The sequence below is a fragment of the Vidua chalybeata genome, chromosome 15 (assembly GCF_026979565.1).
Source record: "Vidua chalybeata isolate OUT-0048 chromosome 15, bVidCha1 merged haplotype, whole genome shotgun sequence".
In the NCBI taxonomy this organism is placed as follows: Eukaryota; Metazoa; Chordata; class Aves; order Passeriformes; family Viduidae; genus Vidua; species Vidua chalybeata.
In genome coordinates, this window is record NC_071544.1 from 10,595,007 (window position 1) to 10,665,166 (window position 70,160).

A 70,160-nucleotide genomic window follows, 5' to 3' on the forward strand; every position below is an offset into this window, starting at 1 on the left:
CTAATTCCATACACAACTTCACAGCTCTGCCAGCTCTGCTTGTTTCCACTCCCAGAAATGAAAGAAAACTGATCATTAATTTTTGATGACTGCTTTATGAAGTCCAGAAGTGATTAACAGACTTGCAACAGCATTACTACAGTGATAGAGCTGTCTTCATTAAAATATCATATCGTGGAGAGAAACCCTCTCCACATATTCAGGTAGAAAAGCCTCCAAAGAAATGATTCAACACGTAAGGTGCCAAGTGATCCAAGCACCAAACCACTGGCAGACCTTGAGAACACAGGTGTTAAACTCCCCATTCCTACCTCCAAGTAGGCACTTTCACAGAGCACATGCAGTAACCATCTGCTCATGCATTTGCCCCTATTTTCCATGATTCTGTGATTCTAGATCCTCCTGCTGCTCCAAGGGAGGACCCAAGGAGTCTTTTCACATCTCCATTCCTTACCTTCACACCTGTACCACCTGTGTACTGCCAGTTCCTTTGTACATCACTGCCCATCCACTGAGGAGAGATATTATAAAGAAACCAGGTATCATTATTAAAAGTATGTTTATGGATGACTTGAAATTGTTCATTCCAGGAATCCCAAATCACCTTAAAAATGAACATTTTGCAGAGAGACGGAACAACTGGTTAAGATATATCATGGCTGCTTTGTGCTGTGATGGGTAATGACTAATTAATACCAATAATAACGCTAAGTTCGGAGGATGCCTCAGCACTGGGTCAGCACTCTGGTAAGGCAATGTTTTATTGCAGCTCATTAAAGGAGAAAAAAAAGCAATAAAAGGCTTAAGAACCATCACAGATCCTGACTATATGAAGCTAATAAACAGTATGATAAACTATCATTTACATGAATAAGAAAAGGAATGGACATTTCATTTCCTATGCCTTTGTTGCTCCCATTCAGTTGCACTGATGGGGCTATTTGAGGAAGCCCCACAGAGCCTGTTTACAAGAGAACTTTGCAAAACAAAGACAGTCACGGTCAAAACTTTGCTGGTCAATTCACTATATTTACATGGAAAAGCTGGGAAGAAAACAAGTAGAAAACAAGTATTCTGAAATAGCCTCCTGGGATAGTTGAGTTGGAAGTGGTAACTAGCAGGCAAGGATCTCATGGCTATCTAGATGTGTGGTGGCCACAGAAAAAGCATCTGGTTTTCAAACAGAGGCTTGATCAAATTTTCTTCATCCAGGCAAAAATACCATTGCAGAACTCCCTGAGCAAAATGGCAACTGCCAAAGTGTTCTGCATGCAGGGAACAGCATTGTCCAGGTCTGGCTCCTGAGAAATCAGGCACAAACTCTTTGCTTCCCATAAATGTGGAAAATGTGCCATGCCAACACTTGAAAATACATTTCAGATGCACATACACCATCTGAGCAGCTCCCAGAAACAATCCCATTTTCCCTCTTCCTTTTAACCAACAGAACGGAATTGCTCTGGATTTACAACGAAGGCACCTAAAAGCACAGTTGAAACCACTGGTTTTAAGAAGACCTTGCTATGCCATAACTTTTCACAGTTCAGTTGCTAAATTACACATTATAAAAATAAGTAAGTGCAATTGAGAGACTGTGTTAATCTCAGAAGTTTAAACACTGCTCTGTAATGACTGCTTTATAGTGGCCCATAGTAAAGTGCTTTATGGGGCGTGCAGGAGATTTGTCCGCACGCGTCCGTTAAACACTCCTGGGAATTTTCTCACGCAGAGAGACCAGGCCTGGCACAAAACTAAACATGGACAAACCACTGCCTCATTCACACGGCACCAGGAATGCCACCCAGTAAGAAAACACTTTACAACACCTAAGAGAGATAAGAACCACCAGCCAGCATAGCAATAAGATGCTGCTTTTGAAAAACCAGAATTTCCTAACCTGACAATCTGTGCAGATTCTGGAAGCATGACAAAAACACAACTGTCCCCTAGCAAGGAGATGAGAGCTTAAGCATTGATTATAAAGAGACGATAAAGAAGCATGGGTGGTTTGCAGAGTAGTTTACTAAAGCCAGGAGAATTTAGAGTCAAATTAGGTTCTTGCACATAAAAATTCCCTGGAACTTAGGCTGAGTTCACACGTGATTACTCGCTCAGGCAGTCTGCAGCTGACAGACTGCATCCAACTGTCTTTTCTCTCTGGCCAAACAGGATCCATCCAGGTTGACTCCGATCCCAGGTGAAAAGACTTTTCAAGAAATTAAATACGATGGTAACAAAGTTGCAGACATGGTACCAGAGCTGTGTTTTGGTTTTATTTTTTCTAATAATCATCCTTTTGAATAGCACCACAGCTAAGCAAGATGGGGTTCTCAGGGGTTCTCAAGGGACAAAACTTGATGCCACACTAGACAAGTATAAGTACACCCAGCAAGGCACTGCATGAAGATCTTTGTGAGACAGCATTGCCTCCCTCAGCCCTAAAACACTCACAAGCACTGAAGTGAATTCTCCATCCTTCAGTGTTACCATTATTAGAGTATCATTCACCCGCTTGTCTGCAAACTGCCTTCTTCTCCCACCAACTGCTCCGTCTCACAACAATACCTCATTTCTGGCTCAGAAGACCAACAAAAAGCTCTCCCCTGAGCTTTGGCAGTGTCCCCATGATCACTTGGCAGGAGGCAGCATGACAATGATTTGACAGGCATCCCCCCAAGGAGACTGCACACATCAGTCACGCTGCTGACACACTCCACACCCGGAGGAGCTCATCCACACCAGGGGTGGTTTCCAGGTGCAGGCAGCTGCTCTTGATGGACCATCCTAAAGCAGCAGGTTTTCCTGTTTCACTAACAGCAGAACCAGGAAGTACCTCTCTGCTGTGATGGTGCTGGTGGCACTGCCCCGCTGGCTTGTGCCAAGTCTGCTTGAGTAAAGAACAGCTTTGCTTTGAGTAGAGAGGACTGAAGTCCTATTTCTAGTCCAACAACAAATCTACTAAAAGGAAATAGCACTGCAAAAACAATTGCAAGTTATCTTTTTATGATGATCTTTTCATGATGTGCAAAAAGTCTTTCCAACAAAAAAAAAATATTTCTCTTCTGATTTTGTTTTTTAAAGGAAACTGAAGAACCACAACATTTTCAGAGGATGAGCTGTTGTTGGGTACCATCAAAAATAGCCAACATTTACTGTGCAGAACACAAATCATCTTATCTGAATACTCTGATTGAATGAATGAACACTGACCCTCATCAATTGTTATTTAAAGGATGGTCAGGATTAATAGCTTAAATGAAGGAATAAACACAAATCTTCTCTTCTGTTCCTACAGGGGTTTGCAAATCTCCATGAAACAATCTTAAATCTCCTGAATGACAAGCTCTGGCCAGTGACTCATTTCTGAAGCTTGGCATGCTGGAATGCTCTGACAGACACAGGCAATAGGAAACTGCCTTTGATCGAGGCTTCTGCCATCTTTAAAGTATGTCCAAGGTTCCTGGCAGTTTAACTGTTCCTGAAGATAATAAATCCCTTGTGAGACAGGAAGGCTGAACAATCACATACTCAAGACTAGCTCAATCTGTATAGCTCCAAGAACAACTTCCAGCACAGGTGATAGCAAGCATACGATAAGCAAAGTTCCAGGAGGAACTCTGTTGAAAAAACAGAATTATGGGAAACAGACTGAACTGCTCATTTTATGCACATAGCTCTATTCCAGCACTCAGGCAGTAAAACTGAAATGAACTCCTTCAAAGTTAAAAATGCCCAATAGAACTCAATAGGCAAAGTAATTATTTTGACTTGACAGAGGGAGAGGACAGGTCACTTGTTCCCACAGAAAATACCTCACCTTGCTGACATCGAATGGAAACCCATCTTTCAGTTAATCTGGTTTTTTTTTCCCAAAGCTACATTTTCTGTGCTACAGATTTATAACCCAGGCCAAGCTTGTACCACTCTGGGCTAAATAGAAAACCTAAAGTTCATAAGAAATGTAGCAGCACATGCCCCAACAGCCTCTCTTGTGGTGTCACAGCTCCCCCATGGGATCAGGCTGCTCAACCACTTCACATTCCCGGGACTGACCCTCTGCCCACATCCCACTTATTAATGCATGTTTCTCAGGATCTCAGCTGTGACATCTGCTGGATCAATACTTGTCCTGTGTGCAGGGATACAGTGAGTCAGGATGGCACCCATGGGATAAAGGCAACTTCTCTCTTTCCACCTTTTTATTAGGAAAATGGAAGCAAATACCAGTCAGCAATTGAAGGTGTTATCTCCAACATTAGAGAATAATTCCATGATAGATGAACACCAGAATGACAGAGTCTATATTGTGTGGGTGATAAAGGTGACATTTGCAACACCAGCTGCCTTTGTCCTTTCTCCCACTGCAGGGTAAGGACCCACCTACTCTTATCCAACATAAAACAGCTCTGGCACAAAAGCAAAATTGAAAACTCCAGCAGGAACATTAAAGATGTATTTATTGTCAAACAGTAGCACATCAAAATAAGCAGGCAAATGTCATAGTAACTAACAAAATACAGGGGAATGCTTTGTGAATTCAACAGATTTTAGTTTCTGACATCTTTAGAAAATGTATTTTTTTATTTGGCTGACAGGAAACCACAAAGCACAACTGTCCTGTACACAACTGTCCACAAAGCACAACCCCCACATATGGGGATAATAATTATAGGCAAAATAAACTGGTTTTAAACAGATCTGTTTACCGTATTTCTAACCACCTCATACTCTTATTCTTCATTATTTGAGGGTTTGAGCTTTCTTTTTTTTTCCTTATCTTGGCAGTCCCAAGATTTTTAGGTCTTGGTACTGTAGGGACCCGTTTCTAAATGTTTATTATCTGGGCTGGCAATAGTGGTTTGTTCCACTGAGAGGATAAACAATTCACGTCAACAAAGTTTGATGTTACAGAAAAATGACTTATGTTTCTCATAATTACTCAAATTGGGGAAGCAAGTTTTTTCATGAAACAAATTATGAAATTGCTTGTTTGTTTAGTATTAGACAAGCATACTCTTATTTCAGAGTTATGAAAATTACGCTGTTTTCTTCATTATAGCCAGTCAAACCATAAGATACAAAGCTTGAAGTTAACAGCGTAAGTACAGCTCTTTGAAGAAAATTAAAATGCCCCACATCCCCCAAAAACAGTTTAGTTACTTCATAAAAGGCAATAGCATAGGATTAACCCATTGCCTGTGGAAGAGCACTCCCATGAAATTCTTCAACAGAATATATGAAAGTTTGAGGAAAAAAACAGAAATTTGTGTACCTTTAGGAGCAGGAGAACACAGAAAACATTCTTAAGGTGAGCTGTTCCAATTAAGCACCTTTATTGCAAACAAATGTTGGAAGACAACCTTAGTCCTTGACTAAAATACATCTTCTTGTTATTTATAGTCCTTGAGCCTTTTGCCACCAAGATGGGAAAGGTGCATTGAATGTACCTTCAAATAAGTCCTTCAAATTACATTCTGACAAAATACATCAGACTTAAGTGAACCATCTTCAAGGACAACCTTAGCTGGGTGATGTAATCAATAATTAAAATTCCAAAGTTGCTAAGATGCCTCCAGTAATTGTTTTCTATATTATATCCAAATACCTCCCTTTGTAACTGAATTTATGCTAAAAAATTGCTGAAACACAACCTTTGGCGTTGCAAAGCACAGACCAGGTGGATTTCATTTGGGAATCCACACTGCTGTAAATGATTTTGTTCTCCCATGCAGCCAAACTAAGAAAAATGTGGACAATAGCAGTAAGTCACACCCTCTGAGAACATTGTCTTTTTCTAATCACCCAATGACAAAAATTTATTGTATAATTCTACATTCATTTTGTCAGTAGAGAAGGTATTAGAACCATTACATGCTGGTTAAGTGTAGGGTTATTTATCCCATGAGGACACAAGCAGTTATGACAAATGCATTTACTTTAGATAGTATTGGTTATACAGTCAAAGGACACACCAAAAATGACAATACACATCTGTAACTTGGAATGTGTGAGATGGTTTCCACCAAGCTCTCACCGCCGACGCTCTTACTGAGAGACGTGATATTGTAGCTTAGGTTTATTAGGATTGTGTTCAATTAGCCAGTCAGCAAGCCAAATCTGTGAACAAAAAAAACCAAAATCCTAACGTTTTCAGCCTTCTGTTAAGTTCATAGGAGAATATCATAATAACATTATTATATATAAAAGCATTATTTGAAACCTCTGCTACAGATACTCTCCTACTGTGCTGCAAAATTAAGCCCTTTCAGAAAGAAATGGACATGCAGATGACCTGTTTTTTAAAAATGTTCTGTTAAATCTTCACAGCTCATACTGCTTTTGAACAATGCACAATGACCTTTAGAAGACAACTTGTGCTGGCAATGTTTGTCTTTGTGAAAGTATAAGACCATTTGAGCCATACTTCAAATAATTCAGCCAGTTCTGTTTTGGAATGCTGCTGCACAACATGCATGAAACTGCGTAATGAAATATTACTGCTGACAACACTTCGAGATTGTTCATCCAGCAATCATTCATTAAGAGTGCCAGCCTTCTGCACTGAAATCACCCTACAGTACCTAAAATGTAAAACCCAAACATGGTTACTTTTTGAAATTCATCTTTTAAGTTTTCCAGCATTTTGTACTTAAATGAGAATGTGGGAGGAGGAATGCCTTAAGTCCTAATTCCATCTGCCAATCTGGGCCTGGCCTTAGGCAAATTAACCTTTTGCCTCGATTTCTCCACTTGTAAAGCAAAGTTTTTAACACATCCTTATTTACTTCACAAGGCTGTTGACACTGGTTTTTGGAATGCTGAGAACAACAAACTTCATACCACACTGTGAAGAGCTGACAGAACAGCAGACAGGGAAGGTAAGCAACACTCTGCTTTTACTACCACATATAAAGGTTTGCAAAGGGAGAGCCAAGCAGAGCACTAGGACAGGTAAAGCAACAAGAGCACAGTAGTAAGAACCCAAGACAGAAATGGAAAACAAACAAACAAAATATCCCAAAACACAAAACCCCTTAGGAAAATTACTTTAGAAAAAAATCAAATCAAATCAAATAATTTTAACCAAATAAATTTATCCTGTATTACTTAAGGAACTGGCTGAGACAACCTCTGTGCTGACAGCAAGTATTTCTGAGACACTTTCTGATGCCATCTGCAAAAGGAGAGGAAAGAAGAAAAGGATACTGGAAAAATATCATTCCAACAGTCTCCCTGTAAGCCACCTAGCAGAAAACAAACTGAAAAGCAATAGGCAATATCTATTTCTGAAGCAGTATCAAATCAACACTATTTTCCTTCTGACATTATGGACTGCAAAGAAGGTGCAAACAGAATGTTTTTAGCAAAGCTACTGACACTGCTTCTTACAGCTCTTACAAGCAAGGAAGGAAAGCATTGTCTCGAAGTTACTGATACCTCATAATTGACTAGAAAATTGTGCTAAGAATGCAGATTAACTGGAAGCCAAAACAATGAGTTAGAAAGATGGGACGTGCAACAAAAAAATATCAGTATTTAATATAGTAAAGAGAAGACTGAAGGGAAAGAAAATGCAAATATGCAATAGGTTGCTGCAAAAAAATTACATTATCTCCAATGTCTTTTGGGGATAGTAAAAGGGGGGGAAAAAAGGTAATGGGCTTAAAATTGGAGCCAGGAGATTTAGGCTATCTTTTAGTGAAAGCTTTTAACAAGTATAATTAAGCACTGAAACAGATTGCCTGGGGAGACTGTAGATTCTCCATCATTTGGAGTGCTAAACTACAGGCCAGACACACATTTGTTAGAAATAGATACAATTGGTTTGGCCTTTGGGCAAAGGAATGGACTTCATCTCTGTCTTCTAGATTTCTATGGTAACAGTGCCAGACATACAGATAAAGTACAGATAAACAAGTTACAAAGCTGGAACAATCAAAGTACATTAAACGTGGCCTCATGTATATCACATAGTTCATAGGAACACCCCAAGTGATTATTAAGGCTTTTTTTTTCTGAAAAGTATCCTTTAGAAAAATGCAATGTTGATTATAAATGTAGTAATGATGTAAAATCCACAACTGCCAGCAACTTGCACAGATTAATTATCTGCATGCTTAAATAAGTACTGGTGTGAATGACTGGAACGTTAAGAACACAAAGATACACTTAACCACGTTTTTCCAGATAAGAAAACTGATTTTGCTTAGGCACTTAAAACACACCCTTGTGTCATCTCTAACAAACAAATCGACTTCTTGAAACCAAATGTTAGAGTAGCTCAACAGCTGACAGCTAACACAGCACAGCTCTTCACCAACAGAGTAGTTCTGCTATAAGCAGGGACTTTACTAACAGCAAGTGACAGCATCCCAGAGCTGCCAGCAGTGCTGGACACTGCACATACCAGGGGGTCTGCTGGCTTCTCTTTGCACAGGGCAGTGAGCCCTGCCAGCAGCGTGGGCTTCACATACAGGTTCAGGTAATCCCGAGCTCTTTGTCCAGTGGGAACTGGCTCCAAGATTGCTGCAAGGAGGAACCACAGGTGTTAGAAAGCAGCATCTAGAGTGATCGAAACCAACATTCTTTCGAAGGTTGTTCATATGTGAGCTGCTCTTTTCCTTAGTAAGTTAATAATACATCATGGGTTTTATAGCTTCTCCCACAACAAACTGCAAAGAAACTCCCTAAACTTCTTTACTATGTCCCTGAGGTAATTTTACTAATGATAGTCTATTATGAAAAGGGAGGAAGTCAGATCATCTGGGGAAAACCTGAATCCTTGAAGATGCATTTGGGACAGAAGAGAAACAGTATATCCCATGTTTAGCACTTTCTTCTTCCAGCTGGTTTCTGAAGACCCTAAAAATCTCACCTTTAGTCTTGCTCTGTTTGTCAGGGTGAGAAGAGACATGGTTTATACAATGGGTAAGATTTGTAAGGAACTGCAACATCTTTTATTAAACTCACTGATACAGCTGACAAAAAGTATTAGTAGACACCTTTTTCTAGCAGTTTCACTTGCATCTTTCTGTCAAAGAGCAAATCCTGCTACATTAGAAAACCAGAGATCCTCTTGCAGCCTTTCCAGGTTCTAAGGCTCTTTTCTCTGGCACTTAACTTTGGAATTGCACTGTAACGTGAGCATCCAGCTGCTTTTGACTAGTAATTACTCAGCCTGAATCCAAGAAAAGAGTCAGTCTTCTCAAGTCAACCAAGGCTGACTGTGCCAGAAACACTTGCTGGAGAGTAATAGCTTCCTATTTCTTCTCATTTACCAGCTTTGACTGCTCCAACTCCCAGAGCGGAGTTTGAAAAGTGTAAGCAATCTCTGTAAATACACCGGCTCTTCAGACAGATTTTTTGTAAGCCTTTCATAGCAGAAAATGTCAGCTTATACATAAAGAGACCCACAATCCTATAAAGCAAACAAACCCAACCTCTCTTAAATCAGTTGTATCTGGAGTCAGGGCAGGACAGGGAAGAACTCCATCCTCCCCAGGACTGGCAGTGAACCAAGTGTACCATTTTACCTTCTGGAAAGATGAATCGAATTTCCTTCTCTGCTGAGGAGATGCTGAGACTGCCGTGGAGCCCATTCCTCAGCTCATCAGTCCCATAGAGTGCTCTTAAGCTGAAAACAAGGGAAATAACTGCTTGGAGGGCAACTGCAAATCCCTTCCAAGTCTCTGCAGCCTGAGAGCACAGAAGAGTAATAGATATGGACCAATTAACAAGACATTGGCTTGTTTTTGTTTTAAACATAAGAAGTAGCTATATAAAACTTAATGTTCATACAGTCAGCATTCACCATAAAATAGGTGAACTTTGCATACTAAAAAACGATGGTGAAAAGCTGTTGCACAGAACTGAAAAGGTAAGAAGCCTGTGTCTGTACTGTACAAACAAACACATTAAAAAAAAAAATCCTACTGACTTGCCCAAGGCCAATTCAGTGAGTTACCTGTGAGGGTGAGTTATCCTAGCTCTTAGGCTGTTGGATGGTCCCAGCAATTCCTTCCAGTATGAGACTGCACAATTTCTAGCAAGAACCATAGCAACTATAGGACCAGAACTCATATAGGCTGTTAAATTAGGAAAAAACACTTTTCCAAATTGTTCTGCGTAGAAGTTGCTACATTGCTCTGGGCTTAACTGGAGCTTCCGTTTCTATAAAGCGTAGAAGACAAAAAAGTAATTTAAATTGCTTGCTACATTGAAACAGGTTAGAGCATTAAGGCAGGATAAGAGTCCTCTCCTGCAGTCGTATCTTCAAGTGCAGAACACAGAGTAGCTTCTGAAATTCCTGATTCAGCCAGATACGATCCTCTTCTAGATAGAGAGTAACAAAGAGCAAAAGTTTTCCAAGTTAATTAAGGAAACAGCCCATTTGAGTAAGATGTGATTTTAGCCCAGGCAAACTACAGCAATTTCTAACTGCCAGATGACAGAGCACTGTACAGAAAAAGTGAAGAGCATTACAAGGGCAGGATTTTATTACTCAGCTGCTACAGCATAATGTTCTACTTTTAAACAAGTTTCTCTTCAGCCCACACTGTTAATTATGCAATTGTTCTATTTTTCCTTCAGTGCTTTGTGACTCTCCCAATAGCTGCCTAGCCTGCAGGTGGCCACGATCAGGACAACTTTGGGAAGTTATCAGAAACCACAGTCAAGAAAAAATTTTTGAAGTGCATTCTTCGAGCTCAAACTTGTATAACACGAGAGTTCCATATACTCAGAGTCCTAATAACTTTGCTATCAAAAGTCACTGCAGACATCAGAAGACTCTACTAACATATTGCAATTAAATAAATAAATAATCTATTTTGCATCATCTTCTGATATGTATTAAATCAATAGAAACATGGAGTGGTTCACATTGAAAGGTGTCTTAAAAATCATCTTGTTTCAAACCCCCTACCACAGACTGGAACACCTTCCACTAGACTAGGTTGCTCAAACCCCAAACCTGGCCTTGAACACCTCCAGGGACGGGGCTGCCACAGCTGCTCTGGGCAGCCTGTGCCAGGGCCTCACCACCCTCATGGTGAAGAATTTCTTCCCCAAAATCCCATCTAAGCCTGCCCTCTGGCAGTAGGAAGTCATTCTCCCTTGTCCCGCCACTCCATGGTCTTGTCCAAAGTCCCTCTCCAGTTCTCTGGAGCCCCTGCAGGCACTGGAAGGAGCTCTCCTGTCTCCCTGGTGCCTTTTCTTCTACAGGATGAACAAGTGCAGCTCTCCCAGCCTGCCTCCAGAGCAGGGGGGCTCCAGCTTCTGGAGTAGCTCCAAGAGATTCATAAATAAATAAATACAAACAATAAATACAAATAAATAAAACAACCAGAAAAGTTAGGGAGGAAGTGAAAAAAAAACAAACCAAACCAAACCAAAACAAGACATTGCGGGGGGAGGGGGAGGGGCCTCTGCCGCCCACAGGCGCGAGGGCGCAGCGCCCCCCAGCGGCCGCCCGGCCGAGAAATTTAAATATTCATAAGCTCATTTCAATATTCATAAGTTTATTTACTGTAAAAACAATGGAAACAAAAAATTAGTTAGGCTGCAACTGGCCAGCTATCGAATTCAATTAATTCTGTAATATCCACTTGCACACTGCACAAAATCTTGTGAGATCTGAATGACACACTCTCCAAAGAGCTGCCTTGGAAAGTTCACACATCTGCTCCATATAGTTGCTAAATCTGAGTTTATTATTATTATTGCTGTGGTCAGCAAATAGTTGGTCTGCTCTGTTCCATCCCATGCACCAGAAAGCATCTCCTTACAGAATCTGGCAGCAACGTTTAATGACATGAAGAACATGAATCAATTTTTGGACACACAAGCTTTTAGTTACTGGCTTGATTGCTCGAAGTTCAATATTTTCCTAACTTATAAAGTACAGCTATTTTTTTCTGGAGCACAGCCTGTTACCTGAATTATGTGGAATCCTGATCGGAGAATGAGATCCTCTATTTCTTCTTCTTTACAAATGACATCTGGTTTGATGATAGCCAGAGTTCTTTCCACATAAATCTGCGGTTCAGGCATTAAGACCTCCATCCTGGCTGCTAAACTAGAATTCACTTGCCCCTTTCGAACTGCAATGACACCAGTACATGACATTTGGAATTTGTCTACTGCACAGTCACCTACGGTGACACTCACCATGTACCCCGGGAACAGAGAGGGTCACACCCACCTCACAAAATCAATGAGATGTTCTCTGCACTTGTTAGCACTCTGTAGTTCACATTCCCATTTTCAGTGCAGTGGCATTTTGTGGAAAATAAGGCCAAAATTTAATGTTGTTATTCACTAAGTTGGACAACGTATGAGGAGGGAGAGGCATCCTGATGTGGGCTCCCTGAGCTCCCACACCCTCCATCCACCATGGGCTCCTTCAAACCCCAAATCTGTATCCTCACACGAGGGCTGTGGGTGGGATTAATGACTTGGAGCTGGTGCACCATAAGCGTCAGGGTAATTTCTCAATGGTTATTTAATTCCTGTATTTATGGGCTCCAGACAACGTGCCAGTTTCCTGACTGAGCAGATGCACTGGCAAGCTGAGAGTACAGAATTGTGCTGTGAGTGGTGGAACCAGTGAGAGCATTTCTGACAGACCTGTACCCATTTGTAACCTTTTCATCACAGAATGGTTTGGGTCGGGAGGGACCCTAAAGACCACGTCCACCCTGCCGTGGCCAGGGACACCTTCCACTATCCCAGGCTGCTCCAAGCCCCATCCAACCTCGCCTTGAACACTTCCAGGGATGCAGCAGCCACAGCCTCACTGGACAACTTGTGCCAGGGCCTCACCACCCTCACAGCCAAGAGCTGCTTCCCATAGCGTCCCATCTAACCCTGCCCTTTGTCAGTGCGAAGCCATTTCCCTTTTTCCTGCCTCTCCCTGCCCTCCTCTCAAGTCCCTCTCCATCTCTTTTGGAGCCCCTTTAGGCACTGGGAAGGTGTCCATGGAACCTTCTCTTCTCCAGGCTAAACACTCTCAGCTCTCTTAACCTTTCAGAGAGAACTGCGAGCGCAGGATGCTGCGGGGGATCCTGCCGGAGCCTCAGAGAACGGCGCACAATGGCACCTGCAGCCCTTCCCTGTGCCCGCTGCCGCGTCCCCACGCTCCCAGCCCTGGCTCTCTCCATCCGCCCTGGACCAGACCCAGACACGCAGACCCTGCCTGGCTGCAAAAACCTGCTCCCTGCTGCAGAGTCTGCTTGTAACCCCCCAAATCCACCTGCCTTGGGGCCCGGCCAGGCTTTGCTATGCCGGCCTCCGGGACTCCGCCGGACCCGCCGCCGTTGCCGGGCGATGGCGGGGCCGGCCCCGGGCACAAGATGGCGCCCGCGGGCCTCGGCGGGGCGGGACGAAGATGGCGGCTGGGAGCGGCGCGGTGATGGCGGCGGAGGCGGAGCGGGCCTCACGGCCCGGGACCGCCGCGGGCTCCGCGCACACAACGCGGGACCGCGGCTGCCCCGGCATGGGCTCCGCGTGTGGTGCGGGACTAAAGGGCGAAGTGGTGTGATCTCCGGGGCTCATCTCAAAAACCTCGTTCCTCCCTGACAATAAAAGCTGTATGTCGGTTTCACCTTACGCTCAGAATTGCTGAGGGAGCCGCGCGCTCACCATAGCAAACGCTCATGAAGCGACGTAGCGCGATTTATTGGCGGGGGAAAAAAATAAAGGAAAAGACAGCAGGCGTTGCAGGTCATTTATCAGTGTTTGCGGGGAGGTTTCCTGCGGACGCGCCCCAGCAGCGGCGGCGCGGCGGGAGCTGGCGGCACAGCCGGAGCGCTGCCCCGAACCACAGCTCTCCAATGGTGCTGCTCAGCACGGCGAGGCAATTACAGCGGCTACCGGTGCCTCTTCACGTTTAAGACAAAATGGTGTAACGAATAGGAAAGACAACCGTGTTGTGCATTAAACCGTCATGAGCTGGGCATTAAGCGGAGCTGGGGAGCCGCATTCTCTGGGGATTTTCCCCAAATTTTACCCCCGTGATGCCAACGCGTTTGCTCCCCGCACACCCCCTATTTCCCCGGCTCTCTGGCAGGAACTGGCTGTCCAGTAGCCACTGCCCACCCAACATGACCCATAGTGGCCGGGCAGCGAGGCGCGGGTGCCCGGTGTCACCTCCCGTCCTTGTTTACCGGCGCTCCCGGATGGAGCCGGGCCAGCTGGCCCCGCGCTATCGGGGCGTGGGCTGCTGAGCGGCCCCGATAACCCCGGCGCTGGCTCCGCCGCCCCGCTCCTCTCTCTCCCTGCGCCTCGTGCCCTCTCCTCACCCTGTTCTCATCCAGCTCTGGGATCCGAGGTGCTGGAACACCTGGGGCTCGCGGCTGAGTTCAGCCAAAACTGGACATCGCACTAAAAAAACCCTTGAGGTGACACTGACAAAGGGACAGAGAGAAAACACACGTGTGCAGGCTTTAAATTTTAATGGTATCAGACTGAAAGTAGAGGCAAAGGAGAAAAGACAAAAAATCCCCTAGGATTTGGAGCCAGAGGTGCTGACACTATGTGCCCTGGTTAGGTGAGGAAATAGCAAATTTACAGCAAAAGCCTGTTTTAGTGTAAGAAAAACCCATTTTGCCTTAATCTTTTTCATGAGTAATGTGAATAATATAAATATAGAAACAAGAAATAAAAATATGCAGGTATTTCCTTGCAACCAACTTGAAATATATCTAAAAACCAAAGACTGACACTGTTATTCATAACCTTAAAAAATAAAGGTTCCAAGTGCACAAGACAAATTCAGATACAGGCTTTCCTTCACCAACACGGGCACATGGCATTTGTTTCTTTAACCGTATCCAATATTTCATTTGAAAGCATTGTAAACACTGCAACTTCACAGAGATAATGGATAAACATGTTTTATTTTTAAAGAAATGCTGATAGAAAGAGTCCACCAGTTTTTTTAGCTTAGTTCAGAGTTAATTCAGGAAGTCATATCTTTTCAAAGTCAATGAGCACAAGTCTGACAGCCCTTGCTTAAATTTAGCAGTTCAAAGGCTTCCTCTGCCTGCATGAACACTTCAGAATTATTATTACATAAGTAATGTTGAATTTAATATCCGTGTTTCAGTATTAACGTGAATCTCTCGCAGTTTCTTTACTGTGTGCATGTTTTTTTCCAGCCACCCAAAGCACCTTCCAGTGCAGCCCGAGGCTGCAGTTTGGGAGCAGGGCCCTGCACAGCTCCCTGCCCACCACGGCTCCTCGGGCTGTGTCACAATTCCTCCCGCTCGCTGTTTCCAGAAGCATTTCTGGAGGGCGGAGATGCTCTAATTTTAGTACGGGGAGAATCCTCCTCTCTCCAATGAGCGAGCGGCTGCATCTGGAGCTGCAGCCAATTACCCGGGTTTCCTCCTGCTGCACTTCCCACGATGGTTTAATAATGCAGAAGCACAAATTTAAAGTGGCCCCACACGTTAAGAGAAAAGAACATTTTGTGCTCCCTAACAAAGCCGTTCAACAGTTGTAGAATCTCAAAGGTTTCTTCTAAAGCCTTGGATTGCATAAACCTGACCTTAAAACAATGTGTTAATATCATTATGTTTATTGTCTTTACAGAGCTTGAAATAATATTTCTGATAACTAAAAGGCTGGTCTGAAGCATCTTCTGTAACTTCTGTAGGCCAGGGATGTGCTTTTAGGAAAAGAAACAAAACAAAAATGGAAAATGTTAATTACAATGCAATGAACCACTGTGGTTCTGAACACTTCTCAGGGCACAGCCTGGCTGCTGTATCTTATCTGTTAAGCGGTTTAACAAGCCTTAGTTGTCTCACTTATTTTTAGCTGGCATGGAATATACCACCAAAAGATTGTGCCTGCAGGTGCATTTACATCCCAGCAACACCAGATAAGTAACATTTTAAGGAAAAATATTATTTCAGAACTTTGTCCTCTGATAGTGCAAGAAGGTGCAATAACTAATGTCTTGCAGACTGTTAAAAAGGAAAGAAAAACAGAATGATGAAAATAAGTGAAGAAAAGCTAAAGAAGTAATACCAACTAGTAAAACTGATTAAAAATGAAGCTTGCACATCTTTTAGCTTTGTTTGCATTTTGACGTTAAGTAGAGACAAATGTGTTTGCTCCAGTAGCAATGTTCTAACTATACACTTACCACACATACAACTTTCATCCACCATGGGCTCTCTTTCCTTTATTTCTTTCCATGATGAACTGTCATACCTACCCACAGCACCAGCTTACCTTCACTGCTTGCTCCACCCATGCATGCTCTTGCAGTGGAGAGTGACGGAAATCCTGTGATCAAGGCAACTTCCTCTCCCACATGCCTGCTCTCTCCTCCATTTCTGCCTTCTCACAACTAAACAATTCTCCTTCTGCAGCTCATCTGAATGCTTGTAATCCCAGTGAGCTTTTCATTGCTGCTGCTTAACCCTTGTCAAGCCTTCCTGTCTGTTTTCCTCTACTTGTTATCTCACCATTCTCTGTAAAGATAAAAGTGATAAAATATTCTCTTCATGCTTCCTCTGTCTACAAGTCTCTAAGTGGCAGTAACAAAAAGCTTATCGCATGTCTTCTGTAACTCCATCACTTGCCCTGATAACATCACCCCATTTCATTTCCTGATCTTCCCAACACTCACTCCGTTTGTTCACAACTCTACTCATTCCTAGTACCCACAGAGACTGGTTTGTCTCTTTGACCATAAAAAAAAAAAAAAAAAAAAAGCGCCTTTGGTATAAGTGCCTCTTGTCACCTCACAGGTTCTTCCAGTCACGTCTCTTTGTCTCTCATTGGGATCTACCCTAAATCCCCTTCAAACTTGGTTTTGCTTCCTCTTATCTGATAGTTTCTCTGTCCATCTAAAACCAATCTCTTGTTGGCCCCTCAGTCACATTTAACATATCTAGCTCATGTCTCAGCTTAGTTTTTGCACTTTTTCTCACTTTTCACTTTTCCAGTCACTGTTTCATCTTGGCTTGTCAGTCCCTTCTTCCCTTGTGTTTCTTTCTTTTTTCTCAGATTCCACCTTGTTGCTCAGGATGAGCTCCTGTTGAACACCTGTAGAGGTTGGGGCTGACAACTTATTTCCTCCTCATCTATATACAGACATTCTCTATTAATATTGCATCTAGATACCAGGCTTTCACCTAAACTTTAGAGCAGAAATGCTTGCATGTGTTTGCTGCTTCATTGTTGTACACAACGTTTAACATAATGCTTGCTTGGATTATCCCTGAGGCCAACAAGCTCAGAGATAAGTAGTCACTGTGATCCTACCACAATGAAGAAATGAATGTATGAATAAACCAATAAAAATCTTTTATCTAACAAAATAAAAGAGGCAATAAGGCTTTTTTTAAAATGTCAATGTCAATTGTCAATGCCTACTTAAAGACATCTTCTATTCATCTTAATTCCATGTAGCATAAAGAATCCCTTTCACCATATTTATTTTGAGCCATTACATTCAGCCCCATCATTAAAATAGATGAGATTAATTGCATAGTTGTTATTATTACTAATAAATTGTATTTACTTATGCTGTGCATAAGGACTAACTCAGAAGTTTCCTATAATGTGGTATTTGGTATAGAGCAGGCAGTCTGTGACTTGAGATGCTTACAATCAACTTAGACAAGACAGGCATAGGATGTGGGAAATAGAGAAATTACACCAAGTTTTAAGGCAGTGGATGATATGTTGTTTCTCTTTATTTTTTTCTTTTTAGAAGAGAAGATAGAAAAATCGACAGAAGGGAAATAATGAGGAAATGGAGGATGACCAAGAAAAAGAAGGAGGTAATAAATATAGGTATGGGACAAAACTCATATGAACAGACAGCAAGGGCAGGGCTTGGCATCAACTCCAAGTTTGATAGAACAGCAGAATTAGACCCAAGATCAGAAGGCCCATATGCAAGTGAAATTCAGTGGAATTTCAGTCAACACCATGAGTAAACATAGCAATTACAGGATTAAAAAATGGCAAGCAATGATAGTTTTTTTTTTTCTCAGCAGTAAATGTGTCATATAGGGAGAATTACCTCCCAAGAAGGTATGTGTGTACTTTTCTTTGATTAACCACAAGCTTTGAGTGGGGAGTGAAAAGCAAGACCAAAACCCAAGTCACAGCCCAGAGGAATTCTTTAAAATTACCTGTGGCATGACGGGGCCTGGTGGGACAAAAAAATAATCACAACGACCCATATTCTCAAATTTCTCAGTCCTTGATGTCTAGATGTGTAAAGAATGACTTTGTTAGTTGGGCCAGTCACAGTTTTCAAACCAGGCTGCTTAGCCAGTCTACAGCCACATAGTCTTGCAAGAAAATGAAGTTATAAATATATAATCCAGAGCATTCAGGTTATGTCCACCAGCTGAGTGTGACAGACCCATGCAAAATGCTGCAAATTTCATTTTACTCTCAGGTTCTAGTCTGTAAACTTGTAACTTCAGCACAGATGCATTTCTGCAGTCACCTGCCACAGCTGCATGCACAAAAGGCTGCAAAAAGAAGGTGGACAGGGAACCAGGGCAGTGGCATTCACCACTTCAGCCATGCAAGCCCCAGCGTGGCCTTGGCTCCCTGTGACTTCAACAACGGTGTGGTATTTTCCCACTAGGCAGGCTATCAGCACAGGGTAAGGGAATGCACTTAGCTGACAGACAGATGGTTGTAATCACAAACCACATCTTTTTGGTACAGACCAGAGAGGTTTAAAATCTAAGCCAAAGCTGCTTGAAAAATCACAAGAAGCCCCCTTGTTGGATGTAGGGTAAGCTCCTCTGACATGGTATACATTATGGTATCTTATAAAAAATTATTTGCTTCTAACATTCTATTAAAAGTTCAATACAAGAAAACAATATATAAATATATTCTCATAAAGATGAGCATCTCTATCAGCCAACATTCACAAGCTGTCCTGAGGACATTACAACTTTCAAGTGTGCTGGCCTTGCTCTCTCTACTATCTTTACTGCCCTAACTTCATAGAACGTTTTTTTACGAAGCTCAGCCTGAAGTTGTGGTTGAGAGTTTGTATAGCATACCCTACCCTGTCAGTAGTCTGTGCTGAGACAGGCATCCCTAAAGATGAATTCTGATCTACTGTATTTAGGATAGAAACTGTTCTAAAAGCAGCTCAGCTGAAGGACAGTTCATTATCCAGACCAGGTAATTCAAAATGTTTCTCCACTGTTTCTACTCACAAATGGCTGTGGGCACTCCTGAGTTTTAACAGCAGATTAAACTTGAACCACAAGCCATATTTGACAGAGGGTGGAGCATTAACGTGTGCACTCATTACTGCAGAAGTTAGGTAATAATTGTTACTTTTTGCCCACAAGCAAAGGGCTTAACTTTCAGTTTTATTTAGAGATGTGTGAGCTTTACCTGTACATCTAGAGGGCAAAACCTGCCCCTTTGAGATGGACAAATAGGACATTAGGAGCGGTACAACGTCGGGTTACAGGGAGCAGTTCTCTTCTGGGCTTCTCACCCACAACTTAGCCAACAAGGCTGACATATCCTTGGGCAAAAGGAATTAAGGCCCGGGCACGTGCTCAGCGCTCCAGCCCCGAGTTATGTAATATCCAAATCTAACTTTAAAAACAACAAACTCTGGCCCCTCTCGGTTGCAAAACCAGCAGAGCTGGAAACATTAAGCAAACCTCTCGTCCTGGAGTAACTGACTCAGCGCCCGTAACGCACCTCGAGCTAAACCAGGGCGGCACTCTAAGGAAAACACAGCGCTCCAGCCGCAGCCGCACGCTCCCGTGCGGGACCCGCGGACCCGGCTCCGCCGCGGCCGAACCACGGACCGCGTTGGGAGCGCGGCCCCGGCCCCGGCCCCGGCCCCGGCCCCGGCCCCGATCGCGATCCCGCTCCCGCTCCCGATCCCGCTCCCGCTCCCGATCCCGATCCCGATCCCGATCCCGATCCCGATCCCGGCCGGGGCTGCCCGACCCCGCCGGCAACTCCCGGTCCCGCCTCGCCCGCCTCTCCCCGCGTGGCCCCGCCCACCCCGGCAGGGCAGCCAGTAGCGAGAGCAAAATCCCCTGAGTGACAGGCGGCGACGCCCAACCAGGACGCGCCTTGTTGCGGTGTGGCGCAGGCTCCGGCGCTATAAAGGCGGCCACGCGTCGCGGGCGCGGGCCCGAGTACGTGTCTGAGGGGGAGGCGGCGGTGGCGGTGCGGCCGGTGCGGAGCAGCCGCGGGGAGCGGGATCGGCTCCAGCACCAGTGCCGGGGCGGTTTTAATTAGACTTCGGTCAGCCCGGGTTTTATCGGGAGCGGATTTTAAAAGTGAGTACGAGAGGGATGGCGGCGGGAAGGGGGAGGGGTGTGAGCGGACCGGATCAGACCGGCCCGGCCGGGGAGGAGCCGCCGCGCTGACCCGCGCTCGTCTCTCGCAGGCGTCTCTCGTCCCTCTGCCTCTGCGGACGGGGCACTATGTCGGAAGCAGAGCAGCAGCTGGCGGCCGGCGCCACCCAGAACGGGCACGAAGCGACCGAGAGCGCTGGGGAGCAGCAGGCCGAGACCGGCGGGGCCGCTGCGGCGGCGGGAGCGGCAGGAGCAGCGGGAGCGGCGGCGGCGGCGGGAGCCGGCCCAGCGGCGGGAACAGCGGGCACGGCCGCCAGCCAGAATGGGGCCGAGGGCGACCAGATCAACGCCAGCAAGAACGAGGAGGACGCGGGGTAAGCGCGGGCGCCATGTGCGGAGCGCCGGGCCCGGCGCGGCCCTGCGGCGGCAGCGCCCCCGGGCCCGCTCGGGCCGGCGGGGAGGGCGGCGGGAGCGGCCCCGCCGAGCCGGGGCCCTGCAGCACCAGCGCTTCCTTTGTTCTGGCGCTGCCTTTTGTTGGCGCCATGTGGCGGCTGGGGGAGGGGCGCCGAGCGGGGCTGTTGCCGTCTCACGCTGTAAAATGGAAGGGGATTTACCTCTCCCGCGTTTTCTTCATCCTTTCCCTCTTCAGCGAAAGGGGCGGATGGAGGGAGTTGCTTTCTGTTGGGGGAGGGCGACTGGCTGAAACTTTGCGGGGATCGCATGGCCCATCGCTACTGGCGTCGATGTAAATGTGACTATTTTGTGTAAAGCACATAAAAAATAATCCTGGCCTTGGAAGGCAGCGGGGGTAACCTAAGTATTTTTTAAGGGAAGTAAAGGGAAAATCAGCACGATTGAGATAATGCGCGGTGTGTTTAAATCGGTAAGAGCTGTTTTGGTGTGCTACTTTGCAGCATTGTCAGAAAATGCCTTAAGTCTTGCAAGGGATTTCTGGAGGAGGCAGTGTAGTTTCGCTGTGCTTTGGTAGTGGAATACTCGTGCATATAAGAGAAATTTCTTTCATATCATAGTTGGTCTGTTCATAAACACACGTAGTTGGCACGAAGATTATGTGGTTATTTCTTGGTTATTTTCTTTGCTATTAAAAAATAACAAAGAAACATTTTCTTTGTTGTTAGGCTACTCCATGTATTTAATTGGAACTCCCTTTGTTACTGCTGAGCTCTGAACCAGAGGGTCAAATCTCTTAGGTCAAACAGAGGGCTGAAGCCAGTGTAATAGATTTTTGACTATAAAGGAACGAGTAACACTTGCACAAGCTTCCCAGCCGGATGTACTCTTTGCAGACACTAGAAGGATTGTGAACTAGGCCTTTTAGCTCTGTATGAATTTTTCTTTACTGTTTATGCTGGGGTGATAGCATTTTCCTTTCATGAACAGGAAGTGACAAGGTTCAGACCCAAATCGGTATGAAATGAAACTTGTTAGAAAAGCACTTATTCAGAGGGGTTGGCGTATGTGAAGAATGTAGTGCTGTCCAAGGCACTGATTTTACAGTGTTTTATTAGGAGCTAAAATAAGCTTCAACTTAGCTGCACAAATACACTCAAGAGGGAAAAATAACTGCGTGTTAAGGGTGCAGTTGTTCCGTTTATGTGGCCTCTGAAGGAAAAGCCAAATACCGTGATTTTTGTCTTAGTTTCAAAGGTTCAAAAGTTTTAAATATTGTGTTATTTAAATTAGGTATCAGTTTTTCTAGTTACTAAACAAAGCGCTGCAAATTGCAAAGTGTGCTGTGGTACGAGGTGAGTTTAGCATGTGGCAATGCCATAAAGCGGCCAAAACTGCCTCCAGACAAATTCCTGTCATCCCCCAATCCCTTGATCGTTCTCTAAGTGTGGTCAGCGATGACAGGGTGTGCTGTGGAAAGCCTGTCAGGTTAGAGCAGCCTGTTGGGATGGGAAGGAATCCCCCAAGCCCCTTTCTTTGACCTCTTATTGAAAGGCCGAATAAACTTCGATCCTCCAAGGCTCTGCTGTAATGGCTGCAGGAAGCAGCCGCTGTATTTGAACCCGGTGCTTCCTGCTGCACTCATCAAGAGTGCACAGTGTGGTCTGCTGAAAAAAACTTGACTTCAGCTGATAGAAGGGTATGGTTTCACCCAGTTTAAGAAAAAAGGGAAAAACCCACGTAAGGTTCCCCACCCCCGTTGCCTCTTGTACATAAACAGATGCCAATTATTGCAAAGTTACATATAAACACCAAAAGCCAGTTTTATTTAAGCATACTTTAATTTCTGAAGTTCTTCTACCTTCTAGTGCCAATCTAGGTTGTCTCCAAACAAGAGTAATAACTTAAACTGCTTCAGTCTATAGTTAGATAAAAAGGCTCGAATGCTTTTAAAAGCTTAGTTTGTTACCTTGGAAACTATGAAAATAGAAATCGCAGCCATGTTATTAATGTTTTCGTTTGAAGTGAAGCATTTGAAAAATGCTTTATTGCCTGCTATCACTGTTTTGTTTGTTAGCTTCACTTCTGTATTTTGCCTTGAATTTAGTTCTTTGAGCTAGATATCCTCCTTCAGAGGGTATTTTGTATGGGAAAGTGGGCAGGGAAGAACTATATCTGCCTACTTGGAATTAGAGACTGAGGATGGAGAGACTCCTGTAGTACTGATGAAGACAGAGCTAGACTCAGTAACTAAGCAGGAAGAAGTGCACAACATAGTAGTTAAGGCAGGTCCAAAGTCCCATCTGTTGTATGTGACTGTTACTGGAGGTCACAAATACCTGGACGAAAATTTTTACAGCTGTTTAACCAAAAGCTAAGAGAGCTCAAATACTTTGCCTTTTGATACCTTACCTTCTTTGCTGAATGCTTTCAGAGCAGTAGGAATGATCCTAAGTTCTTTGCAAGAACTTAGTTGGCAGTACTTGATAATCAAGGCTGCTTTCTTGCAAATGATGGAATACTTTTGTTAAGAACCTAAGTTACTGGCAAGGAATATTTCAGGCTAGTCTTACTATTTTTTATATCACCAAAACAATGGCAGGGTGCATTGTGGCCTTCCCTCAAAAAGAGGGGGGAGAAGCCCACCCTTGTGCACTCCTGTAATATCAGTGGCTTTTGAAAAGATGCAGGTGTTGCACTTGGAACAGACAGTCCTGTTCTGACAATGCTGCTGAGGTGTGTACCACTGAGCATCTTACTGTGCTTTTCTCGAGTGCTTCCTGAATCTGAATAGCTCTTCTCTCCTTGAAATTTCAGGAAGATGTTTGTTGGTGGCCTCAGTTGGGATACAAGCAAAAAAGACTTGAAAGATTACTTCACCAAATTTGGTGAGGTAACCGACTGTACGATAAAGATGGACCCTAACACAGGAAGATCCAGAGGCTTTGGATTTATTCTCTTCAAAGAACCTGGGAGTGTTGAAAAGGTGAATTTAAGCTAAATATTTTAGATGCTTAACTAATAGGGAAAACTTTTCAGCTTGAGTTAATCATACCAAACTGTCTTTTAGGTTCTGGAACAGAAAGAACACAGACTAGATGGACGACTAATTGACCCCAAGAAGGCCATGGCAATGAAAAAGGATCCAGTGAAGAAAATATTTGTTGGTGGGCTAAACCCAGAAGCTACAGAAGAGAAAATCAGGGAATACTTTGGAGAGTTTGGAGAGGTGTGTAATGGTATCTTAGTAAACTCTGAAAGTATAGTCTCCACTTACTGTTCAGTTTATTAATAATTTGCAAGTTTCAAAGTAAGTTAACTTCAGATGTATCAAGCCTTCTGTAACATCCAGAAGTTTCCCAGCTTGAGAGCAAAGGTGGCACTTACTGCACTAGGTGCTTCATTGCTAGTCAGAGACCCTTGTCTTAAACTCAAAGCATTTTAGCTGATGTTAAAACCAGTTTGAAGAGTTGTAAAATGAAAATCCTTGATCTGAAAGCCACTGTTAGCATAGAAAGGCTTGCAACTTTGGTGTTACATAAAATGCAGAAAGAGAAAATTCACAATTTTGCTGTCCCAATTTCTGTGCATTTAACTGTTCATCTAAAACATGAATCTGAAAATAGTATTTCACATATTCAGATTGAAGCAATTGAACTGCCAATGGATCCAAAGACCAACAAAAGGAGGGGATTTGTGTTCATCACTTTCAAGGAAGAGGATCCAGTGAAGAAGGTTTTGGAGAAGAAATTCCATAATGTCAGCGGAAGCAAGGTAGAAATTCTGACTTGTAACTCTTAGTCCAAGGATAATACCTCTACATCTATAACCTGAAAAGGCTTTTGTAGACCTCTTGTGTCAAAGTACCAAATTAACAATAGGGACAGCTTAAAGTTTACCATAGCGATGTTTTGCCCTAAGTTCTGTCACAGGGGCTACCAAAGCTCTTAGACCATACTTGTGGCTTTCATTGCTCTATTTTAGGGCCTTTTGTATATTAAGTATCTGATTGCATTCATTAAATATATGTGGTGGAATTGGCTTATGTATCAGTGTAGCAATGTAAACCATCGTGACAGGTAAATGCCTATTTTCAGCACTTGCATAAATGAAAGCCTTGCAGATGTTTAACTTTGCAAGCATCTGGCTGAAACTGGCTCTGTCTGCTGGGGGGAAGCTTCTGCTTTCTTCTCTCTGAAGCTCCTTTCTGCAGCCCCCCTTGCTCCCCAAACCTTGTCATGTAAACCCACTACAGGGATCCAGGGAGTGAATGTACACTTATGGAAGCTTGTGCTTGGTCAGCTGGTTATGGGAGCTACTGTAAGGGTGGTGTGAGATGCTCTGACCAGCTGACTGCTCATCTGAGGGAATAACTGATGGAGAGAGGCTCATGGATCAACAAACATAGAGAGACTGGAGGCAAATGATGTGTACTGACTTGAGGTGTCCTTGTTCTTTTGCTCTGAGGCCAGTGCTGACCACATAACTTCAGAGCCTTATCACACTGGGTCATACTGTCTGACACTGACTTGGATTGCATTTGGTTTAAGACTGGTCTTGACACAATCCAGAACAAATTTTGGCAAATGTAATGCAGTGGGAAAGTCAGTGGTTAGCAGTGAAGTTTGTTTTTAGGAGAGATGAATGCCTAAATGCCAAGAGAGCTGAGAAACTTCTGTATAATAACTATGACTTGGTTTTGTGTTATAGCCATAGACAATAAAAAGCAGATTACCTTAAAAGATCCTGTGGTAAAGAACTCCAAGCCAGGCTTACTCAGGTGCTGCTGTTCCTTTTGCAGCACAGTAGCTTTAATCTTGGACTGTGCACAGATCCAGTAACTTGGCGAATGGCTGACAGCTTGAACTGCAGCCTGGGAACCTGTCTTGAAAATGTCTGTTCTGGTTGGTTTTACCTGTTAGTATTTGATAAATGGTGATTTCAGGTGTTGGTAGGGTTATGGTACAGTCCATCCACATACACATTGTGTAGGGTGTACAATGGCTGCCAGGAAAACTTGTTCTGGTGCATTTCTCAGAATCCTGTTCATTCAGTGCTGGTCAGGTGAAGCAGTCTGATAGCAGCAGCCTTGTCCTCGAGGTTGTGCCAGGTGAGAGGGCAGCTTTGTGTCTCCTATGGGAGAGGTGGCCTCAGCACCTCTTCCATGGTGAAATTGATGGTAGGGACTAGGCAGGATAAAAGCCCTGAGAGCAGCAGCCTCTTGGAAAGGCTGACAGTGACTTACCTTTGCCCAGGTGGCACAATAAATCAGATGTCCCTGGATATGCATTAGTGCTGCTCACCTGACCAGGAGCACAGCACGTACACCTCCTTTGCCTCCAGAGGAACCTCTGGCTTCTCCAGGTGCTCAGGTGGGGCAATGCTGCTCTGAGACACTTCACATACTCTTCCTTGTTTTTTTGTTTGCAGTGTGAGATTAAGGTAGCACAGCCAAAAGAAGTGTACCAGCAGCAACAGTTCAGTAGTGGTGGAGGAAGAGGTAGCTATGGAGGAAGAGGCAGAGGTGGAAGAGGCGGCGGTAAGTACCACACACACTACTTTAGTATGGACACATTCTAAATAAGTTGTGTGTACTAAAATGGGATTTTGTGGATGGTTTTCCCTTCTATAGCTCAAAGTCAAAATTGGAATCAAGGTTATGGCAATTACTGGAACCAGGGTTATGGGAATCAAGGATACGGCTATCAGCAAGGTTATGGTGGCTATGGAGGCTATGATTATTCAGGATATGGGTATTATGGATATGGACCAGGCTATGATTACAGTAAGTAAAGAGAACTGTATTGGGTATAAGCAAACATAACTAATTAGCAGTTTAATGCATTTGTTCTCTTGTTCATAGGTCAAGGCAGTGCAAATTATGGGAAGACACCAAGACGTGGTGGTCATCAGAATAACTACAAGCCATATTGATCAAACTTATTCAGGTATGCAGTGGCATGGTCTCTTTTGGAAAATGACTGCATAGGTTTTGTATACAATGCTGTAGATGGATACTTCAGTTCTGTACCAAATTTAACTTTACAATAAATTTCTATGGCCTGTTAAATGTGCATCTTACTTGGAAGAGCTCCCTGGAAATGTTCTACATGTTTAATACTTACCAATAACTAGTTGTCTAGACAGTGTGGTGTGTAATTTTCAGCATTGCTGAAGATATTAATTAATGATTTTATTAATAGGTTAAACTGAAACTGATTTTGAGGGTCTGCTTAAAGCTGCAGCTCTGCATCTAGGGACTGCCTCTTGGAGTTAACTATGGACTCTGCATTACTCCAGTTGTACAGAATGAGATGCATCTTAGGGAACCAGTGTCACTTTCCACCTTTTTATTTTGTATTGTTTTTGTGTCATACATTTCCTGTAATGGAAGTGTTAATTTTACTGTACTTTTTGGTACCTTTTTGGAATCTAATGTATTGTAAGGTATTTTACATGTGTTCTGATTCACCATGACATGGATATTGAAGCTATCCTAGCTTTTGAAATAAAAAAGGCGTAATCTAGTGTCTTGTGCCATTCTTCAGCTCATGTGTTAGTAAAACACCAGTATCCTGTTCCCAGAACTTAGCTCATGGCAGTACCTTGATAGATTGAGTTGTGCTTAAATGTTTTTAATCTTGAAACTAGAAGGCTGTGTTGGTAGTTGTGTTCACTTGCAGTTAAGTGGCAGCTAAAACCTGCTGTCATTTCTGCCTGGAGGTTGTGGAGGACAGCTCAGATGAGAAGCCCCAGCTGTGGTGGGGCTGTGCTGGTGATGTGGTGGCTCTGCTCTAGGCAAGCACAGAGGCTCAGAGTAACTGTAGTGGTGTCTGCTTTGGGCTCTGCTAGGAGGAGCCAGAGCTGTAGGGTTCATGTAGGGCTTGGGGGTCTGGACAGCATTGCAGGAGTGAGCCAAGAGGTGTGCAAGAAGCTGGCTGCACTTCCTTCATGTTTCACTGTCTTGAGTCTGAGACTTGTCTGCAGTTGTTAATAGACTGTATATACCTGCCTTGAAAGACAGGTTGGACAGACATTAAATCACCAATGCAAAGTCTGAATTTTTTGCAGCCTTTTTGTACAACAGAAAAGGCTAAAAGAACCACCACTGCAGTTGTGGGTGGAAAAAACATCTCTTTCTCTTAGAGATGAGTGACCAGCTAGTAATACTCTCCTTTTTTTGACTTTACTTTCAGTTTACTGCTATTTTAAGGCAATAACAGTCATGTGATTTGCCTGTCTTGTTGCAGAATATAAGTAGCAAGCTCTGCTGCACAAAGTAAACTTCTCATCTTTGTTGCAGTGATCAATTCAATGTTAATCTCCTTTTAAAGCTAAAATCTGGCAATATTTTTTGAACACGGAACACCTGGAAGTGGAATCAAACCAAGTAACTAAGACAAGAAACAAACACACGTTACTAGTGACCTTTCCAGTTTTTTTTTAATGAGGGATGCAGCTATTTCTGCATGGACTATAATCTGCTGCTCCCTGCTGGTTGTCCTTGCAAAGAAAACTTGCTTTAAGTTTAGAAGTCTGTAAGACTCTTCTGGTGTTAGGTGGCAGTCTTTAAAAAAAAATCAGATTTTAAATCTTATATTGACAACTCTACAGCTGGACCATGTAACCTCCAGCCCAACTTACTTGCAAATAAAAAAACAGCAGATCACTGAAACAAATGAATACAGTATTTAGAAGTATTACTGTCTCAAGATTTAAAATTTAAATACTTTATTACGTACTTCAGGTATTTTTTCTGTGAAATAAGGGGTAGCAGAATATTTTTCTAGCAAGCACTTGGCCCTCTAGTGGGAAAATTGCATGATACCAGGACCATTGTGCTGCAGTCCTTCTGGCTAGTAGTGTCCTAGCAAGAGTTTGTCAGCTGGTGTTACTGTGGTGGTTTTTGTAAGTAGGTGCTCAGGTAATGCTTCCTTAACAGGTGATGTGGCCTTAGGCAAAAACTGAGGATACTGGTACTTAAATGCAGAGCTGGCTTTTTCCCTTTCCTCTTTGCATGAAAAGTTTGTGATACAAAGAACTGCCTGGTGAAAGTAAAGGCTTGTACACAAGGTTGTTGCTTATGGCTGTAAACTACTCTTAATTTACTAATCCTACTTGGATATTTCTACAGGACAGACTGTGTTTGTAAGAAGTGGTTTGGGAGCCATGGCCCTCAGCTGTCTGTCCTTCATGTGTTTGATGTTAGGAATTTGGAATTGAAGTTTTTGACTTAACCTGGTGGCTTGAGAGTGTGTGTTGAATATAGTGCTACTTAGGGACCTTGTTCTGACACTGGCTGCTGAAACTCATCAGAGTCCTGGGAAGGACTGGGTGTACTGGCACCTCGAATGGTGTTTGCATAGGTAGCTGAAGACTTGAAGATATCAGAACAGCCATTGGCTCACTGTAATTTGAAAAAGTCATAACCTGAAAGTGCATCAATTTAGAAAATGTATTTTGTAGTGGCCATTAGAAAAAACCTCCTTTATAATCAGTTTTAAATATGCAGTTTTAAATAAAAGCCAATTCCACACTGCCAGAGTTGAGACAAGCTCTTGTAAAATTTATTTCTCTTAGGGCTTTTACTAAAAACAAGATAAATGAAAACAGAAAACTCAAAGGTGACTTATCTGGTCTAAGACATGCTAGGATGAAGATTAAATGTGCATTATTATAGTAGAATAATGTTTCTTAGTAGTAGATCTTGAACATTGTTTGAAACCTATGGAAAGAAAATAATGTTACGGTTTTTTTTTTTGTAAAAGTATCATTAAAAGAAATTACTTAATTGCCTCATTTTCGCTTACATTATATGTAAGTGTCTTACTAGTACTGTACGTAGTAAGAGGCTTTTTGCATTCTTGGTTTCCTGTAGAAAATAAAGGCATTTTTCTTGCTTAGTTTAGATCACAGATAAGTACATTAAGTCATTAGGCCTCTAATTTGCACTGGCACTGTTAAGTAATCTTTCTGTTCCTAAGAATAAGTAGTATAAACAGCTGTATGTCTTTCCATTAACTTGCTAAATAAAATATTAACACATTTTTCTTGTGCCTGCTATACTAATATACACTGAACTAAAAACATATTTCTCCTTAGCTCAGGGCCATAGCACTGTGAATCTCATGGTGGTTGAGGCCACTAATGATTACACTGCTCACAATGACCATGTTAGGTGCATTCCTGCCCAGCTATCCAGAGTTCATCTAAACATCTGGTTGTCTCTTAGAGTAGTTTGAAGAAGTACTAAGTGTACCAAAGGATGTTGTTACCAAGGTGGTAACTGTAAGTGTACACTGTGCTCATGAGTGTGCAGCAAACTGAGTTGCAGCTAGATGTTCTCTTGGCAATCTACTGAGGGACCTCAACAGATGAAGAGATAACAAAACTATGAAGACTTAACAAGACCAATCTTACTCTGATACCCACAAACTTTTTGTCTAGGGGTAAATGGATCCTGAAGCATGAGATGCCAGCTGTGAACCTGAAATGACACTTAAGGGGAGATCTGCTGAGAAGTGGTTATGCAGCTGGACCAGCTTCTGGCTGGAGCCTGAAGGCACTGAGCAGCAAGCAGAAAAGAAAGCTCTGTTTGTGTGGATGTGCAGTCATTTGCATGCTCCAGAGACAGTCATGTCTGGGACATGTTGGCCCTTGCTTACAACAAGTGATGCACACAGTGTTGCTGGGAGTGTCAGACTGATGGAAGGCAGTTGTGAATGCTGGATGTGTGGTCCATGCTTGGAGATCCCCAGAAATTCCTGCAACCTTTGAGTAACAGCATCTCTGAGGAAGCTTTATTCTGACAGTGCTTGTGAAATTATGTTTAGGAACCTTGGCTTTTAAATGGTTCTGGGTGACTCTAGGTAAATACCTGCTCAGGTGGACCAAATAGGTGTTTTCTGTTGGTTCAGACATTCTTTTTCCATATCTGGAGAGAGAATAAAGCAACAACTTAGAAAAGCCATGACTTAGTGTAAAAAAAAAAAAAAGTCACAAACTTTCTTAATGCTGAGTGTGTAGAAGTTGTATAAAAAGCTAAGTGGCAAAAGTACACAGATTATGGCTTTCAGGAACATGTGGACCTCTTTTACAAATTGTGCTTGTTCAGATAAGCTAAACACTCAAACCTCAGCCAGAGAAAAACTGTTCTAAAAGACAAGTGCATCTGTAGAGGAAGTAGTTTTGTTGTGGAACCTCAGCACAGAGTAACTGAGAAGTTACTCTGCTCAGCATTTACCATTGTGCTCAGCATTTACCATCTTGGCTCCATTTTAGCATTATCTGAAAATCAGGCTCAGCAGCTCAGCATTGTCTTCAAGAAAGTTCAGAAACCACCCACTGTTTTTGAGGGTTTTGATAATTTTTTTTTTACCTGTTAGTATTTTGTCAATTGTCTCCACAACAAATTTTGCATCCTCCATATTAAAACACATTGGGGGCTTGAATTTCAGCACATTTCTTCCTGGCCCATCTGTACTCAGAAGAATATATTTTTCCTTAAGTCTGGAAAGAGCAAGAATGAAGAATTACATTTACCTCTGCATGTAGTTCAGAAAAACTTCCAACGTCAGCCTGCAGGCTGTCACACAGTGCCTTCCTACACTGACTGGTGTCAGTTTTGGCCAGTTGGTTGTATTTTAGCAACTCCTGAGTGTGAGGGGTAATCTGTGTGCTTGCCCTCCCCCACTGAGAAACTCCATGATTTTACCTTGTTATTAAAACCTCTGCTTCTGCTGTGGCTGGAGTCCTTTCTGCTTGGTCCTTGATTAAGTCCACTCCAATGAATAAGCCACAACCTCTGTAACAGAAATAAAACCAGTCAGTCTGTCAGTGTCAGAGAAAGGAACTACAAGTGAACTAAAAAATGAGATTTTATTTTTAAGACCAGACCATTACTGCATGAGAATTACCTGATGTTTGGCTACTGGCAGAAGAAGGTTTTGCTGTTCTGAAAAAAATGTAGTAATACAGACTTCTGTCTGTTCACACTGGCATAGCAGGACAGGATGTTAAGCATGTTTTCCATCTAGCTCATCACTTCTGTACCATGTGCACTTGAACTTTGAGTTCAAACAGGAAAGTGAACTCCTTTAGCAGCTAATAAACTGATAAAACAGTACTGGCCCAGAGTGGCAAAATAAGTGAGACTTCTGATAAGCTCAAGTTTGTTTTACTTAATTGTACAGGAGGCTCTTTATTTTTGCTGAAAACACAACATTTAATTAATTTCTCAAAACAACATCTGTTGGATTGAGTTGTTGGACTGACTGAACCAAAGAGAAAGCGACTAAAAATGTAAATAAGGCACTGATACCTGACATCACCGATGATGGGATGCTTGATTTGCTGCTCCTTGAGTGTCTTCATCAAGAAGTTGCCTACCTCTGTGGCATGAGCCTGAAGGTGTTCCTTTTCAATTACATCTAACACAGCTAATCCAATGGCACATGAAACAGGGTTCCCACCAAACTGAGCCCAGGAAAGGAATACAGAGAGCCATGGAAAGGGAAGAAAGATGAAATAATGTCACTGAAAGTGCAGCCTCAGTGATACAAGGAGCATATTACTACTTTTTATCAGATGGAGCCAAAAACATAGAATCATAGACTAGAAACATAGAAATAGTACAGTAACACAGTTCCTCTTTAGTTACTGTGTGGAAAATACTAATAAAAACACAGCATGAGTATCTAATTTTAATCCACAGACTCCTTTACAGAAGTGGGCAACTGTTTACTTACTGTATTAAAATACTCTACTCCTGTGGCCGCAAATGCTTCTGCAATTTCTTTTGTTGTTGCTACACAAGCAAGTGGGTGCCCATTTCCTATTGGTTTCCCCATAGTGACAATATCAGGTATAAAATCTTCTCCCTGAAGCTGGAATGCCCAAAAGTGCTTGCCAACCCTGCCAAAGCCAACTTGAATTTCATCAGCAATAAATACACCTCCTGCCTTGTGCACATGCCTGTAACATAAAAGATTTGATTGTCTCTTAAAAGGAAAGAGAACATAGCATTTACTGTTTAGGAACATGCAGAGTGTGTCACTTTGCAAACTTTGAGGAAACAAGCAAATACAAACCTAAATTGTATACTGAGTGTTTATAAGCAGACCTTTGCCATATACAAAGTTCACATTCTAATATGAAGGCTTGGGTAATTTCCTACCTATCAAGCTTTATGCTACAGCAGGCAGAGAATGATCTATTTACCAAATATATTAAGTTAAAAAAGATAATGAATGAACACTTACTCTGCAACCTTCTGAAAATACCCTGCTGGGGGAATGATTTGACCACCCACACTTGGTAGAGATTCAACAAAAAATGCAGCAATCTGAAACAGAACATATAATGTTTGAACACAAAACAGGAAGTTGTGGGTCAAGCTCTTTGTCCTTAGATGGTTTTTGATTATTAATGTGATCTTTTCGTTTTCACAAGTTCATAGCACTTAGTTTAGTAACTCTGAATTGCACTTGCAGTCAGGCACATTCATTTCTAAGACAAGACAAACAGTTAAGGAAATGATGTTTTACCTTTCTGCCTCTCTTATGTGCATGCTCAATAATATTTTTTACTTCATCAGCATAGGCTGTTACTGAATCTTCATGGTCTTCTCTATAAAGTCCTCTGTATGTGTCTGGAACAGGAGCCTATGCAAAAGAACAGTATCCTGTATTCAATATATCATAAAAACAACTTCACTCAATTGACAAGTAATTGGTAGATATAGGCTGAAGTACATACCACGTGGACCCATTCCTTTTGTCCTTCTAGATTTCTGAATTTATATGGGCTTATGTCAATCAAAGATGTCAGATGTCCATGGTAAGCACTTAAAAAACAATTGTCAGAACTAAACAGTAATTTTCTCAGTATCAAGAGTTCTTTAGTATTAGCATTCCAAATAGTAAAAAGTCGTCAGCTGCTATCACCTGGTAGGAAATTCAGTAACTTAAGCTGAGAACAGCTTTGCAATTTCTTTTCTATCAATAAGCTTAGTGCTACTCGGATTTTTTTTTTTAATATAAGGGATGCAGAGGGACAGGACTTAGCACTGGTTTGCCTGCACCAGTGACTGGAATCACAGCAGGGAACCCCTGAGCAGTATCACAAGATTGCAGAACAATGGGAAGGGCCTATTTCTGAATATCCTCCAACAATGGAGTTTCCAGTGACTGTAGGCATCCTGTTCTAATTTGACTCCCTTCATGGCAAAGACTTTTTTTTCCTATGTCTCATCAAAATATTCCTCAGGTTTGAACTTAGTATTTTTTCCTGTCACCATATATCTTCACACCTAGCTCCCATCTTTTTTGCTCTTTCCCATGAGACAGTAGTAGTTGCAGTGAGATCTATCTGGCTGTGTCTTGGAGCGGAACAAACCCAGCACTCCTCACTGCTGTGGCTCCTTTCCCATCGTGGCAGGCCACTGCTGGCCTCCTTCCAGTGTGTCAACAGCTGTCAACTACTCGAGAGCCCAACCACAGCTCTCAGGGCTGGGCTGGCAAATACTGAACAAAGGGAAAAAATACTTCCCTCAGCTTCCTGGTTAGTCTTTCTACTACAGGAGGATTTCAGAAATGCTCTGACCATGGGCCAAAACTGAGCCTTGTACCCCCAAATTGCCAATGTACTCACTGGTCTAAAACGATAACATCCTCATGTTTTGTGTACTGCCGTGCCAATCTCAGGGCAAGGTCGTTGGCTTCAGATCTACAATGGAAAAATTCAGTAACTGTTTCATTGTGGATATCCTGAGCTTTGAAATGTAACCTCCCTTGCACTGCTCTTTGGGTCTGCAGAGAACAGACAGAACTTGATGCATGTTGTGCACAAATTCCTTAGTAATCAGCACTCACTAGGTAGGACTGTTCACCAGAACAGAATCCATCTTAAAAAGCCACAGTACAGGAACTACTTCAGAAACAATCTGGCTTTTTTTTTCTTCCATATGAAGTTTGCTTATGTACCCACCCCCCCAACAAAAGCAATGCATTCCTAAATTTAATTTTGAGAATAACTGTCAAATCAGAAGGCAAATCCGACAAGAAACGAATACAGCAAGTATTTACATTACTGTTTTGTGGTCCAAGTTCTTACAAATGGAATAAAACTCTTCTTCAATAAAGCACTAGTTTAGTTCCCAGGTGGAGAACTTGCAGAACCAAACCCGTTGTCCTGGTTTTTGTCAGTATCTGGTCATCCACACCAGACTGAAACTGGCTGTTGATAAGAAAGTGTGTACTTGTCTGTATATACCTAGTAAAGCCTCAGCATCAATTCTAATGTACCCAACTTACCCAGAATTCAAAAAATAGAAGATACATAATTTCTCAGGTAGTGTTTTTGAAAGTCTCTCTGCATAATCAACCAAGTTGTCATGAAGGTAACGAGAATTTGTATTTAACAATTGATTCTGTTCATGGGCTGCCTTTACTATATCAGGGTGACAGTGTCCAACTGCAAGAGAATGTGGAGAGTGGTTTGAGAGTTTTTCATATTACCCACGGTGTTCATTTATATGACAGCTTAACACTTATATTTCTCTAATAGTACAGGGGCCTTAATAATGGTACATCTTGTAAAAACAGTTTTGTGCTCCTCAGAAAGTTTGAAGTTGCCTCTTACTGTATTCATGGTTTGTAGTTAGTACTGGAAATTGATATGCTAAAACAAATAGTGTCTCATTTGATGCTTGGATTTAGGCATTTACACAGTTCAGGAGTTTGGCAAGGTGCAGGTAAGCTTTACTATCAAAGAATTACTACCCCTGGTAGGGGTTAGGTTAGAGAGATTTCAAATCCTGTAAGAAAGCAGCAGTGACTTAATTATACACAATTAAGGAACCACACTGAGCAGTGGTTCTGTGACTGTACACTTAATAGTAAGTTTTACAAAAACAAAATGTCACTTGTTCGTTTAAGTGAGGTGCTTTACTTGAGTTTCCATGGAAAAAAAAAAACGGTGTTTTAGACACATTTCTAAGAAGACAGGACAGGAAGCAAGTCTGGAAAGCACATTCACATACCCAAATTCAAAAACACTGTAATTCCCCAAACTACACACTCAAGAAAGTTTCCTTTCACTTTTCCAATTAAACACCCCCTCCCCAGCACAGTGCAACCACAGTGAAAGTACTGATTGTTCTTTGTTCTGCTTAAAAAACCACAGCATCAAATAACATCCAATACCATGACTTCAGCTTACCGTGAGCAACATTGTTTATGCAGTCAAGGTACTGTCTCCCATTCTCATCATACATATACTGGCCTTTGGCCTTCATGATCTTCACTGGATCATTAGGAAAAAACAGCTTGCAAGAAGAGCTATGACAAACATCAGAAAGCAAAATAAATCTTAGTGAGTTTAGTTTATCCTACTGGTAAAAGGCATTTCTCCTGTTTGCTGGCACAGTCATCCTGCTTTTGGCCCCTAAACCAAAAGCCTTGTACTCAAATTTTCTTAGATTAACAGGAAAAAAGCACACTCCAAACCTGAAAATCCTGCTCTAGGGTCTAGCCATAGCAGTAGGACTTGCCTCTATAATTTCATCCTGTCTTAACTGCAATTCCTTACTGTCTGTGCTGTCTGCCCTTTTTGTTCTTCTGTGTCTCTTACCTTGTGCTATGTTCTTTCTAGTCTTATTACGTTCTTGCTATTACTGCCAACATCCTGATTTTCCAGATAGTTTGCTGCAGGTGACTGTTAAAACTTCATTAACCGTAGCTGGAACACTGAGTGATTTTTATAAGGCTGGGTTTACTTAAGTGCATTTGTTTTGTTTCACTTTTTAAATGAATTGCCAAACAAGTAAAATGGAAACACATCTGCCTAAGTAGCAGTTGCAGAGATTTGAGACTGAAGGGCCATGCCAAACTTCCACACTTCATTTAGTAAAAAATGGCTTATACAGAAATAATTTGACAATAAATACTAAACCATTGTCAAATGGATGACAAAGGACAATGGTGAAGTAAGAAAGTGCTTCATTATCCCTCCCCAACAGGTATCTTGATACTTTCTGTGTGAGCTGGCAAAACAGTTGAGGGTTTGTAAGCTTCTCCTATTTGTTCAAAAGATGCTAAGAAAGTGCTTGTGGAGGCTGGGTCTTTGTTGCCAGTGGCAGGGCAAATCAGAAAAAGATTTAATACCCAGTGTAGTATTTTTCAGGTGCATGTAACTGGCATAATTCTAATTTCAGCATTTACTTTCAGCCCAACTTTTGTATTTATACAACACATAAAAGTAGCCTTGGATTTGAATATATATGATATGAAAATATGCCCACAGTTGAATAAAAGAGTTGTGTTAGTTGAATAAAAGAGTTGTGTTGCCATAGTTGGTGAGGGTCTACAGAATTAAGACTTTCTTTAGGCTGGCTGAAACACCACCGGGAAGTTTAGAACTGAGTCTTGTTCCTCATTCTGTCAAAGAGAGCAGATGTTTGTTGTTAATTCCATCACGGTTTTGGTATAATTGGTTTCCTGAAAGATGGGCTATAATAGAGCCAGAACCTCGCCTGGCCCCAGCACGGCCTCCAGCCCCAGCCGTGCCTCCGCCGGGCTCGCAGAAAACGCTTTCTAAGCAGTTTAGACTCTAAACAGGCGCAGTCGGTATCATACGGGTTTTACAGTGCAGTTTCGTAATCCCCCTCCTTAAGAAAGGCTAATTCTTGTTAATTACAGCAGCGCACCGGGCTGTGCGGGCGCGCCGCCCCGGCGCTGCCGCTCTTTCAGCCCGGGCGCGATGGCGCTGCCGCCGGGCGGGGCCCGCGCCTCGGCCCCGCTCCCGGCCACGTCCGGCGGCAGCGCCCGCCCGCCCCGGCCCCGGCCCCGGCCCCGGCCCCGCGCCCCCAGCACTCACCCGACGAGCTGCCGCCGCAGGGCCAGCGTCTGCTGCCGGGAGCGCGGCTGTGCCGCCCGCATGGCCACGGAGCCGCCCGCGGCGCCGCGCGGGCCGGCGGCGGAGCGAGGGGGAAGGAGGGAGGGGAGGAGCGGCCGCCTCCCGCGGGGCCGGGCCGGAGGGGAGGAGAGGGGAGGGGCGGCAGCGGCGCAGGGACGCGGGCACTGCCCGGCCGGAGCGCCCGGAGCGCGGCGCGGGTCCTGCGTGCGCCGGGAGCGGGGCAGGAGCTCCCCCAGGGACCCGGCGGGGCGGGGCGGCGCTTCCCTCGCAGGCAGGAGTGGGGACAGATGGGGACAGGCTGCGGCCCCTGGGGCCCTGCAGGGCTGCTGGCAGCTCACCCTTAAACCACACGCCCCAGGGGTTTACCCTGCTCGGGTTCATCCAGCCCCGCATCCCACTCACCTCGGAGGGAGGAACAGGCTCTTCAGGAACGTTAGTACAGCTATAGCACTCTTCATTTGAAATACACATTGAGGAAGTTTCTTTTACAGTTGAAAATAATTGGAGCAGGTAGCCAAGGTGGTAGAACTGAAATAATTCTTCCACGTACTTAATTGTTAAAGCAGAAGTAAACCCAACATTTTACATGCTGTACCCCTGTGTTTGGTTGGTGGCAGATAGGTGGGTACCTGACTGACTCCTTCAAAGCCAATCCTAAAGTAGGTAATAGTTAGGATTAAAAGAGGAAATGCTGTCAATCAGATTAGAATGGTCTTTCTTCCATTCCTATTTGACTGGAATTACCTAAAGAAAAATAGGAAAAAGAACCAGAAAGGAGGTACTGTGATACATCGAGTTCTGCTACTGCAGGTGGTGTATCCTATAACCAAGTTCATCAGCTTTTCCAACTTGATTCTAGAAAATGACACCTTTTTTTTCCTTCTAAATACACGTTCACATTCTTTTGGTTTAAACTAACAAACAGCTTTTAAAAACTCTAGAAAAACAGAACAGATAATTTAAAAACTACAGTTGGCAGATTTTGCTCACTAGATATAGCCACCATTAATTATTTCTAGTTGCAATTAATGAACACAGGAGCAGTTTAAATTTTGTGCAACATGGAGAATGCAAAACCAAATTGCTATGTACTTAAAGTTAGATTGAACTTAGTCTAACTACATTGTTTCATAAAGGTCAGGTTTTAAGTAACAAAAGACAGTGGAGAAAAAGTTAATGGCTGTTAATCTTTATTTGAACTCTTGTCTGGTTAAGATATTTACTAGCTATTTATAATAACAACCTGAACATTTACAATTTGGAAAGTTTACTCTTGGTTACAAATGCAGAGTTCATTATACATATTCACACAATTGTAAAAGTAATCTGTACAGAGAGACCATTTTTAAAATCTAGTCTTTGCTTTTATTAAAAAAAGCACAAGAAAGAAGTTTTTTTAGGTCTCAAGGTAATGTATTGCCCATTACAGCTTTAAACTAGAAATACATGATGTAGTACTAATTAATACCATTTTAACATGTTAAAACAATGGTTAAGAAATACTGTTATTAATGCCTTCATTTTTAAAGTAGTTGTTCCCCAAAAAAGAGTAAATAGAATACTTTTCGTGGCACATACATGATCAAAAGTCACAAAAAGTTTGCAAATGGAGATGTTAAGTACATTTTCTGTAATTTTAATATCTATATATTTCTTTTCAAAGGTCATATACAGAGATTTAGCCAGCTTTGTATAAAATACTGTGTAAATACATTCAAAACTCATTTTTGGCAAGCTGCAAACACACAAACAGCCCTTTCTCCTCTGAACAGCCTCCCTGGAGTGATGCAACCACTCATATAAATAAGGGACACTTGCATAACGTGGTAGAGGATTAAGCTCTATTGACATAATTTCAAAACAAATATGGACAGATAAGGCACATGTTGGATGTATTTTTCTAAACTGTATACAGATTTGAGCTACCAGCAGGTACAGTTTCTCAAATGCTTGTGTACAGACTAGTGTTGTGTCATTTCTATGTCCAAAGTCATGTAATGCAGGAAAGCAGGGGGCTTTCAGTTTTGACTGTGGTATTTGTGCTGAACATTCTTCATATTCAGTATTTTTGATTGTTTTTAAGATAGCAGAAAAAGAAACCCAAACTGAAACTCAAAAAACTGTTCTGAAATTGGTTATAAAACTGCAGTCTATGAAACAAACCAGCAAACACAACAGGCTCCAGCTCTCATTTGCACTGATGGCAGCTTAGGACCTTTCCTGCTAAATTTACAAATTCAGTGGATATCATGGATGCTTTTGCTTTGCAAAACCAGATTGTAATTTTTTAATGTAATTGCAGAAATACAAGTTTGATAAGCACTCACCTACACTTAATAAATTCTTGTAAAATGAACTTTTAAAATACATTGTTTAACAGTATAATAAAAAGCAGCAGATGGTTTCAGTGTCATTTACAGATACTTGGGTCTCCTCCCTTTTAAATTTCTGTTCATTAATATCTAAGTTATGTAAGGAACCACACAAGTGAGCTGACACAGAAGTGAGGTGACTGTTCCATGAAACTACACTTAAGGCAACTTCTAGCAGAACTTAACAAATAGGAATGAATTGTTTGTCATAGGAAAACCACAAATGTTACTTATGTATTTCTTACTCCACTCTCTTGTCAATAATTCAGCTTCTTATGCATGGGAAAACTCGTGTTTCCCAGCCTTCCTGTGGTTTCCCCCAGGCTCTCTACAGTAGTATACAATAATATAATCTATTAAGTCCTTCCTCCATTGATATCCAAGTGACAGATTTTCAGCACTTACTTTAGCTGCAGGTTACACAACAGTCACACATCTCCTGTGTAGTGCCATCTAATGGGACACAAGCACATGGCAAAATTGCAGTAGTTCACCTGGGGATGTGAAGGTACTAAAAGCAATTTTTAGCTTACAGATATAAATTATCACCAGGGAAAATAAAGTTTAGGAAATGTTTTTTTACTGACTTCAGTCTAACAGATTCCCCCAAGTGGAGCTCTGGAGTATTTCAAACTGAAATAATTATAGCCAGGTCCAGTGCAGTGCCAGGGACACATTTAAAAGGCAGGTGACTCCAGTAAATGACACTGAGACTGGACTAACTAGAGTGACCAAATGTTTCCTCTCTGCCCCTTCCTTTTTATTAAAAAAACAAACAACAACAACAACAACAACAACAAAAAAAAAAAAAAAAAAAAAAAAAAAAACAAAAAAAAAAAAAAAAAAACCACTATTGCAAAGGGTCAAGAAATATGCTTACATAAACTGTGTCCTGTAAAGTTGCCAGGTTCAGTGTGTGCCACAGCGATTGCCTTGGCAAGTTAGAGTGTCACAGGCCTTTTGAAATTATCTATATATGTAACTTCTCACTTGAAAATCTCCTGGTTAAACCTCTGCAAAGCTGGCTGTGCTGCTCAGCATGTCAGCCTGTCCTGAACAGGTAAAAACCACGAGTTTCAAATTAAACAAAGCAATACTGAGGTTCTTTCCACCTCTGCACACTCCTTCCTCTGCTAGAGCACATTGGAACCAAACTCACTGATCTGAACTCAGCCACATACCCGCACTATTTGTCCAGGATGAGTAATTTGGAGACATTTAAATTTTTATATCTTAATCATTTGTACTTATTAATATTTTGCATATCTTAAAGAGAAATCAGTTGCCTACAAAGGAAATAATTCAGAGCTTCCGTGCTTAAAATTTTAAAAATAGAAATGTGTCAGGAAACCTACTATAGGTAGATTGTATGCACGTAACGCTGTAAATTATCTGGGCAACAGTGGGACTGAAAAAAATGTGAAAATACAATTGTATTTCCCAAGAAAGAAATACCAGATTTGGAAAAAAAACCTTAAGTTTCTATCCATGCACTCCTAGTTTTACAAACATCTATTCAAACTATAGAGTTACACAAAAGTCATGTGTGCTGTACATTAAGAGACACTATCACAGCACAAAATTTGCATAAAATTTGCTTCTATTTAAAAAAGAGTCTCCTCTAGAGGGCAGCATTGAACCAGCATTCGCCTTTATAATGCACATATTACATCGACAGGCCAGGGAGTTATTTACCAGTATGAGAAAGCTGGAAACTTTATGGCATCTTAATAGTTTAATTAATTTTTATTACTTATTTTAATCAGTTGTGCATTACAGTGTGTGAGTTCTTGCATTCTTGCCCAAGACCTGCTATATTTGGCTGAGTGTAAAACCAAAACTTTACCCAGGGTTACTATAAAAATCTTAAAACCACAGGTATCATTTTCCATGGATTACTTTGCATCATTGCATGGGATGTCTTAAACTGCTAAAACCTCCCACATGTTTTGCTGGTTTGCTTAAAGATTTCAAATGTTAAATTTATGAAATTACAGAAGACAAAAGCTCATCTAAGTATTCCATGTATTGGTTTCCTAAAAAGAAAACACATCAAAAAGTCTCTAACCATTAAAAGAAACATTCTTATTTTTAAATACACAGGAGAAAAATCCATACAGAAATTAATTCATCACCATTATATATACAGGAAGTGTCAGAAGCAGTGCATACAGAAGAGGTGACTCCCCCGGGGAATAAAACAAAGCACGTGGCGATATCTTTATTATGATGTTTTTAAACTAAAATATTGATGAATTGACACTTGGGAACAGTTCCAGTTTGGGGTCAGATCAGGATTTTTCTGCCACTTGTTTTGTAATCTAAAGAAATACTCCTGAATTCACTGGCCAAGCCATGACTGAGCTGCAAAACTCTAAATTAATCTCATTTGTCACCATCAGAACAGGCCAAATTATTGGGTTCATGCTCTGGCAAGGTTCCTCTCAAGCTATCATCTCTGGAGTTATACACATGGGGTTTTTTTGCCTTATTCCCTTCTTCCCCAAATCCATCCTCCCCAGAAGCTTTAGGAAGCACTCCCATCCTCACAGCTGGGTGCAGCATCAGCACTCCTGGAGCACCAGCACTGACAGAACCACAGCCAGCAGCAGCTCCAGCCTCAGTCATGGAATGCACTTGCTGTGAGTCATGGCAAGGCAGCCCTGCCTGCAGAGCTTTGTGGCTGGAAAACCTTTTTGGGGTCTCGAGAGAGTTCTTGTGCCCTTATGATTCAGTTTGGGAGCTTTGATTCCAAAACCCATTGGGCTCCAGTGTGTTAAGAGAGAGATGGTGGTGGTGACTGGAAAGATGGTCATTAGCTACAGTTTGAAATGGAGCAAGCCTTACAGAAGACTGTGTGTCCTCTGCGCCTGGGCAGCAGCAGACATGGTTGGCTTAACCTCATGGAAAGCACCGTGCTTTCACAGGCACTTAAATTAGAGGCACAAATTTTGTTTTGTCAACTAAAAACCAAAAATATATATTTGTCTGAGTTTCAGGTTCCCCCAATATCAGTAACCCAGAATGTCTATTGATGAATTTATGGAGTTACACCAAATATTTTAGTGAACATGAAAAATCAGTGGCTCAATCTCAGCCTGACCCACATTTTGTAAGCATTAGCAGCCTCTCTGACAATCATCTTCATTGCTGCTGACATATAGTGGTAACATTCAGCTGCTTTTTGGAATTGCTGTAAAGCAGTCTCAGATTCTTTAAAACCAAAGGGGAAAACAAAAGAAGAGATTTCCTGGGGGAAAAAGCTCCCTAAGCTTTGTGAAAGGCTGAGATAATGACTGAGTTTTGAGCAAGACTGCCAGTACTACCTAGAAGTAAAATTTGTCTTCGTGAGCTATTCACAAAGTATTTAGAAAGACCCACATAAACATTTTCATATGGAAGGAGAAAATAATCAACTGATCTGGCATGAATTTGCAGAGCAAAGCACATCTTTTCAACTCACTGCAGTAAGATCATGACTGCTCTGGATTTAACAACTGCTCTTCCAAATATGTTGGTGTGTAAGGCACATGGAAGTTTAAACAGATTTCTTCTTAGACTCTGTGAAATCAGTACAAAACCCAATAGTTTCTCTAATAAAGTCTGTTGATCTGAATGTTATGATTGATAATCACAGAATGGCTGGGCTTGGAACAGTCTTTAAAGGTCATCGAGGTCCAGCTCTGTGCCGTGGGCAGGGACCAGGGACACTGTCAGAGTCCAAAGGCCAAATGCACCAATCTCAGCTGAGGACTTGTGCCAGTGCCAGCCCTGCTGGGGAATCACTCCCTGCTCTCCACAGGGCTCTGCTCCTTTGGTGACAAGGGGGTGGTAGAGTGGATGTACCACCCCCAAGGAGTGGGGAGAGATCCAGGAGACCTACTGGTTCTTCATATGAGCTCCTCATAGCCAGAGTGGCAGCAGTGTGCAGCAGGATCCGTACCTGCCAGCATTCCTGATGGGAGTGGCAGCAGCAGGAGTCCAGAGAAGCCACTGCACCTGAGCAGTGAGTCCAATGTCCTGAACATTCCTGACTGCCTGCACGTGCATAGATGATCTTTGTACATGCAGAACCAAGGGCCTTTTCCTGGGAATTTCCAAAGAGGATCACAAAAAGGTTTGGTAGCTGAGCTGTAGCACTGGTGGGGGTGGATACAGCTGCACTCCCGTGCTAGAGTGGTAATTCCAGCCTTCCTTCACTACAAATAAATGGCTTTGGGTGCTGTGGCAGCAGAGGCTCTGTGCTGGGAGGGGGACGGTGGCCTTGCAGAGGGGTAAAGCACTATTCTGGTATTCTGTATCAATGTTTTGCAGGCCTGGCAGTGGTCACAGTTGATGCCTACAAGCACTGGATATTCCACAAGTTGAAGACGGAATACTGACTTGTTTACCTGAAGATAATAGGACTTCGGGGTATTTCCTCAGAGAAAATATAAATTTTAATATAATTTCATAAGCTTTGGAGGTTAGCTTGTCTTGTAGCTTCAGTGATATCAAACTTCTTCAAGTAGGAGCTAGATAGAAAGCTGTTTAGTTTTTGCCAGCGTATGTAAAACAAGACTTTTCTATCTGCATTGTAGATTGTTTGTGGACACTTCCAGATTCTTGTGCTTTCTGCAGTCATTCTGGGGACTGAACTCTCATTGATATTGAAAGAAGTTCCATGAACACAACACGTGCAGGAATTTGAGTGTAGAAACCCACAGTGTGGTTTGAACTGCTTTTAGTTTGGAGATGACTGGGGGAGATGGGAAGAGCAACTGTACATTAAGGGAACAATTACAGATCTTCCTGGTGACATCAATGAGAGATTTGCCTTCAACCTTTCACAGAAAATTTTTTAGCTTTAATTTGGGATATTAAAGGGGTTTTTCAAAAGCACTAAAGGCCAGTGGAAGCTTGTTAGCTGTTCCTTATGCCTTTAAAAACCCCTACACTAAAAGTGATAGCCGAGAACATGAAATGGAAGTAAATAAAATGCATTTTCATTGCTGTTTTGAGTTACATAATTGTTGTTTCTTGATTTGTTAGTTGATCTGAATTTAACATGGAGTTAATCTGTATGGTGACCAAGGAAATGGTGAGTAACTGTAGAGATGCCAAGTACAGCCACAAAGCCAGTGATGTGTAGGTGTAGCCCCTGAGCAGCCAACCAGGTAACAAATGCACTGCCTACAGCCCTGAGGCTGTGTCACCTCTCCTGAGCTTGGTGGCCATTCCAGCACTGACCAGCGCAGAGCACAGGCTTGCCCTGACTCCTGGGATAACTCAAGGACACCCAGAGCCTGGTCACAGATGAGAACTCACAGACACCAGGCATCACCCTACCTGTGTGGAGCACAAAGCACATTCCCACTGTTCACAATATCCGAGCAATACCTCCAGCACTGGTCAGCTTGGACAGGGCAGGGTGCACCTGGATCGTCACATCCCTCTCTCAAGCCCTCTCTGGCCATAGCTGCAGTGAGAGTGGCAATAAAGAAAGAATCTTAACAGAGTTTTGGGTCTACTCAGTGCACCTAATCTGCCTCACTTCTGTATTCTCTAAGACCAAGGCCACAAAGAGCCGTAATACCGTGTTTGATATTACAGTCAGGCTCCTGATTTCACCTAAAACTCCTACACAGAGCCCAGCAACTTGTATTGAGCTAAGTATTTCCTCCAGACACGATCTGTTAAATCAAAAGGGCATAAAGGTGATAGCAATTATATCACTGATCTGGTTAGGATTAACCAGTTTTACCAATAAAAATCCACAGCTTACTGTTTTGAGTTTATGTGGCTTCAACCTCTATCCATTGGATGAGTATTTGTATATCTTTCTCTGTGCAGTTTAAAAAAATTGTTAATACAAAGTATCTCCTCCCTGTAAAGGAATCTGGTTGCTTCTTGATCTTCATTGTAAGCTGAACAGACTCGGCTGTAAGCCATCTTCTTCCTCTTTGAAATATTTTTTATGGCTCTCTGCTGCACAATTGCCATTTTTTCAACGTCTTAAAAAATGTTGAACTGTGGAATAGTTTGCAATTTTAATTGATCCCACAGTGGTATATGCAGATATCAAAATAATAATGATTTTATCCATTACCCTGCTCTGCATGGGATGTGCTTGAGAAGAGATAATTTAACAAAAGAGACTGAAAAGGTGAAGAAAAATAAGACAAGAGGAGAGTGCAGAGTTACTTTGCAGTTAAAATCATGTAAGCTAAGAAGAAATAAAAAGCAAATGAACCCCACAAACCAAGTCAATTAAATATTCCAAATTCCCAATTTCTGGGAACCCCAAGAGCAACATTATGTGCTCTGTTTTTTAAGAAAGGACTTGAGGAGAGCCTTCCCTGTCCTGCAGCTCCCTGCACTGAAAGTATTGCCAGGTTTTTCTGTTTTGAAATTCTGTAGCAGAGGCTTCCTGGGGAACTTGTGTTCCACAGTAACAAAGTGCTGGCACATCTTCAGGCTCAGACCCCAGAACAGGACCCAGAAGTGCTTCCTCTTGAGGAAAAAGGTTTCTCTTGATTGTAGAGGAAATAACCACAGGCAGTCAAGGTTGTTCAGTTTAGCCCCAGAACTGCTGTTTCCATCACACCCACAGCAGGTAGTGATGGATGGAACTCAGCTTTGTTTCCTCTGCAAGTTGCAAATCCTTCTCCTGTTTGACCAGACAGCAGACAGAAGCTTCTTTCATTTTTAAGGCTGCATCCTTCTTTTCTTTGTTTTCAGCCAGGTTTTTTCTCCCTTTTAATGTGCATGTATAATGAAGATATGAAGTTGAGAGCCAAATTAGGACAGAGATTTTCCCCTCCTTTCATGCAGTAAGGCACACAAGGCTGGCTCAGTACTGTTAGTTCACACTGCAGCATGAGCAGGGAACACTGTTCATCCTCAGCTACTGTCATCAGTGTCTTTAGCAAATCCTGATGTTTCCATGCAATGGTATGGATTTGGGAGCTTTACATTATTTTCCAAGTCCATAAATGTCAGAATCCAGTATAAAAAAAGGTCAATATATTACTGTCAAAAGTTTTTTTTTTCCTTTTTTTATACAAAAATTAAAAAGATCAAAATATATCACATTATTTACATATTGTGCTTCATGCTTAGTGATCACTGAAAGAGAACACACAAACAAACATTTTAATCAGAGAAATGTTCCATTCATTACACTTACTAACCTTACTGTTAATACTATAAGGATTGGCATTCAGATTTCTTTTAATATTAATGGTACATCCAAACAAATTACACAGAATTTAAACTTTTACTATACCAAGGGTGTGCTCGCATTCTGACTGAGGGTTTACAATCAGTGACATGCTGTTAACTCCAGCTGTGTCCACATACCACATGTTTACAGCTGGGTTTGTAATTCCACTCAGCTTCAGTGTCAAACTCTTGTTGGAGAATGAGGATTCTCCTACAAGTCTGGATCAAATCCTCATTTTACAGGAGGACATGTCTCTCCTCATTCTCCCAGGATGCCACTAGCACTTCCAAACCCTGGCTGCTCTGGGTGCAGAGATGCTGCAAATTACCTGACCACTGCACCCAGGGTGCTGATCAGAGCACGGAGGCAGTGCAGTGGTTGTGAGTTATAATTATAATGGCAGAAGATTCTTTGTTAGAAAGGAAATGTTTGGAACTCTGCAACAAAGAGACAACCCATTGTTAACTTCTCAGCTGGGAGGGTATGGACTGAGTGAGGCACATGAGCACATGGTGCAGCCCTCCCATGGGTGGTTCCTAGGCTTCCTTGGCCAGGATAAAAGCCCTAGCAGGCCTGTAAAAAGGCATTCTGCTGACAGTGTTAACAATGATTTGTCATGCTTAGCAAGTTTTTGGTGTTCCCAGCAGCAGTCTAGAGCTGGGGGGGAACAAGACCTGAAGCTGCTGAAATCCTGCTCTCCCAAGGTATCGTTTTACCAAGTCTGCCAGGCCTGTGAGCTGTTGCTTAAAGCAAGTGCAGCAGTGCAAACAGTCACCATGCAGGGAGCAAAATTACTCAGGACCTGTCCAAGGATATACAATCATTAATGTTACTGTACCTTATGCCAACATCCTGCTACTGGCAGTCCGTCTGGTCCCTGCAAAATTGAATTTACAGATTCAGTTTTCCTGACAGTGACTTAAGTGTCAGACCCAAAAACCTGAAGCTCATTTGTCACAATGAAAGTCTTAGCAGCACTGTTAATTACAATGCAAAACCCATTTACTGTATATGCACAAAAATGAATATGCAGCCAATGTAATCCATATGTCACACACAACACAAAATTAAATACACCTCAGGGTAAGCAAAAAAAAAAATTGGAAATCTACACTTCTTTTTCCTTTAAATGAAGAAAACATGTACAAATAGATTTGAAATCACAGTCCATTAACTTCATGATCTGCTTTATAAGGTAGTGTATTTTGCAATCAGACATATATATGGAAAGCATGATGTGGGAATGTATTTTTTGTTAAAATGTGCTTTTCTGCTTGGAGGAGGTGATGTAGGTATTTTTTCCTAGATGGTATCCTAATTGTGTTAAATTTGATCCTGCAGTACTTAGTTTCTTTAAGAAATCTTGAATTGCTGAACTCAGAGAATAGGATGAGTTGTGGACTATGCAAAGGGAGTGAAAATATTTGTCTTGTTCCACGGGAGATACAAGAAACCTACAAAAATCAGAAAGCCAGAAGAACTCACTCCAGGAGGAGAACACTGGAAAGGAAGAAGCTCCTTAGAAGAGGAACGAGCTATGTATGACCAGCTCTCTCAAGGCACTTCAGAAGAAATAGCTGACTTCAGCTGCCTTGCCTGATGCTGGATTTGTTTAAGGCTCTTGGATCTCCAATTACATGAATTTCTGCATGTAGAGCCACAGAGAGCACACAGGCACTGACCCTTCCCTCAGAGCCACCTCCAGACTCACCAGGGCTGGGAAGATGTGGATGCAACAGAGAGAACTGCTAGTTCAAATACAGGTCAAAATGCAATTTTACATTTTTTACTGTAAATGTTAGTCATCACATTTTTTGTACTCTGTATTGATTTTATATGTAAAATAGCCTATGCCCAATAAAACAGATGCAGTGAAGTAAGGTAACCCTCTCCAGCTACTCATAGTGTAAGAAGTCATGCTGTCCTGTAACCTTAGTTAGAAAACACATTTTTTTTCTGCAGACACAGTCAATATTTTGGTCCAAAGCTATTAAAAAAAGGGTAAAATGTACATTTGCTGGAGTTGTCTGGGGGTGGTGGGTACAGGGGACAAGGTGCAGAGTGGTTGTTTGACCTAAAGTGTCCTGACCTGCTGTTAAAGTGCACCCTAACACTGATGGTCAGGGGGTAGATTTCTGCCCTGAGCTATTTCTCCTTCTTGTGCACTCAGAATACTTATTTTGGCCATCATAAAACTCCACACCTTTCTACCGTGTTTCACTCGAGTGACTCCAAAATGACTCTTCATGGCTGTGTGTGGGGCTCATGCTGATGCTCCTGGACTGAAAGTCCAGCAAGCCTCCACTGCACCCTGGGCTGCAGAACAAAGTCAACATTTCAACCAGTCTGCAACTAACCAGGAAGACGCACAAGTGCTTTACTGACTGGTCATGTTGTAGTTAATTGGAGGAATCACCTACTGCAGTTTACAATGCCTTCAACAGAGATGCGTCCTGTGTGTTCTGTATAGTTAAGATGGGAGATGCTTAGGAAATAGAAATCTCTGGGGAGTAAGAAAGAAGTTAGAGCAGGCCTGCTGTTAGGAATTGGTTTCTTGGACACATCTGAAAGTAATTTAACTTTTTGAAAGAGAAACAGCTTACTGCCCTTTTGTTTCTCTGAGGACAACTGCAAATCATCTAACACACAGCATTTTCTATGGTTAAAAAAATGAAAATAAAACAATGACCTCTCTTAGCTAGTGGTGCAGAACCCTTTGGGGGAGCAGAGCCCCCAGACATGAACCTTCCTGCATAACCACTGGACTCGACCTGAGCTCTGGGCAGAGCTCTGTGCTGACACAGCAAAGCCCTTCTGATGCCCAGAGTGCCAGTGGCCCTGCTCTGCAGGACTGGCTGTTTGTTTGGGGAAAGCTTTTCAAATCCCAGCTGGGAATGGGACTCAGGGCTGCAGCAGCACAGGCACGAGGGGAACCAAACTGGGCCATAGGTACTGAGAGAAACTTTAAGCATCTGTTACCAGAGTTTGAGCATCTAAAAACAGTTTGAAAGCATCTAACTTTGAGCACCTGTTGCCATAAAGGGACTGGCATCCCCTGCATGATCTCCCATGATTTACACTCCTTATCTAAAGTCATTTTAACTGGGAAGAAGGTGGCACAACACATTGGCATCCTTCCCCAGATGCCAGAGTGAAACCTCTCGTGGTTGCTCTGCTGCCTTGTGTCTTCCCTCTCCCTGGAGGGGTTTGCTCCTTGGGACAGGGCTTGGCCACAGCAGGAACACACACAAACCATGCAAGACAGAGCAGATACTGTACCAAAGGGCAGGGCAGGCTCACCCCATCCAGGCCTGGCAAACCTGGGTCCCTTTTGCTGCCTGCAATGCTATGATCTCCCTGTTTGGAAAAATAACTGCTTGTTGAGAATGATAAAGGACAGAGGAGTTAGACAGACACCCATGTTTCAGCACAGGGGGAGGAGGTTGGGTCTAGAGCTTCACAGCTCCATTTCTGACGACATAGCGAGTCAGCAGAGTGGTTTTATGGTAGGGAATTCACATGACAAGCAGAGTCTGTCATCTGGGAAAGATCCTCTGTACACAAATCAGAGATTCACATTTGTGAAAGTGCAGTTAAAGAGACAAAGGGTAAATCACCCAACATGTTGAGAGAGGAAAAAATTAATTGCAGTTCACATTCAATCTCCAGGCAAAATAAAGCATATTGACTAAAGGAGCTTATTGCTGATGTAGTGGAGCTATACAACAGCCTTGTCTGACATGGCTGTGCTCAGAGAGTGAGGAAAAGTCACACATTCAGAGAAGAAATGGGTTTTTGAATGGCACAGCTGGCACTCTTAATTAGGTGCCTCTGGACTAAGTTCTAAACAGCTACGTTTAAGAAGTTTTATACTTCTCATCCTGCAGCTTCAAAGCACTTCAGGGAAAGGATCTCTCTGGTTTTAGTCATATGAGAAACAGTAGTGAAAAGGAGGTAAATTTTACCAGGTCAAATAACTTCTTATAAACCACTCTAAGATTTTTTTTGTGGGCTCTATCTAATGAATGAGAGGTTCTGGAAGTGGACTGGGGAGATCCAGCTTCCCCAGGCTCAAACAGCCAGGAGGTTTCCTGGAAAGCCCACTGGGCTATGTGCTGCACAGCGGTGGCCTGGGGTGTGTCTGGGAAGGGACAGCTCTGAGCCACAGGCAGAGAAACCAGGGGAGGTCTCTTCTCCCAGAGGCACTTCTGGGCAGCTCATACATCACTTATGCTTGGCAGAACTGTGATGCTATCAACCCCAACATGCTTCCCCCGGCTCATCCCTCGCTCGGTTTGCAGGGATGAAGGAAAGGGATGGAGCTGGCCTTGTTTTCAGATCACCTCCCATCCCCTGCACCCAGTTGCTCCCTGATTTCACACATGCTCAGAAGCCAGGCCGGCAGCTTCACACTATCTCCTGAAGAGCTCTACTGAGGTCCATTGTTCCTGACTACAATAAGAAGGTCTTTACACAAAGATGCTTTATTTTTACTGCTGTAGCTTGTTCCCATCTGGCCAGTGAGGAGCCCTTACAGCGAGCAGTGAACTTCCAGCAGTGCAGATAAACCATTAAGAAAAGTGAGAAAACAATAACCATCTGCTCTGATTTACTGCAAAAGAGAGAACTCCCAAATCCTCCCTGCTTTTCCCTGGCTGCAAAGCTGTGTCTCCTTTTCAGCCCCTCAGCCCCTGCTTAGGATGAGTGAAATGAAAGACGTACCACGGGACAAGGCTGATCCAGTCCAGGGGGGCCTGGTTCCCCCTTCTGTCCTTTGGCCCCTTTTCTCCCCGGTATTCCTCGTTCACCCTGTCGGCACAACAGGAAGATATCAGGGGCAAGGGGAAGAAATACCTTTGCTTCATGTCCCATAGCACTTTCAGAGTCCCAGTTCTCACCCAGAGTAAGGACACTTGCACTAGAGTGACCTCAGCTGAGCAGTGAAATCACTGTGAAAATCTTCAGTAAAGCTGGGTGGAAATATTGTAATAGATAATTTTATAGCAGATTGTCTAAATGAGCAGTTTCTGCTGGAACCCAGGTTGGTATCCCAGCAAGTGGGAGCAGCAGCTTCCAGCTACTGCCCTGTGCTCAGCTGGGCTCCTGGCTCCACCTATGTACCTCTTTGTTTAAAGGTCCCTGTAGCAAAACCTTTGACTTGGATCCATTGTCAAGGTCTATAAACCAAGACCAGTGATTCTGTGCAACCTGGAGCTGTCAGGCATTTCCCCACAATGGTCAGGCTGGGCTGGGGTGGGGGCAGGCTTGCAAAAACCCTTCCAAGTGGGTAGGAATTAACTGCCTGTCCTGCCCTGTGCTGGGAACTTGCAAATCCTTGGGCTGCACAGAAGGCCTTTCAGCAGTGGCTCCCAGGGCAAGCAGCACTGCCTGCCAAAAAGAGCAGCCTGTCCTGCCCCACAAGCATCAATACAGCCATAACCCACTCACCTTCTCTCCTCTTTCACTTCTCTCTCCTTTCTCTCCTCTGAGACCAGGGAAACCCTGTCACCACAGTTTTTAGGTGGAAAAAAAGAAAAAAAAAAAAAAGAAAAGATTTTGTAAGTTTAGTGTGTGAATGGCTCAGTTCAACATGAGCCAACTCCAGCCACCAGCCTGTCCTGCCACAGTGAAGAATGACATTTTCTTCCTGTTGACTTGATGTCAGCAATTTCTTGGGAAAATGGAGTGCTTCACCACACCCCAGTAACATTACAGCTATTAGAAATTTTCATGTCACTGAATCGAATACAAATATTCTCAGTTGGAAAGGGAAGCCCTGGCAGCACCTTTAGGTGAGCAGTTCCACTGTGCAGTGGAAGCAGCCCAGCAATGGGCCTGAATTCAGCCCTTTCCTACAGCCATCACTCCATGGCCATTGTGTTTAAGGGGGAGCAGTGTACACAGTGTTAGCTACATATTTTCTCAGCAATCTCAAGTTATGTGTGTGTTACTTGTATTTCTACCACGAATAATTAATGGTTTCCATACTCACATCCAATCCTGGCTCCCCTGGCTTTCCCTGCAGAGGTAAAAATAAAAATTAAGACGTGCTGTGTTGAGCTTGGTGTTGCAGACAAACTTAGATCCAGTTGGTTTAATGTGGTAGTGAGGGCATGGGCTCATCCAGAGCCTCTGGGTTTGGAGGCTGCTCCTTTGCCACCCACCAGGGTAGTGCTGGTCCAGCTCTGCAGTTCTGGCTGGACTCCCCCCAGCAGGATTTTACAGCTCCTATTTTAGGATTGCACCCCAATGTCCCTGCTCCTCTCCCACACCCGTGATTACCTTTTCTCCTTTGGTGCCAGGTAAACCAATGAGCCCTGGAGCACCTGGGAGACCCTTAAATTAAAAAGAAACAAAGCATTGGGATTGTTTCCTGTGAGACAGGTTCCTGTCAACAGCCAGAAATGAGATTTGGGAAAACAACTCACAGCAGGTCCAGTGTCACCTTGGTCCCCCTTCTCACCACTGTCACCTTTCTCTCCCTTTGCACCATCCAAACCCTGCAGAAATGAAATGGATCAGCCAAGGAGCCCTGGCAGCTCTGCCCAGGGCGGCCCCTCGTGCACCCACCACCTCCTACCCCTTCTCTGGGGTGCTCACACCCACACTGCTCTTGATGTTATGCTCTTGACCACATCACATAAGAAAATAGCTGAAAATACAGGTTTTAAGCATTTTGGTTTGGAAACCCTGGCTCTCACCAGCCCTCAGGACTCTCTGCTGGAGGAGAGGTTTGGATTATAAAGGCTTGGAAGGAAAAATGGCTTGTTTTCCAAAATGCCAACTGCTGAACAGCGTAACCAAGGGATGTGTTGTGACAACAGTGACAAAAAACTCAGTCTCCAGAGCTGACAGGCCTTTGTGAGCCTGTAAATAATGCACTAGCAGCTGGGAAACTGGGTGACATTTAATTTATTGACTTACTTTAGGCCCCTGGATTCCTGGAGGACCCTGTGGGAAAGAGAGTGGTGCATTTGAAAAAATCCCAGCATTTAAAAACATACCCTAAACTTTCCTTCCCAAACCATTTCTTGCTCAAATGACAGGCTGACAATGGTCAAATACTTATTTTCAAGACAGGTGGCAGTTTATTTTGTTCTCCAATATCAAACCAGGGGCAGGGGAACTGAAAAGGAGCATTCTGTGTTACACAGGACAATAAAGCCCTGCAACACAAGCTTTGGGGAGTGAGAGCCCCCAGAAGCTTAGCTGAAGAAAGTGACAAGAAGCTCTGGGGGTGGCATTGTGCCAACACAGCCCCCCACACCTGGGCAGGGCTGGGATACCTCCCAGGCTGTGAGTGCCACCTGAAATGCCACCAGCTTTTGAAGCATGGACTCTCAAGGTGAATCTTGGACCCAGCAGAGGCATCCCAGCCTTCCCAATGTCCTTGACAGCTCCTTTTGGAGCACTGTAGGCACCAAACCCCTTTGATGTCTCCATCAAAAATGCTCTGTGTGTTCATCACCACCTGCATCCTCTCCCAGTGCAGCGGATGGTAGAAAACTTCATGACTTGGGTGAATTTAGGGGAATATAGACACTGTCATGGTGGGGAACAGATTTCCCATCCCACAAGATTTTATCTTTTCTCCCAAGGAACAACTTGGATTTTTGCAAAATGAGCCATAAACTCTGATGTACTCTCCTAAATTGGGTGCTTTAATTTCTCCAAAGACAGATCAGACTGTCGCACTTCCCTGATTTTTTTTCCCCAGATTCAAGACAGCCCACAATGATTAAACAGAACAAACCACCCTTGTCACATACAATAACAAATCTGCAGGAATCACTTCCAGAGTCCTACCATAGGGCCAGGTAATCCAGGGGGTCCAGGCTCAGGTATGATCTGCAGAAGGAATTAAACAGCACGTTGACAAGGCTGTCAGGAGTGGAAACCTCACAAAGCCCAGATTCATGATTTAATGCCCAATTGATTACAACAGCAGCATCCAATACCTCAGCCACCAAAACAAAATCTAAAGTAACTTCGTAGTGCTAAGTGTGTGAACTGCTCTTCCCTAAGGAATAAACCCCATTTACACACTTGTAGAAAACAGCTGGGTTTTGCTGATGGATATGGGACTGGTGGGTGTATCCTGCACCCCCAACTTTGCCTGATCCTGTGTCATGAAAGAGACTTTATATTGCCAAGATCTTACATGATTATTCTGCAGACATGGTGACCCAGTGTCTCCTTTTTCTCCTTTGTCTCCTTTTGGCCCTTCTGCTCCCTGAAAGATAAAAATGTAACACTGACGTGGTGCATCTTCCAGGAAAGCAAAAATGAGACAAAAATAGGTTTGTCTCCCTCTAAACACCAGCCTTGGCTCAAGCCATGCTCATGGTCATCTCCAGGAGACTTTGAAGAAATATTTTCTCCTCCTTGATACATTCTGAATAAGCTGATTAGAAATGGAAATTCAAAGCTCCCACATCCACCAGCTCCACAGTAAGGTGGTGTGGAGAGGTCATTGCTTAAATCAGCCAACCCAGCCCCATTCTGAGCATTTGCAGAAATCAGTGCATTAAAGAATCAAGAGCAGAGGGACAGGGACAGACAAAGGGACATACCGGGGGACCTGCTGAGCCCATTTCTCCTGTCTCTCCTTTCTGCCCCATGGTCCCCATGCTGCCCTGGTCACCCTTTGCTCCTTTGGGACCCTGCAAGTTGAGAGAATACAACATGTTTAGGAGAAAACTCTTAAAATAATCCCCTACAACAGCCACTTCTGCCTTTCTGCTGTTTCCCTCTGCATCGCGAGCCCATGAGAACATGTTTGAACATTCAACCTCACAGATGCCAATTTTGAGGGTGCAGCAGAATTTGGCTGGGCTGCAGAAGCGACTGCAGCCATTTGGGGTTGGGAAGGTTTACAAAAAGATTTGAGACAGATCTGATGAACTGACAGATTCGATGAACTGCTTGTGAAAGGAGCCCCTTTAGCTCAGCAGACCTGGCCATGAGCAGCATGGGCACACTCAGAGCAGAGCAGGGGCTGCAGGCAGAGAGCCATCAATTCAGGGAGTCACAGCTGCCCCTACACAGCAGAGCTCACTCCTGGCACGCTGGATTTGCTTTTCAGACACAGAGGAAACTTCCTTTTCATTTGGCTCCTGGCAAGGCCTCGCTCAATCCAGCCGTGCCTCACTCACCTTTTCACCATCCATTCCAGGTGGACCTGGCAAGCCCAGCTCTCCCTGGAGGGAGACAAAGAAAGAGAAGCCCATGGTAAATTAAATTAAGGATTCATCCTGGGAAAGCATTGTGCAAGGAAACGAGTTATTCACACACAACTGGTGTGGTTATGGGCTTGCCACTGCCAGGCTTAGGACCAAGGAAGTGTCAGTGACCCACCAGCATCACCAGCTGATCTGAATATTGGCACAGAGACCTCAAAATGCACCAAAATCCTGTTCCATCCTATTATTTCAAGAGATACTTTTCTACAAATGACATTCTTCTTTCTAAGAAATGACTGATTGCAGGTTACAGACTATTTCTTGTGAAGCAGGAGGACACAGCTCCTGGGACACAGTGCTGGGACAGTAAAGAGCACACAGGGAGGGTGGGAATGAGGGTGGCTCAGCACAGCCACGGGACTGCCAGCCCCTCTCACTTCTGCCTCCTGCCACAGACAAATGGGGCAGTCTCAGAGGAGCTGGGATTTTGTCTGTCAGGTGTGGAACTGGGACTGGACTTGTATCTGGGACAGCATCCTCTGGAAGAAGGCCAGAGACAGGTCAACGAAATTTTGGCTTTTATGTGAAAGCCACCATTTTTTCAGCCAGAGAAAGGGCTAAATAGCACCCACAGCTTCCAACTCCTCTGCAGGCACCTTCAACTGCCTTATTTTGCCTTGGGAGACTCTTCATGGAAAGCTACTAATGACCATGTTGCTTGGCAGAGGTCAGGCTCACCTTGGGACCTGGAGTGCCTTGGGGGCCCGGTGGCCCTGGGGGACCTGGTGGACCCTGAAACAAAGAAAACAAAACAGCCTTGATGATGACTGGCATGGACATGGCACGCTGTCCTTGTGCTGTGGGGATGAGCAGCTCCCAGCCACGAGCTGCCAGAGACACTCAGGTGAGTGGGATTGCCTGACACAGAGTGCCCGAGGTGCCTCTGCCACGGGGTTGTTCATGCAGAACAGAGCACAGTGGGAGCGAGTCAGGTGTACAGCTGCAAAGACATGGGCTAAGAGGCAAAATGCCTTTAGTTGGAGGTGGGACCCCAATCTGATGGTTTCTTTTTGCATCCTGCCTGCTCCAGCCAGCCCGCCTGGGAAGAAGTATTGTGCTGAAAACAGTGTCAGCCAGCCAGGGAGGTGCAATAAAAGAGGGGAAAAAAAGGAGTTTGTGTGAGCACTAACAACAGGAAAACCGTGCACACTTAAAGAAGTTGTTTTTCCTGGGCGCTGCTGGATGCAAAGACCACAAACCACCTTGAGATGAACAAATATTTTCCAACTTGCAAATTATTTCAAGCAGCAAAATTTGTGGTCTTGCTCAGATGAAAGCCAAACCAGTATCATATCCTGGAGCACCTTTCTCCATGGCTGCACACTCAAATGCTGTTACACTTAGTCACACTGGAAGCCTTTCCAGAGCCTTGTCCTTGAGACAGGTCAGTGCACAAACACTGCAAACAGCGAATAAGCAGGAAAACAGCAACGTTAGTGAGATTCAGTGATGTGCCCCTCAGCAGTCTCTGCATGCAGAACAAGGGACAGGGTCTGGGTCCAGCAGATGAAGCCTCCAGACATTTGATGGAGCCTCTCCAACCACTGCACTCCGCTCCCAAAGCTGCGTGCCACACGGACATCTGGCAAACGGAAATTACCAGCACTTTGTGTATCCCTGCAGCCTGTTATAAAACAATTAGGATGGTTCTCAAATATGTCTGTAATTAAGTATTTATTCTATTCAGCTTATTTTATCCTAATGAAAAGGTCAGGGCACTGCCCAACTTGGGCAGGTTAAGGCTCGGGTGCCGCTCCCCTTCCTCCCACATCCCAACTGCTGCCATCGAGCTCCACCACCGCTTTTGCTGCTACACCCTAAATATCCTCAGCCCCCAGATGCAATCAACTCTTTCTTCCCTCCCAACCAGCTCTGTGCCAAGACAGAAACCTCAGGAGGAGAAGCAGGACAAGGATGGACACATTGTCACAATGTCACCGTGGCAGAGCTTGGCAGATTTCAGTCCTTTCCCCCGAGCCCTGGTGCAGGGCTTACCTTGAGCGCGTCCAGGATTCGGCCGTCGTAGTCGATGACGACGGTGTCTCCCTGCTCCCCTTTCAGCCCGGGGGGACCCTGCAGGCAGGATGAATCCTATTTAATCCTACAGCATGGAGAGGTGGCTGGTATGAAAGCAAAGACTTGACACGCAGCGTTTGGGGGTTATCACCTTACAAACACCATGGATTTAACCAGCCCTTAGTCTGACAGCTGGAACTGTCAAACCTCAAAAGGCCATCAATTTGTGTAATGGAGAAGAGCATAAAAATCCTCACTTGATTACCCCTATTCCCAGCTTCCCTTGTGCAGAAAAAAGGGTCATGAGTATAAGAAAATTGGACTTGACTGATTTCCCATACCAGCATTCAGTACCTGTGCAATCATTTGTTTAAATATGCACCATCTCTATTTTCTGACACTGAACAGATCCTGAAGCAATTCATCCACATACTAAGCAGAAAGAGGTGGTGGGGAACCACCTAAGGTTGAGAAAAACACACAGCTCCCAAATGAAATCCTGAACATCCATACCCGGGGTCCAATGGAGCCAATTCCTCCCTTCTCACCAGGTTCACCCTGAAAATCCAAAATCACATTTTTTTCTATGAGACCAAGGAAAATATAAAATATTTATCTTAAAAATACTGTACCCACCCATGAAGATACGCTTTAGCTTAAGAAAAATTATGACAACAACTAGGGACTGCTTTTCCTAGCAGAAAATAGATTTGACCTGAGAGCGAATATATTTAGCAAAAAACAATGTTGGTGTAACAACAAGAGAAGTAAGAGGAGGTCTCGTTGCAGGGGGAGTGGAGTGGCCAGCTCGGGGCTGAGCTCCCTGTATGGGCTGTGCTGCCCTCCAGCTCCTCTCCCTGCTCCAAGTGTGCCGAGCTCCATCACTTTGTGCTGCTTCCACATGGCTCCCTTTGCTTCAGGCTGAGTTTTGCATGTGGAAAGTTTCAGCTGAGATGTTTAAACCATTTTCAAGGGGGAGTTTAAGGAAAAGTTCAGTGCCAAATTGTTCCTTTTTTCTTCCTCTTTTTTTATTTTCCCCCCCTCCCCTTCTTTTCTTTTTTTTTTTTTTTTTTTTTTTTTTTTTTTTTTAAATTGGAAGGTTTTAAAAAGTCATAGTACTCTTACAGTAATGACCTGAAATTCTGTTCAGGATTCAAAAGATGTCCCATTTGCCACACTCATGTTGATCCCCTTGCTGACCAAATTAAAGCTCTCCAAAAAGTAAAAAAATGGTAAAAATGTATAGAAAGAAACCTAAATTCAATCAGCACTGCTACTATGGTTCTAGAAAAAGTTTACTAAGGTTCACCAGAGCCCACTTTCTTCCTCACACACACTGCCTTGCCCAATAGGGGATCACGACTCTTTGATATAGAAAATATTAGTGCATCCAGATCCTCCTGAATACAAAGCAGCTGAGGGGGTAAATGACAGCCCACAGATGCTGTGCAGGTCTCCTCAGCACCACCCAACAAACCCAGGCTGTCTAACTATCTCTCAGCAGCTTTGGAGGTCAGGAGGACAGGACAGCTCACAAGTGCTTGGGGCTCTGAAGCAATTCCACAACCATCAATAACATGGGATCAAAATGTGATCAGAACTCTACAGTTTTCGAGGAAAAAGGCAATTCAGCAGAAAATGTGCAAGTAGATGACTTACAAGCTCTTACACTGATCTCTGCTTGAACCCAGCTTTCATCAAATCACCAGGAAAAGTTCAAACACTCTTAATCTCACTCCTTTTGTGTCAGTTTTGGCACTTTATGAGGCTTTTAAAAGACAAAGGCCCAAAACACCTCCTCAGCTGGAAGCCTTTGCCTCAGCAGCACTGTGCCCAGAGTTCCAGCTTTTCCTTACCTTTAGTCCTGGGAAGCCATCTGTGCCATTGTCTCCCTTGGGACCCACACTTCCTTTTTCTCCCTGAAAACAAAGCAATTTAGACAAATGCTGCACAGGGAGGATGGAGAAAAGATTGCTTCAGGTTATCATTGTCTTGATTTATCTTCATTTTACATACACGAGGGAGCAGAGCTCTGCTTTCAGCTGTGAAACACCATCACCTTGCCCAGGTACAAATGGGGAGTTTTTGAGATAAAAGCGAAGCTTTCAGAATCAGCAGTTTGGCTGCAGGTGATGTATTCAGCCATGAAGCTGCATAGCCCAAAACCACAGCATAGAATAATAAATTCACAATGTTTTGTGTTGGAAGGGGTCTTGAATATCATCCAGCACCAGCCCCCTGCCATGGGCAGGGACACCTTCCACCGTCCCAGGTTGCTCCAAGCCCTGTCCAGGCTGACGTTGGACACTTCCCGGGATGGAGCAGCCACAGCTGCTCTGGGCACGCTGTGCCAGGGCCTCCCCACCCTCACAGTTTTTTGATCTTTTTCCACACCAGAGGAGAAATGTTTCTCATCCTGCCCCAGCTGTGATATGGTGCCAAAAGTCAGACAGCAAAAGATGCTGCCCAACACATGTGTCAGGTGGACACAGAGCAGAACGTACCTTAGGGCCCACAAGTCCTGGTTCCCCGGGGATCCCATCATCACCCTGATGGAACAAAATACAAAAAATGAAATGCACACACCTTGTACACACTTAGTAGGTTCCAACACATCATTTTACCTCACTGAGTGTTGCACAGACCCAAAACCCACTCAGGTTCACAGGCAACCAGGGGAGAGCTGCAGCAAGGAGCACAGGAGGCTCCAGCGTGGTCCCCTGCTCCCACCCAGCCCTGCCTCTGCCTCCCCTGCTCCTGGGAAGGTGGATGGGCATCTTCCAGAATTTGCTTACAGCAGGCCCTGGCACAGGTCTTCTCCCACCTTCAACAGAAACTAAACATTAAATTCCTTAAGGCCTTTGGGGTCCCAAAGGCCTCCTGTAGCTGCCACCATCCTCATGGACTCCATCACAAGTCACCAACACCCCCTGCCAGGAGGAGGTTTTCTGGTTTCACTTGTGCTGTGTTGTTCTCCTGGAGTAAAACCACTCCAGGGATGCTGGTGAGATTAGTTTTACCAGCCAGTTATGAAATGTTTAAGCCAAATTCTGGCCTGAAAAATACCCATGGCCACCCCTGTTTCAGGCCAAATCAGTAGGAGGGGAAGGCTGGGCCCTGTCAGTGCTTTGACTTCACTTAAAGGCAGTGATTTATCCACTTCTTGATGGCACCACCGGTGTGGAGAGCTTGGACATGTCAATCTCTCACAGTCTTCAATGCCACACCCAAGCAGCATTCCTGGCCCTCAAGAGGACATTTCCCATGGGCTGCAGTGCTGCTTGGTGATGGCCATCCCAGGAATTCCAAACCATTCCCTGGGCAGAGAACATCCTCCAGGCACCTCTTGGTTCATTGAATTATTGGAGAGAAAGGGCTGGAGACTGCTTTGCTTGGCATTTGCTGTTTTATTCTTTGTCGATTGGGCAGATGTGGCTGCAGCTTCTGGCTTCTTGTGGAAATGAAAGCCAGGCTGCAGGCACAGCCATGCCCAGCCCCAGGATCCTGTGGGAAACTGAGGGAACACAGGGAAGGGTTGGTGTGGACAGCCACGACCACAGCTTCTACACCAGTCTCTGGCAATGGGCTCCCTAGCTAAGCACAGAGCAAAGCAAAGGGAGAAAAATAATAAAAATAAATTAAAAAAAAAAAAAAAAAAAAAAAAAATCACAATTTTACCTTTTTTCCCTGGACACCAGGCTCACCCTTCAACAGCAACATCAACAGAAGAGAAAGAAATTTAGGGACATGACAGAAAATAAGGCAAATTATGTGGATAATAAAAATTAATTGTAAAATTAAAATACTTGGCTTTTGCTGATCATATTTACCCCCTGCAAATGCAAGAAAGCACATTGCCACAGCACAGCAGATTGCAGCCCCCTGCAGCTCCCTCCAGCCCCATTTCCAGTTTTGAGCATGGGCAGTGGATGTGATATTGAGGAAGTGACACATTCAGACATTTACACCCCAGTCAATGCCTTGGAATTTTATATCTGATATATCTCAATGGGTCCAAGTCCACTGCAAAATGCTTATTTTCATTCCCACCCCTCTTATGCAGCATTATTTCAAGAATTCATGTTAAAATTAGACAGATTATTGCCCACCTTTGGTCCTGGAGGTCCTCTGGCACCCTGTTGAATATAAGAGTGATCAGTTTACTTGTTTGACAACAGAGTAAAACAGGATAAAAACATTTCTGAGAGTATTTTAATTCCAAGAAAAAAAAAATTACGTAGATGTCAACTTCTCATCTTCCCTTACAAATAGAGCTGTATTTGTTCTCTGTGCTCCCAGTAAATAATATCCTTTTATGGTTCATGTATTTTATGCATAATAAACACCTTTTTATCCAATGTAAACCTTAGCAATTTGGAGTTACAAGGTCAGGTGGCTTCAGAGGGGCAGGAGTCAGGATACAGGAGCACCACATCCCTCCAGAAGAGCCAAAGAGACACAAAAACTGGCCTCTTTTCTCCCCAGGGCACAGGTAGCCCTGGACAAACACCCATTTTAGGGCACCTCTAATTCCATGAGGGGTTTTTTGTCCTCCATAAGCAACGACACAAACCCCCTTGCTGCAGTGAGCTGAAGGGTGATGTACAGCAGGGGTGAGGGGCACACACACGGGTCCTTCTGGGCAATACTGACCATGACTCCATCCTCTCCTGGCTCGCCTTTGAAACCCTGCAAAAAATAAAAAGACCAACACTGAAACTGTTACCTCTCATTCTCCAAAATGCTCAGCGATAATTAGAATGTTCCACTGTCTTATGCTTTAGCCTATTTTTTTACTAAATAAATTGCCAGTGGTCTTCAGATTTGCAACAGGTCATCCAAAGGGTATGAACTGGGGAGGAGATCTCCTGGCTCTGTGAGTTACAACCACCACCTGCACATACACGCCCCAGGTCCAGCTCTTTGCTCCAAAACGTGAGATGGAAGGTCCCCTCCTGCTCCCTTGCCCCACACCCCGAGGCTTTGCTCCATGAGCAGCCCCTGGAGCCCAGCTGTAGGAAGGGGACAGCCTTCACCCTGCTGCCCCCCGTGGGGTGGGAACTGCCTGGTACGTGCTCGCTGTGCATCTCCCGTCCTTACAGGGGAGCCTGGAGGTCCTCTTGGGCCATCCTTTCCCGTGTCACCAGGAGGCCCCCGGGCACCTGGGGGTCCTGGTGGACCAGGGGGGCCCATGGCTCCATCTCGACCTTGATCACCCTGGAAGAAGTTCACACAGACATGGTGAGACGAAGCAGTGTTGGCAAGGGGTGGTCTCAGGGTGTCCACGACACATGCACTGCATCCCTGGGCCACAGCACCCTGGCCTCTGCTGTCCCAGGGAAATTTAACTGCACCTTCCAACTGTTTAACTTCCAGCTTTCCCAACTGCAGCTGGGAAAGATGAAAGTGAGCTTGCCAATTTATGCCATTTGGGTCTGGTTCCTCAACCAGGATTGTGCTCGACAACGAGATTTAATCTGCTTAAGCCCTTACCCAGTGATTGTCTGCATGGAATCCACCAACCCAACAGCATCCAGAGCAGCCCAGGCTCACAACATGCTGGCAGGGAGCATGCACACACTGCCATGGCTCAGTGCACCACGCCAGAAAACCACACAAAAAAGTGGCACTGCTTAAATTCATCCTCTACAGACAGCCACGGTCACACATGGACCTCCCGACCCGCTCGCACCCTGCAGACTTTGGGTGCAGAGAACTGGCTGTGTCCCTGTGGGTCTGGTGGGTGCCATTCCCAAGGGGAGCATCCCGTGGGGCTCCAGGCTGGGAATCAGCTCCTGGCCCCCCACCAGCCCAGCCCAGCCCCGGGGCCCAGCCCGGCCCTTCCATGCAGCTGCACAATGGGAAAGGCGGCCTCGTAAATCTTTTAGCAACATCTGGGAGAGTCACCACCAGGCAGTCAGAGGGCTGGGTTTAATATGCGGTCCACCCTCAAATCAGGGACAAGTGTGGGATTTTTCAGAAGTCCTTAAGTGACTTAGCAGCACAAGTCCCATGGCCTTTCAACAAGATCTGGGCTCCTAAATCACTTGCATCCTTTTTTAAAAAAGCCAATTGCAAATGCTGAACGCTGCAACCAATTATGTCAAGTTGAGTCTCCCACTGAATTTTTCCTAATTACAACGTCCCATGTAGAGTTCAAGGATTTAGATTACTCTAGTTTTGATGCATTTTATTTTACAATACCAACACTGTTTATATCAAATTTACAGGACTTTGCCGCTTGATTCCCAAATCTCAAAAAGAACCAAATGCTAAAAACCATTAGTTTTATGCCCCTTTACTTTGGCAATGCCTACCCCCTAAATTCCAATGGGATTTCAGTTAAAATTCCCAACAAGTATCTCTAAACACAGCCAGGGTGGTGGCAATTTAAAATAGAAACAGTCAGCCAGAAAGAGAAAGCAAAAGCAGCTCAATCACAGCAAGCCAGTGGCAACAGATTTGGTGTCTACCTTGAGCACTCGCCGGCTAAAGACAAGCTGATCATTAGCCAGGAATCCATGATTGAGGTGGGGAAAAACCATCTATATCCAGGGAAAGGGGGAGGCAGAAGAAGAAAGAGCAGCAGTTTAAGAGGAAAGCACAGCAGAAGAGAGAGTTTTAAAGGCTGTAGCAATATATAACTTTTTTTTTTAATAACTAGTTGATACATTAGAAAGTAATAGTCCAGGTAGCCAACACCAGGGTTTCAGGTTCTGGGTACACTGGATCTTTGTAACAGGACACAGACTGAGAGAAACAAGTATTTTTTCACTAATTTACTGCACAATAGGACATTCAAAGCAGCTGGGGCAAAGATTCCCCTACTGCAGAATAAAGAGTATTATTCCAGTAAACCCCATAGGGGATGATATATCCCAGCATTTCCCTGAGACCAAATACTGTATTTGTTTTCAGAGGCTCAAATGAATACTGATGTATTCCCAGCCTGCAAATTGCAGATAAATCTCCCAGATTTATACAATGCAAAAACAATGTATTTAGACTGTATCAGTAGTCATTGCTATTGTGTTTTAGCCTTTCCACTCATCTGTCTAGGGAGAAGCAGGAAGACATTTCCTTTCTCAGGACACCACGTGCATCTCCATTTCCCCCATCCACCCATCCATAGGAGAATCAAGAGTGTGGAGTGAAGCCACAAGAAGCCCTGTGGGAACACACAGCAAAACCTCCAGGAGGGGTTTTTGAGGTTTCTGGGGAACAAACCTATTTTCCAAATTGCCAAAGAGCTTTTAAACCTTGCACACCAATAACAGATAACCCCAAGCCTCAGTTTTGGGGGGGAATAGTGCCCTGGCAAGGCCACCTCCTGCCCAGCCTCCCAGTACAGATGTTTTAACACCATCATGTCAAGAAGAGAGGGAAAAAGTAAAGTCAGAAAAAACGAATCAACCCCAGAAAAGAAGCCCCTACCAAGAATTTTTTTCAAGATGTAGAGGGAGGCTTTAAGCTCAACACTCAGTTAAATGCAGCCACTTTTGAGAAGAACAGCACTGAAATACTGAGAAATTAAAATTAATGAGGACACAGAACACTTGCACGTGGCCAGGTCCTCCAAATACTACAGAAACCACCAAAAAGACTCTACTGAGAGCAAAGGGTTTTGTGGTAGACAGAAGGGACACAGTTCTGTGGCACATTATGTGCATAAAGTACAAAAGAATATAAAGTGGGATTTTCATAAAACCCCACAGAGCAAAACAGGAACTGAATTTTTTTCGTGTCCCTCAGACTGGTGAGCATCATCCAAATAAGCACATTCCAAGCCCAGCCCTATCTGTTTTAATGGAAAATAATAATTTGCATTTGCTCCGTGGCCAAACGCACCATATCCCACTAAATCCAGCCATCACACGTTTAATTTTAAACAGCTCCTGTTCCAGATGGGCCCATGAGAGGTGAACAGCCCTGAGGGATATGAAATAGAGAGACACCATCCCTGGTTCAGGAAACATCCAGGCTGTAGAGAGCCAGGCTCCAGGAGAGGGGTTAAGTGTGATGGAGTAACATATTCCTGCTGCACAATTCCCAGAACATCAGGATGCAAGGCAGTGGGCTAAAAGGCCATTGGGTCTGATCCCATCTAGCAATGGAATATTGGAGCACAGAAACCTTGAACACTGGTAATCTCCAGCTTTAGAGTCCTCAATGTAGCCATTTCAAACATAACACTCCAATGTCAGCAAATAATAAAATAAAAGTATCCATAGGTGTCTGTTGACTGTCACAGAGAGCTCTGCAGGATGCTTCCTGTGCTGAGTTTTTATCTGCAGTGCAAGCTTGGCCAGCAGTTATAATTTTGCAGAAAATAAGGGAGGAAAGACTCCTTTTGTGTCTGCACTGAGCTGCAGAGCTGGTTCAGCCACGCCAGTGTTTGCCCCCAGCAGCTCCAGATACAGGAGATGCTGGAGCCACCTCCATCAGCACTGGCCATGGGCAGGCACGTGCCATGTGGGCCACTGCAGACAGAGCAGTTCTCTCAGCAGCTGAAGCTGATTTTCCCCCTCTGGAGAGCAAAGCTGGTGCTGCTGCCACAGGCACTGGCCCAGATGTGCAGGGATTCCTCAGCCCCATCATTTGTCTAAACATCTCATCTGTCAGTACGAACAAGATCACCCAGCTAAGTTCATAAATCCAGAGCAGCTGGCCCAGGGAGCAAGTCAGGCTTATAAAACCAGTCTTTTCCAGGGGTGCAGCAACGTATTTGATTGTGAGAGAGAAGCACAGGCACAAACATCAGGGCACAGCTGTCCCAACCTTGGCAGCATCCTGCTTCAACTCTCTCTATCCTCCCAAGGGCAGAGGGGACCTGTTATTGATTTCTCCCTGTAAATACACTTCCATGCATTCTGTCAGTACATTTGGGCACATTTACTCCCCATCCTGAGCAGGTGAGGCTGCACAGCATCCTTCCTCATGCTGCTTCCAACAAGGAGCATTCAGTGATCTCCTTCCTCAGCTTTCCAAAATCACCCTCCAGCATCTGCCACCAGGCACACTCCAACATGTAATAATCTCTGGTTTTGTCCACGCTGCTGGCAGGTGTTTATTACAGAAAGAGAAGCAGCGCAGACATGAGCAGATTCAGTAGCTAATCCCTAATTGCCATCACCTCACTCCCACCACAGACAGTCCCTCCAAAGCCACCCCAAGGATTACTCTCTTTTAATCCATCATTGCTAATGATAGTGTTTCAGTGCTCACTGACACACTCTATCCTCATTCCACCGCCCATGGACATGACCATTCACAAGGAAGAGGGCACTGGATACAGTCCTAGTTATTTATCTTCCCATTGGTGCAGTGAGTTGCATTGACACGTCTTTCAAAATCAGCTAAACAAAGCCACCACTGCAACTTGAGGAATAAGAGATTAAATTCAGAAATAAAAAGTAATCTAGACCAGATGATATTAAGAAGTTTTGCCTCCTATTCACAGCCCTGAGTGTCTGGAGACATAAAGGGAGCTATTTTCAAAGTCAGGCACCTGTTTTTAGGTCTACTTGTGCATGGTTCTGCCAGGCTTTTCTCTCTTTCTCCCAAAATTTTTTGAGTTTTTTTCTCACTGTTCTGCAAAAAGTCATAAATAAATCAAAAAACTGAAGCAAAATCTGAACAAATGCAGATCAGGACGAAATATGCCCCCAAAACCCAGCACATTTCTCTTGGTAGATGAAAACGAAGGACAAGTGTTACCTTGAGAACTGGTACCTGCCCTGCAGGTCCAGACAGAGCCTGTCCCAGAGCATCTCCTGCAGCAGGAGTTCCACAGCACCTGGCAGCACGGAGCCTTTGGAGCCCGAGCAGCACCTCCTCCAGCATTCCCGAGCTGCCAGCCCCAACGTCCCCCACAGCCCTGGCCAAGAAGTGAAAGCTCATGTCCCTGTGCTGCTGAATCACCTCTTAAAGCCTGTTCTGAGAACGTGGGTGGGCACTCAGGCAAAGCGAGGCCTTACACTGAGCCCCTCCTTCACCACACAGGCCATAAATCTATCTGAGAAATTTTAGGGGCTCTCTGAGCCCCAGGGTGACATTTCCAAACACACCCAAGGCAGTTGGGAGCTGCTTCAGAATATGACACCAACTTCATAGAGTGATTTTACAACCTCCAGGGGAAAAACAAAAAATGTCTCTGAAGCATCTCTACTCAACATTAACCACTGAGGTCCAAGTTACATGGACCTAACCCAGGTCAGCCAACTCTTGAGTGCCAGCTCCAAATGCAGCCTCCTACAGTGACAGGTACACCAGGATCCCAATACATCCCCACTATGGGGTTTCCAGCAGGTGCCCATAATCCACAGACAACCACACCTCAGAAATACCTCTGCAACAGAGCCCACACCTCATGGGGAAACCGCCCATCTCATCCCCAGCATGGGCCACGTCCCCCTTGTGTCTCCTGGAGACCTGTCCTGATTTACCTCAGTAAATCTCAACTTTGTGCAGCTCCATGAGAGGAAATTTCACGAAACTCCATTAATTTCTGTATGCTACAGCCAAAAGAGTTTTCCCTCATCATACAGTTGCTTTAATCCCTTTATTTCCAAAGGCAACCTGGATATCACCTGGATGTCCTCTGGCTCCCAGGTGGGGAGCTCATCAAGGGAGGAGGAATGTTCCATCCTGCACAACTCTGTGCTGGACCTCTCCTTGGGACACCAGATCCTACCCCCACATACTGGTGCTCTAATGCCAACAGATAAAGAGCCCAGCCTCAAAAGAAACTTCAAGAGAAACATGGAGTCTGTTTCTGACACTGGAAGAGGAAATCAGGGATGAGAAGGTTTGGTAGAAGCAAAACCCTCCATGAGGTACCCAAAGATCTTCGACTCCTTTTTCCTCATGGCCAGATTTAGGAAAACCACGACCACAAAGAGCTCCAGAGGCAAAATTAAACATTTCCACAACTGTTACCATACTGTTTGCAGCAGGGCTTTGTTTTGTGCAGTGACTAAACCCATCCAGATTTTAGAATAAATCAGTGAGCTGTGTCACTACTTACCCTTGGGCCAATGTCTCCTGCTTCCCCCTGCAAATCAGGAAAAACAGGAAAGGGTCAGAGTTCAAATCTCAACCCTGAAGGGCTGAGCACAGGGTCAGCTGGACACGGGTACAGCACACAAGGAAAGTAGCAAGAGTCCTATTGTTTAATGTATTTAAAATGAGGGAGGAGAAGGTTTTGAGACAACACAATAGGGAAAGATTATGCCCTGGCAGGCAATGAAGCAGATAATAAATCAGAAATAGCAGTTTGTTTCCAACTCTAAGGCTCTCCTAGCAACTGCTTATGTCCTTCACATGTGAAAATTAACTTCACTTTCAATAATGACCTTCTTTGGCTCCTCTGATTGCACGGGTGTCATGCAAGCAGAGCGATGGAGCCCAGATTTCTTGGAGGAATGAAGAGTTTTATATTCTCATCACACTTAGTGGCTTCCCAGAACCCTCTAGCAGAGATGAGCTTTAAGACCACACTTGTCCCCCGACCATTTTTGCAAACTCTTCCTGCCCTCCTCTTCTTGGAGCTTTTCCAAGAGCAATGTGTGAACCCACTCTAACAGTTGGGTTATTGGGGCAACCTGAACTTGAAAGAATTACAGCAACAGGAGGATATACAGGAACTGCTTCCCCCAAATCCACATGTTAATGC

At 43.9% G+C, this 70,160-nt stretch overlaps 3 protein-coding genes and 1 long non-coding RNA gene across 15 annotated transcripts; 1 reads left to right on the forward strand and 3 right to left on the reverse strand.

Annotated features, from left to right (window-relative positions):
• Positions 1-4,439: 4,439 nt before the first annotated feature.
• NME5 (NME/NM23 family member 5) lies at positions 4,440-13,398 on the reverse strand. Of its 5 annotated transcripts, XM_053956250.1 has the most exons (8): positions 13,253-13,398; positions 12,203-12,243; positions 11,935-12,101; positions 9,965-10,170; positions 9,534-9,634; positions 8,408-8,526; positions 7,130-7,174; positions 4,440-6,117 (listed from the first exon to the last, which is right to left on the reverse strand). In XM_053956250.1, exons 3-8 carry the CDS (start codon positions 12,061-12,063, stop codon positions 6,046-6,048), a joined length of 672 nt encoding a protein of 223 aa, XP_053812225.1. In that variant the 5' UTR covers positions 12,064-12,101; positions 12,203-12,243; positions 13,253-13,398; the 3' UTR covers positions 4,440-6,045. The 5 variants fall into 5 exon arrangements, with proteins under 5 accessions (XP_053812225.1, XP_053812224.1, XP_053812226.1 ...); XM_053956249.1 differs by lacking the exon at positions 12,203-12,243 and having other exon boundaries at positions 13,257-13,398; XM_053956251.1 differs by lacking the exon at positions 12,203-12,243.
• A 1,034-nt stretch (positions 13,399-14,432) lies between these two features.
• On the reverse strand, positions 14,433-19,865 carry LOC128795486 (uncharacterized). Its single transcript, XR_008433563.1, has 3 exons — positions 18,159-19,865; positions 16,243-16,484; positions 14,433-15,670 (listed from the first exon to the last, which is right to left on the reverse strand). It is a non-coding gene; the product is annotated as an uncharacterized LOC128795486 (long non-coding RNA).
• Positions 19,866-20,163: 298 nt separating this feature from the next.
• Positions 20,164-49,118, forward strand: HNRNPAB (heterogeneous nuclear ribonucleoprotein A/B). Of its 5 annotated transcripts, none has more exons than XM_053956244.1 (9): positions 20,164-20,309; positions 20,420-20,701; positions 23,556-23,724; positions 23,809-23,967; positions 24,381-24,512; positions 26,169-26,277; positions 26,371-26,523; positions 26,602-26,686; positions 44,339-49,118. In XM_053956244.1, the coding sequence occupies exons 2-8, from the start codon at positions 20,457-20,459 to the stop codon at positions 26,670-26,672; spliced, it is 1,038 nt and encodes a 345-aa protein (XP_053812219.1). In that variant the 5' UTR covers positions 20,164-20,309; positions 20,420-20,456; the 3' UTR covers positions 26,673-26,686; positions 44,339-49,118. The 5 variants fall into 5 exon arrangements, with proteins under 5 accessions (XP_053812219.1, XP_053812221.1, XP_053812220.1 ...); XM_053956246.1 differs by lacking the exon at positions 44,339-49,118 and adding an exon at positions 30,186-30,254; XM_053956245.1 differs by lacking the exon at positions 44,339-49,118 and adding an exon at positions 26,942-27,266.
• On the reverse strand, positions 29,284-37,717 carry PHYKPL (5-phosphohydroxy-L-lysine phospho-lyase). Of its 4 annotated transcripts, none has more exons than XM_053956241.1 (12): positions 37,614-37,717; positions 35,958-36,076; positions 35,051-35,210; positions 34,389-34,463; positions 33,495-33,582; positions 33,284-33,400; positions 32,999-33,081; positions 32,486-32,711; positions 32,059-32,213; positions 31,453-31,542; positions 31,117-31,247; positions 29,284-30,672 (listed from the first exon to the last, which is right to left on the reverse strand). In XM_053956241.1, the coding sequence occupies exons 1-12, from the start codon at positions 37,673-37,675 to the stop codon at positions 30,620-30,622; spliced, it is 1,359 nt and encodes a 452-aa protein (XP_053812216.1). In that variant the 5' UTR covers positions 37,676-37,717; the 3' UTR covers positions 29,284-30,619. The 4 variants fall into 4 exon arrangements, 3 of the variants coding, with proteins under 3 accessions (XP_053812216.1, XP_053812214.1, XP_053812213.1); XM_053956239.1 differs by lacking the exon at positions 37,614-37,717 and having other exon boundaries at positions 29,284-29,463; positions 30,616-30,672; positions 35,958-36,082; XR_008433562.1 differs by lacking the exon at positions 37,614-37,717 and having other exon boundaries at positions 29,284-29,463; positions 30,616-31,247; positions 35,958-36,081.
• Positions 49,119-70,160: the final 21,042 nt, after the last annotated feature.

Bases quoted from the DNA above. Each gene is read 5' to 3' on its own strand.
- NME5 (XM_053956249.1), bottom strand. From the start codon at position 12,063: ATGGAGGTCTTAATGCCTGAACCGCAGATTTATGTGGAAAGAACTCTG. The intron at 8,527-9,533 runs GTAAAATGGTAC...TCCTCCTTGCAG, and splicing joins TCGATTCATCTTTCCAGAAG to CAATCTTGGAGCCAGTTCCC. The intron at 6,118-7,129 runs GTTGTCTCAGCC...TTTTGTTCACAG, and splicing joins TACTTGCTGTCAGCACAGAG to ATTTGGCTTGCTGACTGGCT.
- HNRNPAB (XM_053956244.1), top strand. From the start codon at position 20,457: ATGTCGGAAGCAGAGCAGCAGCTGGCGGCCGGCGCCACCCAGAACGGG. The intron at 20,702-23,555 runs GTAAGCGCGGGC...TTGAAATTTCAG, and splicing joins AAGAACGAGGAGGACGCGGG to GAAGATGTTTGTTGGTGGCC. The intron at 26,524-26,601 runs GTAAGTAAAGAG...TCTTGTTCATAG, and splicing joins TGGACCAGGCTATGATTACA to GTCAAGGCAGTGCAAATTAT.
- PHYKPL (XM_053956238.1), bottom strand. From the start codon at position 37,675: ATGCGGGCGGCACAGCCGCGCTCCCGGCAGCAGACGCTGGCCCTGCGG. The intron at 35,211-35,957 runs GTAAGCTGAAGT...ATTCTCTTGCAG, and splicing joins CATAAACAATGTTGCTCACG to TTGGACACTGTCACCCTGAT. The intron at 33,082-33,283 runs GTAAAACATCAT...GTTCTGTTTCAG, and splicing joins CACATAAGAGAGGCAGAAAG to ATTGCTGCATTTTTTGTTGA.